Below are 72,089 nucleotides of genomic sequence, written 5' to 3'. Positions count from 1 at the left end.
AATGTCTTGTTTTTGTGTTTTAACTTTAAAATTGATAATATTAGTAACAATATTACTTAGTAACATCTGTGCTGTCACAGGTCAAAATTTACCCATGCAGTAATGAAGGTAAAGGATGTATATATCTTTTTTTTTATAAACCCACACTTTATTATAGTCCAATAGCAAATGTAAATTGAGGACAAGTGTCTCTCTCTCTCTCTCCACTCTCCATGCCCTGTACTCTGTAAGACACAAAAAGCAAATAGAAAAGCAAAGTGAGTTTAACGTCATCTAACATCGCTTACTTCAATCAGATAGGACTTTTCTATTTGGATGTATGGGCTGTCAAGGGCAGAAAGTTTTTTTTTTTTCCCACACAGCAGGCGTTCCTGCATAACTTCCGGGTATGATGATGATGTCATGCGCATACCCTCTATAGGGAGTGTGTTGGCTATCAGTTTCAAAATCAATATTTATATGATCTGCCATTCCTTTTGCAATACAATGAACTGTCAATGACGACAACAGATAAACTGTACAAGCAGGAGTGCTGGAACACAACTTTTGAAGTGGGAGACCAGTTAGAGAAAATAAGTAACAAAATAGGCTGATGGTAAAGCCCCCCCACCCCCCTTGTGACAAACCACAAATCATCTGACCAGATGTTTCCAGCAAAAAAGTGAACTGAGAAAAGGGGGAAAAAATAATAAAATAACTGAAATGTGTAGCGTAGGCCTACATGAAATGTAAGTTCTGTGTATCATTGTTGCATAATTGTTTGCTGAAAACACTATTTTCTTAATGTTGATATTAACAATAATAAAGAACTGACACATAAAAAGTAGTGAAAATAACAGAAAGAGCTAAAATGTTTGGGAACCACTATTTTAACTTTCTTCTTCTGTTCTGTGACAGAAATAGCTAATGCTGACTGTACTAGTTACAAGTGGTCAAGGGGGCTCAAGCGGTCTTTTTGTGGCATTTTCATGCAGGATCTCGAATGGAATGGAAAGCTATTATATATTATAATATGTAATATGTATTATATATATATATATATATATATATATTAAGGCTGGGACTTTAACTGATTAATTGCGATTTATTAATTACAGATAATGAACGCGATTAAAAAAATGTACGCATTTTAATCGCACTTAGTTTTTGCACCACAGAACCTTCAATTTCAGGCATACCGATCATAGCGATGCACCAACCAAGAAGAGACAACAAACGCAAAGGGAGAAGTCGCTGATCAGAGCGGTTTGCTTGGCCCAGTGGATGCGAAATTTAGATTCACTCGTACAACAAAATGTGTTTTACTTGAAAAAAAAATGCTTCTCAGGTCAAATATCGATGTGCGATTAATTGCGATTAATTAATCACAGAGCCTGTAATTAATTAGATTAAACATTTTAATCGCATCCCAGCCCTAATATATATATATATATATATATATATACATAATTAAGCGAATGTATGTCCGTCCGTCTGACCATCTGCATGCTCACATCACTGATACAAGACAGTTTCGAGTCACGTTTACAAGTCAAACGTGCGAATGGGCTCCTTGTAATGGGAGAGACACAGTAAAATGAAAAAATGTCCCTTGGTCCGAGGCCGAGTCAATTTATGGGCAAGACCGAGACGAGACGTAAATTAAAATGCGGACCCAAGACCGGACTGCAGACCGAGAGCGGATTTGAGTATAGGCTACAACACTACTTTCCATGTTGCACAAATCATTTGACTTGACATCTCCTGCCAAGAAGGTTTTACCAAATGAGTGTCTGATTCAGAAAATGTGTTTAATTGGCAATGCATTTGGTTCAGAGAATCCGGTCAAGTGTTGCAGCAATTCAGAAAAAAAGAACTAAGGGCCTAAGGAAGCAACACAATTCTTATGGAGGTTTAGCAGTACTACTATGTTGATGACAGAGGGAGCAAGAGTGCTGCTTGCTCACTGGCACCAGGCCTCCAAGTCCACGGTGTTGAGCATCACCTACTGTCCTTTCTATGCATTCTCTCACTCCAAGGCTTACTTGATGATTGCATATTTTTCAGAGGTCATGTTGTATTGGACAACCATTACATTTCAGAACATAATTTTAGACAATCAGATAGTGAGAAAAACACAACACTGTATATGGAAGCTGTTTTGAGTTGTTTACTGAAAGATGGGGTGCCATGATCCCCCCCAAACATGATGATCAGGTATTATTATTATACTAGGAGGAAGATTCTTTTTCTCCAAAAAAGTGTACAGAAAGTGTTACAGTATTATGTTTTTGAGGGCCACATCCACCAGTTCATTAAGTATGCCTGGTTCATGGGTGGTGACCCAGCTGTGTTGGTGTATAAAAGGGGACACCCAGTGGTCTATTCGAGTAATGTTAACTCCATAGACACATACAAAACAGACAAAGGAAGAAAACTATGGCACCACCTCTTGAATTATTTGATAGAAGTCTGTTGTAGGATGATAGGCTGATGGAGGACAGTAGGCTGGTAGGAGGAGGGGGTCAGAGAGGTGGGGTCTTGTAGGTGCTGAGAAGGATGGGAGATTGATCCTGTGACTGGGAGGTCTTTATGCGGATTTTTTTAGAGCTAGCTATGGGAACTTGTACTTTAATGGTGACCACACAATGTATGTCCAAAACCGTTCATTTGAGATTTATCATTTTAAAAATGATTTACGTAAAATAGTGAAAATAGACTATCTACAAGCACAACGCCTTGCACTGCGAGGTGTTGTGTGCTTGTAGATCTGCTATTTTTACTAGTTTTGTGCGACAGTCTTGTATGATGTAGTAGGTCTTTACTTTACGAGAAAACATACACATTTTTAACTTGGAGATGCAAGGTTTCTGCCCGACAGTGACGATATACAAGTTGATGATAATTATGTTTGTGAGTTTACTTGTAAATTGTGCTTTCCTTGACCTTGCATTTGTTGGGAGTGGATGTTTAGGATTCCAGAACCTGTATAGACCCCTGAGAACCTTCAGAAGCTGTATAGAACCTGCCAAAGTTAGAGCATTAATATTAATAGCTACTAGCTTGCTAAACGCTGTCCTGAATAACTTATTTCTCTCGTGGTAACTCTGATCCACTGTTCACTGTCAGCTTTGTCTTTGGCAATCGATAAAAAAGAAGAACATCTGTGGACACTGCAGTGATTATAATGAACAGTGAATGATTCAGCTGCAGTTCACAGCCTACTACACTATAGAAACATATTTTCTTTACATATTTTGCAGCCATGTAGGCCTACTTCTTTCCCCTCAATTTTAAAAACACAGATATACCGGTAATGGATCTTCATGAATCATTGTTCTTGTCAAATGTCACCAATTGAATAAGTTAAATCGTATAAATGTAGGCTTACTACCTTGATGAAAAGGAAAAGAAAATCTGTAGGCCTACTAGATTGCATAGACGAAACCCTTCTGGAAAGTTTTTCTGAATTATCACATGATCACCAAATTCTATATATAGAATTATATAGGACCTTTCCAGACCTAAAGTGCGTGTGTGTGTGTGTGTGTGTGTGTGTGTGCGTGTGTGCGTGCGTGCGTGCGTGCGTGCGTGCGTGCGTGCGTGCGTGCGTGCGTGCGTGCGTGCGTGCGTGCGTGCGCGCGCGAGCGCGTGTGTGTGTGTGTGTGTGTGTGTGCGTGCGTGTGTGTTGCATAGTGAATGTCCTGGCATGCCCTGGCATTCACTATGCAATGCAACGCATAATATAGTTTTAAATTGTTTCATTTAGTCAGCCAGATGGGTTATCGCCATATAAGTGAGATTATGTTAAACCTACAGAAGTGAAAAGGAATCTTCCTTTCTTCCTTCCTCCTGCCCTTATATTTTCTCTAGCCAAGTGACAATCACAATAGTAGACTCATTGGTGGAGGTGACCTCCACTAACTGGAGCTAATAGGTGGTCTGCTGAGGCCAGGAAGTACAAAGGTACTGTAATTAGTGCAATAAAAGGCTTGATGTTGCTATTCTGTTGAACCCTACCCGTTGGCCTCATGATTCCCTATGATTCATCTGCCTTTTATTGAATGTGCATCACCCATGCAACTGATAAGTGCACAGAAGTGAACAGTCAACATCCCCCTCCACACAAAATAAATACTCCACACACAGCACACAAGCACGCGTGCACACACACACACACACACACACACACACACACACACACACACACACACACACACACACACACACACACACACACACACACACACACACACACACACAGAGGAAGAAAGACTGATAAGGTTGCATAGGGAGCGGCTGATGGGTATTATAAACGCCCGTTGCGTTGGACATACCTAACAGAAGGACTGTTAGCTATGTTAAGCTGATTTAGATAAAGCAACTGTTCATTCAAAGGACTGAAAGACCAAGAGGGGAGAAAAATAAACAGCAAGGCCGCAGTCATCTCGGATCAATACTGAGGAGGCTCAACATCGACGACAACCCGCTGGGGAATCCTAAAAGAAGGCAAGCTTTGACTCACAGCCTTACACTATCCAGCAGCTCGCCATCACCATGGCTACGCTGGACGTTGGCACGCTGACGGTGCCCGTGGGCATCGTGAGGCTCCTGGAATTGATCTTCACCTGCGTCTCCTTCAGCCTGGTGGCGTCGGTAGGATCCACCACCTTCTCCTTCTGGATCTGGTGCATGTTCACCTGGTGCTTCTGCTTCTGTGTCACCCTGCTCATCCTGGGCCTGGAGTTGTCTACGCTCCACACCAAGATACCCATCTCCTGGAATGACTTCACGTCTGCTTTCTCCATGCTGGCCACCCTCATGGTGGGTTGACACTATTACTACTATACAAATTTCACGTGTGATTATGTCTGATCATCTTTCCTTATGTCTGATCAGCCTTATGTCTGACATTATATCTGACCATCTTGTGTTTCAAGCCAGAGTGACAAAGCATTGACCATTTTACAGTGATGGAAGGCAGTCCAATTGTTTTACTTACTGTACTGTAAGTCAAAATAGTAATACCACAATCTAGAAATACTAAACATTTTACTTGAGTAAAAGACAACCTAGAGAGAGAGAGAGAGAGAGAGAGAGAGAGAGAGAGAGAGAGAGACAACATTATTGGCATCAATATACTTAAAGAACAAAAGTAAAAGTACTATTAAGCAGAAAATCCAAATTTGTCACAATCTTTCAAAAATAGCTGCTCTACCAGCCATTTCTGAATAGCCAAGGTATTACATACTAGGGTTTAATCTTTCATCTAAATCTGCAAAGTGACTATCCAAAGTTTTCAAATAATGACAAAGTACAATATTTGCCTTTGAAATGTGATGGAGTATAAAGTATAAAATACCGACAAATAGAAATACTCCAGTAAAGCAAAAGTACATAAAAATGTTCCTTTATCATTATTGTGCTTAGGTAGTAATTAAAGATGGGGTGCCATGATTTTTTCTCCCATAAAAACATGATGATCAGGTATTATGATTATACTAGGAGGAAGATTCTTTCCAAAAAAGTGTACAGAAAGAGTTAAAAATGTGTTTTCATGTGGCCACACCCACCAGTTCATTAAGTATGCCTGGTTGTCAGGTGGGTGGTGAGTCTGGTGACCCAGCTGAAGTTAGCCACACACACAGTGTTGGGTATATGGTAAAAAGGGAGGGGCTGAGTTTATGATGTCATTAACTCAGTGTTTTTCTATCGACTCAGAGGATTTCAGCTTTCAGGAAGTAACCAAAAATACCCAGGGAAGACCGGAAGACAAATTTGCACACTATAACCACACCATTCTATTAGAGTAATGTTAATTCCATGGACACATACAAAACAGAAAAAGTACAAAACTATGGCACCACCTCTTTAAGTAAATAAACAGTAACAGTGCTTTCTAAACACCACCTCCATTGTATATTATCTTGTGACTTGTCATCCGTCCAGATGCTGGCAGCCTCCGTCGTCTACCCCAGATTCTTTGCCTGCTCTTCCTGCGCGAGGCCGATTGGAGCCACGGTCACTTCCTGCGTGGCCTTCATCCTGTACGCCACCGAGGTGGGGCTGACCCGCGCCAAGCCTGGGGAGATCAGCGGCTTCCTGTCCACGGTCCCGGGCCTCCTCAAAGTCCTGGAGGCGTTCGTGGCCTGCATCATCTTCACGTGTCTGGGCAACTCCAAAATCAACCACCCGGGGCTCCAGTGGTGCATAGCCGTCTACTCCATCTGCTTCATCGTCGCCCTCCTCTTCATCATCTTCACCATCGGCCGCCTGCTGACCCTCTTCCCCGCGCCCTTTGATAAAGTCCTGACCTGCTGCAACGTGCTGGCTGTGCTGATGTACACGACTGCCGTGGTGATCTGGCCCTATTACTGGTACAGCAGCTCTTCAAATCCAGGCGAGCTGGTGGCGGTGATCACCGCCATGACCGTTTTCAACCTCGTTGCTTACATTGTGGACTGTGTTTATTCTGTCAAGTTGACTTTTTTCGTCCGTTCAGAATAGGTTCGTTTTGTTTGCCTGCATCTTGAATTCTCTGTACATGTGGGAATTGAAAGGTACAGCATGTTGCGTATAGGGCCGGGGTTTTGTGCCCAAGGGACACCAATGGGCAGGCTAAACTCTCAAGGCACACCTGTAATTGTATAGAAAATAGCCGATCTACAAGCTCCCAACAAAACGTGTTTGAGCGTGTGCAGTAGATCGCCTATTTTCACATATTTATTTTAACTTTGTTTCGCTTAATAACGTGCCCAAAATAGGGACATGACAGATCGCAAGTTGTGAAAATACTGCATATATTTTGGGAGGTATAGAATCTGCAACTGAATTGGGGAAGTGCACACAAAGTACTGATGTAGTAAATAAAAAGTCAACTGTTGTATATATCAACAATAATCCCAAGCCTATTTAAGTTGTAGTCGTAATCTTGCATATTAAATTAATGCAGCCATAAGAAATATATAAATGAATAAGTCAATAAATAACTGCTTTGGGATGACTGACTGTTATATTTAGCGCAGTACATGTGTAGTGTGAAAATGTGTGCCTGTACATTGTCACCCTTTGTCCCAGTTTGTTTGACAGGGTGTGTCTGAGTGTGTGTGTAGTGTGTGTACTAGTGTGTGTACTCATTAGGATGGAATGTCTAGGAGGAGGTGGGGTCCTCACACTCCACAAACAGTCCAAACCTCACTGTTAGGTCAGGTGGACATCATGACTGTGAACACCTTACCATAAAACTAATGATGAATTGATCCAAACACTTTACAACAAATACACTATAATAAACAGAAAAGTTCTGTAACCTATAATTCCCAGAATGGTATTGTTGTTGTTATTATTATTAAAATGTAGACAGTGTCATGTTCATGGTGATTTGTTTGGATCATGGTGATCATATCTTGTTTTTCTAAGACAAACATTTTATTATAGTAAATTTACCCCCAGGATGGGGACCCGGGAACCAAAGGCATTTGCTTCTCCATCCGGAATCAATGAGGGTACAATTTTTGCAATCAAATTATTGTCTTACGAATATGATTAAAAACCAAAAATTATTATTGAACAAAAGTCTCCATGTGGTGTGAATAATCTATAGAAAAAAAGTTATTTTGGGGTGAACTACTCCTTTAAGCTCTACAAAGGAATAGTGAAACTAGCCGATCTACAACCTCACTCAAGTATTGTGATTATCTGCTATTATTGAACATTTTGAATGAAATGTTTTCCCTTTCAATGTCCCAAAAAGGGACATCAGGTTGAACGTTTTGCTCTCCTCAAATGTCTAACTGTAACCTGACTCCGCCAGATGGTGGCAGCATAGAGTATGCTATGCTCCACATGTGGAGGAGTTTACAGCACTCCTGCTGGCAGGAAGTGGAGGGTGAAATGGAGGGAGAGAGAAAGTATAGGCCCCTGTAAAAAAAAAGAGTAAGATGCTGAATCACAGACCAAGACCAGCCAACAAGCTGTTATATTCAATGTGGATTTTAAGGGTTGCCGTCACTGATTTAGTTGATGTTGCCTTTGGTCGTCTGTCGTGCTTTACCCCCCAAAATGCAAAATGTCTATTTACATATAGTGTAAAACACTGTTCCATATTTATTTGATATGTATAACTTAACTATACATTTAATGTCTAGCCTCTTATTTGAGCTTTCAGATTTTGCCCTACAGGCAAATTAACAATAGAATATATCAATAAATCAAATAACTATATCAGTTAATAACCATATCATATTGCTTATCAGTACTGACTGCTGTACTGACACTTCCCTTCCATAAATCACCCCCACTCCCTGTTTCACTTTGACCAAGACAACACTGCAGGGGATGAACTTGAGACTTAAGAACAAAATGACGCCATGGCACAACACCACGCACCACTCGAGTGACGTTCGGACGAAAAAAGGTGTTTCCTAATGACCTTTCTTTTCCATTTTAGCATAAATTAGTCCTCCCTCAGGAGGGGACCCATGCTTGAGGGATTGGATGGAGATTAGCATCTAAGCAGTTCGTGGTTCATGGTTTGGGAACAGAGTCCATAGTGCTTGTGTTGTGAGGTGAGCATGATAACAGGCTCTCAGCGTCCAATCAGGGACTTGAAGCGGGGATCATAAACTGCACAGATAAGCCCAGAGAAACACACAGGATGCTCTGTTTGAACACATGCCATCATTCACCTGAGTGTCTCGCTCACAGAACACACCCTATTAGTCTACACGGAATGCTTCTACTGTGTGGAATTTGGGCTCCTCTTCTCTTCTCAACCACAGGGTGAGCGTCAGTTCCTGAAAGGTTCTGGCCAGCATGCACACGAGGAAGGACATGAGCGGAGGGAAAAGAGGAGAGGGGACAAGCTAAGGTGCCAAGGTGTCTACTGAACGTCATGGCAGATGAAGGCCGCTGGAGATCGCCGAATGTAATCAACGAGGTTCTGAAACCTGAATGTTTAAAACTGTGAACCATAGACACAGAAGCGTTTGCTGTGTGAAAGTCACATCAAGGCGAGAGACTGACCTCATTCAGCAACCAATCCTATCTCATCATGGTGCACGTGGACGTGCGCTCACTCACCCAGCCCGAGGGCGTCTTGCGCATGGTGGCGACCGCCCTCACTTGTCTGTGTCTGGGCCTGGTGGCGTCGGCGGGACACGAGGCGTCCTCCTACTGGGCCTGGTGCATGTTCACCTGGTGTTTTTGCTGCTTCTTCACCCTCCTCATCCTCGTCCTGGAGTTCACCACCCTCAGCGCCAAGGTGCCCATCTCCTGGGACGACTTCACCACCGCCTCTGCCATGCTGGCGGCCCTCCTGTGCCTGGCCGCCTCCATCATCTATCCCACCTTCTTCACCTGCAAGACCTGCTACCGCCAGATCGGTGCCACGGTCGTGTCCTGGTTTTGTTTCGGCACGTACGTGGGCATAGTGGCCCTGGCCCGTCTTCGGCCCACTGGGCAGGTGAGCGGGTTCCTCTCCACGGTACCGGGGCTCCTGAAGATCCTGGAGACGTTCGTGGCCTGCATTATCTTCACCTCGCTGGATCCAAACCACTACTCCAAGTCGCCGGCGCTCCAGTGGTGCGTCGCCGCCTACTCCCTGTGTTTCATCTTTGCCCTCCTCATTGTCCTGCTGACCATCGGAGAGATGCGGTCATTTTTCCCATTCTCCTTTGACAAACTGGCAACCGTTCACAACATCGTGGCGGCAGTGATGTACACGACGACCATGGTAATCTGGCCACTCTACAGCTTCAAGAACAACGGGAGACCCGCCAACTGTGGCCGACGCTGTCCCTGGGATGAACTGATGGTGGTGACCTTCATGACCATTGCCAATTTCATTGTTTATACCGTGGATGCTGTCTACTCCGTACGTCTGGTGTTCTTTACCAAGGACCGCTAAGATCTGTCTTTCAAACTGACAACTGGACCGTGAGATAATTGGACAATTCTTCTTCTTTTGGCTAATTCAAGGGGTCGCCACAGCTGATCATCTGTTTCCAACTTTATTTTCTGTGTCTTCCTCGCAGAAAAAGAAAAACTATTTGACAATGAGAATGTAAAATACTTTAATCTTGAAACATTTTTTATCTGGATATAGTTTTTAGTTTAGTTTTTTTGATATTCACAGTTTTTTGAAGGAGGAGCAAACGGGCCACATTCATCGTCAAGTCATCACAGCTGAGGAATCACAGGGGGACACAGGATTTGGAATACTAGGCGGCTAACCCAGTTTGCAGATCAAAGTGGTGTTTGGTGAATGATTAATACTATGACTGATTAAATTAAACATGTTAAAGAACTTTGTATCCTGACACAGAGCTTGGGGATTGGCTAGTTGTCACACAAAACTGGTGCTCAACTAAGTATAAGTCAGGCATATGGCTACCAAAATGAGTAGAGGCATTTCTATCATCAGAAGTTGTACTTACTTTTTCATCCAACCTCGATTTACACTCCAGCAATCTGATCTAATTCAAAAAGAGTTTAATATGATCAAATTCACACAAAACAAAGCTGCTCACCTAGCTCTATCTGCTAGTGGACAGTGTGTAAAAGGGATGCATGTCAGGCCATTCCAGGCTGTCATGGATGAGGGTGTAAAAGAGACTGGTCCTATAAGAAACATTTGCGTCTTAATCACATGAATACTAGCGCCCAGATTCTGGGGGCAAACATTCAACAAAAATAGCAGATCTACAAGCTCACAACCCATCACAGCACCTTGGCTATTATAGTTGAAGTGTAGAAGGGGAAATGCTAGGGGCATAGTATAAAACCCTGGAGGACTGCATTAACAAAGTATAGCGTTTAAGTGGTGAAGAATTATACAGTAAAGTACTGTGAATATACAGTATATATACTTTATATGTCTTCGTGGGAGGTGGCACATTCCCTCTATAACACTGAAACAAACTACCACTATATTAAGCCAGATTACCTGTAAGATCAGTAGAAAAAAGAAAGAAAAAAAAGAAAGAAAGAATAAATCAGTTTTGTATTCTTTATGTGAAGGTTGATTATATTTGTGGTGCTATTGGGTAATGCTTCACTATGCACTAGTAGTATTGGGCATTTATACTTACAGGTATATCTAGCCTTTTAACTATATTATTTATTTTAATCATTCACTGTTGAGGTGACGTTATGAATGTGAGAGAACCACTTATTTTCTTATTATTGTTTCTTATAATGTGACATTTGAATGTCTTGTGATGTATTTTGTTTGGGCCCTAAGGAAGAACTGTTGAGGAAACAAATGGTGATCCTAAATCAATAAATAACTATAAGAAAAATAGTCAGATGCCCTCCTTCCTTCTTGTGACAGCCATCAAAATCACATAATACAGCAGATAATAATAATAATTCATGGTAGGAGTGAGCACCACCTACTGTGATGATTCATCTTAGGCTACAGTATATTACCAGTAAGACTCCCTAATCGGGAGATAAGCGACCGTTGGTCGCTTATCTCCACAATCTGTCGGTAGATAATGCCGGTCTTATATAAGGGTCATTTGTGTACGGTGTGATGTCATACTGATGTCAGCAGTGTGATGTCATACTGATGTCAGCAGGAGTTATATGTTGTTCGTGTCCAAATATGGGGCTTGTGAGGTCAGACTTAGTGAGATTCGTCGGTTATCTCCATATATGGAGGGATGTGTTGGTTATCTCCATATCTGGAGATTCAACCTTCAACGTGTAACTATGGCTACGTAACGACTAGCCACATGACGTGAAGGTGAGTGAGGGTCTTTGTAACAGCCACCCCCAGATTTCCCGTGGAAATCTGTACAATATCGAGAAGGCCCGAACGGAAACTCTTAGTCAACTGGCCACCCCATCAAAGAGTAAAGGGACATCAAGGCCTCTCTCTCTTGTCAATGGGCTGGTGTCGGCCACCCCGTACGGGTTCTAGTCTGAGGTGATAGCCTGCCACCCCGTTAGTAGGCAGGGGTCCCGACAAGCCAAGGGGTTGATTGCACCAGCTTCCTCCTGCCGCGAAGGGTGCCAGCATGACTCACACCATCCTTCCTAGACGATTTTGACATCTTGTTACTAATCTGTCGGTAGATAATGCCGGTCTTATATAAGGGTCATTTGTGTACGGTGTGATGTCATACTGATGTCAGCAGTGTGATGTCATACTGATGCGGAGATATGAGCAGGGCAAAGGTGTGACGTGTGACGTGTGACTGACCGACGGACGGACGGCCGGTGGAGGTTTTGATACTAAACTGCGACCTGACGGTCGCAATGATGATCAACAGGCTCATACAGGCAGATTAATCAACCACAGCCAACGAGAGAGAGGAAGAAAAATAGAACGATAATGAGGAGATAGTCGCAGACAAGACAAGGAACCTTACATCTGATTTATACACTGCCGTGCGATGGAGCATAAATTGGGCAGATTGAATATTTGACGAGAGAATGAGAGAAGGTTCGAGATGTGGATAAAACAGGAGAAAAGACAGAGAGAAGTGGTACTCAGCATTATTAAGAAACCAAGACAGAGAGTGAGAGAGATGAGTGAGAGAGAGAATATATTTTTGAGTAGCATTTGTAGTTGGTTGTCCTTTCCTCCTCAAGTCATGATCACAGTATAAAAGCTTGTTTCTGGAGCTGGTGACCTCACAAGAATGGGGCAGTAATGAAGAGTCAAAAAGTGTCTTTCTGTTCTTACAGTATAGTTCTTAATCCTAGAATAAGGTATCACCTGGAAGAGCTTCTCAAGCAAGTCCTGTCTTGTCAATATATTGCAGCAAGTGGCAGATGACACATTCTGCTTTCATGTGGGTACTAGAGTGCCACCAGCAACAGGCACAGAAACCAGAGAAAACCGATAATAGGGGTAATTTCCTATGCTAGCTACTGCCAGGTGGTTTCTGAAAAAGAACAGAACAATGGAAGTAAACGTTGCCGGCCCGAAAGATCTTTGAAAAGGTAAATCATTAGAATGTCAGGGCGGCTTCATGTTTTAATGTATGTCTCCCATTTTCTGTTGTGACTCTCTCCATGGTCTCTATGGCTTCAACAAAACTCTAATTGTCACATCATAGGTGTAAAAAAGAAAAAAGTGGTTGCAATTCTTTGTTGTAAAAGCTCCATCATTGCAGCTTCAAGAAAGGTGGAACGAAATAGAGAAAGAAACTGAAAAACAGACCAGATGTATCTATGAGCTGTGATAAGATGCGTGGTTAAAGATAGCAGTGGAATGAGGCGGTTACAGTAAATAGCAGCAGATTTAAATGAGTTTAAATGAGTTCATTCAAAAGCAGAAGATATAATAACAAACGTGACAGACGAGACTATGCATAAGTGATAGATAGTGGCAGTGCAGCAGCAGTGGAGTGAACCTGCAGCAGTCAAATATGCACAGAAAAATTATCTTGGGGAAAGCAACTGTATATAGTTAGGACATATCTTCATCTGCAAAGCAATAGCCCCTTTATAATAGTCATTGAAGTTCTGACATACAGTGAGTGCAGCATGTTTGTTGTGTTGCAATAATGATTTGAACCCTACCTATACAGACACTTCCTAGAAGTGTGGCTTATTTGGTGTAAAAAGTGCTGCTTAAGATACATTTACTGTATAATCCATCGAGGGAGGCTTTCAAAAATAACATGTTTGTAGAAGCTAGCACATTTTTAGTTTGTAGATTAGTTCTTTTTTGGCAAGTGACACCATGGTACAACAGAGTAGAAATTAGGCTTTAGCTCCTCCCGTTCCATTATCCAACAGAGACATGACCTCATGCGAAAGCTGTGATCACACCCTGTCAATCATTGTCTGAATGAGGTGCCGTGATGAAACTGTTCAGCTCTGCAGTTTAGAGCTTTGAACAAACGAAACACAAAATACCTTGTATGCCAGAGGTTCTCAAATATGCAAGCACCCCCAAATTGATATGTATTTGGCCACATACAAAAGGATTTTGTGCCAGGGACCCCCAGAAAGAGAAGATTTGTGTTAAAAGAAAGATCTTTTAAGAGCTCACAGCGCAATCACTGTGAGTGTAGATGAGCTATTTTTTTTTATAGTATAAAATAATGGTTAAAATGGTTCAAATAATTGTGATGCTGTATTACTATATTTAGTGGCACTGGCAACCAGAGAAAACAACATTACTATATGTAGTGGAACTGGTACAACATTTAGCTGGAGACCCCCTGGAACCTCCTCAAGGACCCCTGGGGGTCTCCAGAGCCCACTCGGAGAACCAATGCTGTATGCCATACTGGTGTATTTGATGAGCTGGACAAACAGTTGGAAATAAAGATATTTTAATCATCCAGCCTGTGTAGGCTACAATATAAGCTGTAGTTGTAACACCAGTCTGGGGCACAATTCAAAGCCAAATGTTGTGCCAAACTTTTAGTTTCTTCTCCTCAATATTCTGTAGTGCCTGTTTCATCAATCAGGAATTAGTTGTGTGTATGCATGTGTGCAATAACGATTGCACATGGCCGGGCCGCTATCATGTGTTTCAATATGGGCATAAGAAAATATGAGGATTTGACATAATGGTATACATAGGGCCTAAGATATGAGCTGCATACGGTGTATGTGTTAAGCGCACGCTGTGATCCACTGATGTGAGCGCAATAGATGAACACGGTTGCCAACCATGTAATGGTGAATGGTGTGAGTCATCCTGCCCTCCTCCACTGTGATCATTATCCCCTGATAAAAGGTCCACTTCATTAGTGGCTGTGAAGCGGAACACAGTTTCACAGAGACTAGCCCTCCTGTGGGTGGAGGCTGACATAGCAGCGTTGACTACAAGGAGACAGCAGCGTTTAATGGGAACGCCTGAAGGGCCACTTTCAACATTTGCAATGCTTTGGAAACATTCCAATCCCTGCTCCCTGCATGCTTCCTTTGAATTTATTCAATTTCAGTTAAAAGTGGTGTATTTTTGTTTGGTTAGCGTTTCTTTTTTTATGATTATTTCTAATTAATTTAAACTGCTGTTTGTGTTATGAGCAGGCCTACAGTTCATGCACACTGAGCCCGATTATAATGAGGCGATGATGCTGCTACCTAAATATTCTTCAAAACGAGGGCTCACAATGTGTTGTGATTGTGCTTGTAGATCAGCTATTTTTCTGTTTGTCAAACATCACCCCTTTTTATCCCTATAATTTTGAACTACAGTATGTACTGTATGCTCTTTCTCTACTGCTTTTGCTTTAACTGCGCGTCCCCACGCATGCCTTTAAATGTCCAACTAGGAGTTATCCAGCACAGCAGTTTTATGACCTTACCTGTGATTTGAAAGTCTGGACATGGTTGTGAACTGCCACTGGTTAGTGACTCCAACCCTAACCCCTAACCCCAAGCCTAACCGCAGGCACATACCACATATTATGCTCTGATGCCTGACAGCGTGTCGCGGGTTCCAGTCCCGATCCCATGCAGTAACTAGTTACCGTAGTTAGTCGGAACTTGCCAAACTCCACACTTTGATTTCTGTTATAGCCTAAATCTGATTTGACTGCAGTCTAAACAGGGCTCTAGTGACATGGTCAGTTGGTGTGATGCGTTGGGCTGTACAAACAGACTTTAGTGTGCAGCTTGGGATGAGATTGGTTCATGATACCTGACGAAGGCCAGAGAGGCTGAAACCTTGTATTTTTTGTTACCGCTCTGTTGATAAATTATTCTGGGACGTGGGCGGGAGTACTTGCCTTGACAGACAGATTCCTCTAACCAATCAGCATAGCAAAACATCTGTCATCACAGTGCAGCCAGTCTAGCCATAACTCCTGTAGAGTGCTTTTATTTGGAAGACGTTTTCTCTCAACGTCTTCAAAATAAAAGTTCTCTACAGGAGTTATAATTTATGGCTACAGCCAGTCGGAAGAACGGCAAACAAACACGTATTTTCGGCCAATGAACTCCACTAGCGCATACATACTCCTGTTCCCTTTTAATTGTTGTAATTGATTCCAACTCTGAAATAACTTCACTCATTGCTTGTTTTATTGTTTCAGCGTTAACTCACTTGTTGCATCGAGGGCAGCCATTGTGTTTTGAAAATGCCACAGCATGCATCTACTGTACGTCACCATCTACACATGGACCAATCAGGGGAAGCTTTTCACTTGTTGTGCAGAGTGCGGACAGCAGTTGAAACGCAGTCACTGATTGGCCCCGATCAGAAAATGATCGGGGCCAAGTTCTCATACTCGCTGCCTATACTCCGAAGTCCAGACCTGATACGGGGGAAGGAATGAGTGAATGCAGTATATCAGGGATGGCCCGCCAGCACCAGGCTAACTTTTCATACTAATTTTGAAGGAGGCCAGGGATTTGCACTCCTTTAAGGTGTGCAGGAGAACAAATTAGAGCATTTTATAGTTTTAAATCGGTTGTGTAGCTCTGGTGTTATGATCGTGGACATCCTTGACCTTTAGGAAGTAGTTTGTCTAGTACATGGGTATCTTGGAGGTGTAGTGTATCTTGTACACCAGGCCCATTGATGCTATACTCTGTCATCTACTTTGAGCCACCCCAATGGCTCAAAGGGTTTTTTGTTTTGTCTTATTTCATCTTTCTAATCAATGGGGGACAAACCACTTACAGTTTACAGTTTACAGTTTAGGCATTTAGCAGACGCTTTTAATCCAAAGCGATTTACAATAAGCAGATAATACATCACTATAATACTAATACTTAACAACAAGTTGTTAAGTTTTGTATTTTTGAGCAGTGCAACCATTTCCTACACACTTGAGAGTGTCCGTGTGTGTTACTACTATGTTACTATGTTACTATCTGTGTAGCCTGGCCTGCAATACAGCTGCAGCCACCGAGTGGTGCTGTTGAGCAGCCTTGAAATGTACACAGGCAGGCATGCACTCATGCACACACTCGCACGCACGCACGCATGCACGCACGTACGCACACACAGCCTTGAAATGAATGGACAGCACCTCTCAGTTCACACTGGTGTGATTTTTTCGGACAGTTTGAGGATCGAATGGAGTTTAGTTTAGTTAGGGATTTTTCATTGGTTCAATATTTGTAATAAAATAATTTAAAAAAAGTTACAAAATGTAGATAGCTGGTTTCTTCCCAACAGCGACGATAATATAGCCTACTACTTTGTGACTTTGAAGTTTTAATTGCTTTCAACTGTCTTGGAGTGTTATGTGTCATGGTTTCAGTGCCATTAAAATATAGAACACAGCCTGAGTGCTGTTTTTGTAAAAACAAAAACAAAACTCATGATGGTAAATTATTTCAGTCTGTCAAAGTTGATAGCAATAGAAGTTGCCTTGTCCAATAAATATTAATTTCATTGTGGTATTTATTATTTATGTTTGGACTAAAAAAACCTCCATAGATAGCTGTTGTTCTGACCTGAATAGCATGATGCGGATGTTGAATATAGACAGAAATGGCAATTCTGCAATGTGGCCTGCATATTTCTCTCCACCAGGCCGAAAGGCATGGCCAAGACTATGTAATGAACCCTGTCCATCCGTCCGCGTGTCCGTCCGTCCGTCCATCCGTCCTTCCGTCTGTGGACAGCTAAACTCTGGAAACCGTTGGCACGATGGCAGCGAAACTGTGCACACACACTCCCTGGGTGCCAGAGCAGAACCTCTGCCCCACACTTTTCACATGGGCTTGTTATAGTACCACCAGGAGGCAGATTTTGTGCAAAACATATTTTTCGTGGACAGTACTCCTACAGAGTTTGTCCAAAAATTTTGCAAATCGGTACACAGTATCTCTATAGTCATTAAACAAAACGGGTCTTTCAGATTTTTCATTTTCCATCCTGATCAAATCATAACCTCAAAAAAGTCGATAACTTCACAATCAAAGTGGGTGACAAGGTCATAGTACGTAAAAACGAAATATCCTACTTAGGATGTATCCTTGAAGCTAATCTTTCCAGCGAAAAGATGACTTCTAAAGTAATAAATAAAATCAACCAACAAACTTGTTTCCTACAGAGGATCACCCCGATGGTCAATTTCAACACACTGAAGACCATAGCTGGTGCAATAGTCCAGCCCCTCTTTGACTACGGAGTCCACGTATGGTATCGGGACACCCCACAAGCCCTAAAAACTAAGCTCCAAACAGCCCAAAACAAACTAATTAGGGTCCTGCTTAACCTTCCCTATCAGACTCACCTCACCTCTACTCACCAGTTAAGAGTGGGGTGGCTCAGAGTAGATGACAGAGTACAGCAACTTGCAATGGGCCTGGTGTACAAGATACACTACACCACTAAGATACCCTACCTGGCAAAATACTTTATAAAGGTTAAGGATGTCCATAACACCAGAGGCAGCGCCACAGATCACATTCAACCCAGTCACCTCAAAGAAAGGGTCAAACTCGTTCTTCTGCTATACCACAAAAATGTGGAACACCTCAAAGGAGTGTGGATCACTAGCATCCTTTAAAATCGCCCTGAAAAAACACTTACAGGCAGCAGCCGTTCGCAACTGGTAAAAACAAACATAGCCCAGCCCTACCCTCCCCCCGACTCTTCTTTGTATTTACCTACTGTATGTTTTTATTTTACTTTTTCTTTAATTGTTTGAATGACAGCGGGACTGAGTTACTAGGGCCCAAGGTGGAGGGGCCTGGAATTATTTTATACTTTAGCTATTGAAAAATAGCAGATATACAAGCTCACAGCGTGGCACCGAGTGCTGCGCTCCAAAATTGTAGAACTGCTATTTTTGAAAAGTCGTGAAAATGTGTGCAAATCTTTGAATGTATGTATTTTTTAAGCGAACATTTAACAACTCAAATTTTGCTTCTGGGGGGTCCCTGGAACTAAATATTTTGAGATGGGGGTCCGTGGCCAAAATACATATCATTTTGGGGTTTGGGGTTCCTTCACATAAACCGAGTGCTGCGCTGTGAGCTGTATATCTGTTATTTTTCAATAGTTAAAGTACCCAGGGCCCAGAATTTGGTGCGACACCCCTGATTAGGAGTTCTGAGAACTCCTCCTAACACTATGGACAAGAGCGGATAAGATAGGGGGATGTTTTTATATTAAGGTGGTTTTAATATTAATGTTAGGTTTGCTGTTCTGCTAAATTCATTTTCAGTATTTCCAGAGCCTCAATGATCTTTTAATAAATCAGTGCTATTGAACACCCTTTACGTCTGTGTGTGGGTATTATATTTATTCATATTAATTAATATTTAATGAACCAATGAAAAGTATAACAAAAAAACACTTAGACTAAACCTCCTAAATCATTGGATCCTCAAACTGTCGGTAAAACCACCTCCAACTTTGGAGGTAGTTGTTTTTTCCATCATCGATTAGAATGTCAGATGGAAAAATGGTAATTAAAAATGGTCAAAAACCTTCCAACTCCACTTGAGCTGTATTTGGGTAATGTGATGATATAGGCCTAATATAAGGTATATTATTTAACTATCTGACAAGGTATAAACTCACCATACCAACTTTGATGAGGCACAGAGGCAGTGTTGTGTTCTAAATTTAGTTGAGTTGTTTGTTGTTCTCATTTCCTGAGGAGGTAATGAGAAACGACAGCAGAGATATGTTGACTGGATGTGTTAATTGTCATTTTGTTGTTGTATTTTTGTCATTTTTGTCATTTTTGTTGAGCCAAAAACCAGATGGTTTATGTGTGGTTCATTGTAGGAAGGAAGACAACTAGCCTTTCACTGTGTATATTTCATATTTATAGAGATTGGATTTTGTCAATGATTGTATGTCGGGTCATACAATGGTAGGGCTAAGGCAATATGTCTACTATGCTGGGCCGTTATGAATTAATTTTGCATGGTTTGGATTTTGTGTTTGCTGTGTTTTTTTATTTGCTTAAGTTGATTTTCGTTTTGTGAATTGGTATCGTTTCCTTTTTTGCTGTGTAATTTTATGTTAGAGGCGCCTTTAGTTGTCACTGAAGCCAGCTGTCCAGACCAGTAGTAATAAACCCCATTCCCCTTTGTATTTTAATCTGACTTACTGTGTTGGTACTTCATTGTATGCTGCTTTTGTGGTTTTAATGGAAAATTGATTCTTGATTCTTTGGCGCCCGAATAATTGGGGATCCTTACCTCACCTGACCTCACTCTACCTAACCTTTCTCGCGCACACACACGCACGCACGCACGCACGCACGCACGCACGCACGCACGCACACACATACACACACACACACACACACACACACACACACACACACACACACACACACACACACACACGTGTTCAAGCACTGTTTGTAACAACAATGTCATTTATGAATAACCCAATTTCCAGACGTGGACTAATTGAAATAAACCTCTGTGCACTGCCCAATATGATGTGCACTGCATGCTACCTTTGTACGTGCAGTACATCCTTGGTGACCTAATTTCTGTTGCTGCTCCGTCCACATGTACACGTACAGTACAGCACGCTTCCTGCACATGTAGGCGTAATCAGAACCACAATCTTACTATACTATAATTCGAGAGGCCTCGTCCTTTTCGTTGTCAGGGGATGGCAAGCGCAGAAACACTCAAATTCAACAGGTTTTTTGCCCACAATATTCCCCAGTGTTCTGGCCACGGTACAGGCTATCTTTCCCACGTTCAATAGACTTATATGATGTAAAATGTAACTTCAAATAGAAAGATGCAATTCTGTGAAATTGCGAGTGTGGTTGCCATTTTTGATTTTTCCCTTTGAAGTCAATGGTTTACTTTTTAGAGTAACTTTAAGCGAATGAGGAACAAGTAAAAACTTTATCTAGTAACCTTTAGCCAATGAGCAAGCAGCAAAAACTTTATAGAGTAACTTTTAGCCAATGAAGATAAGGTGAGGTCACCTTGAATGCTGCTTCCTCATTGGCTAAACGTTTCTCCATAAAGTTGGAACAGAAAAACAATGTGTTGCCCTATAGGCATATTAAATTATTCTGACCCACCCGTAACACTTTATTTTCCTTAATGCAGTCTTCAAAGGTGAATGACTTTGTACTTGAATACAGCTGAAAGTAAAACAAAAATAAACTAGAAGCAGTGCTCTTCCGAGCACAGGTCTCCACCAGGCCTTGCGTCCTGGTGGTGCTACTGTATAATAGGCCAATGTAAAAAGGGTGGCATATGTTCTTCACCTTAGACCTTTCATGGCAATCGGACGCTGCATGCATGATTTGAAGCATTGTGTTCCAAAAATGTATTTTGCTAAAGTCTACCTGCTGGTGGCGCTATAACAGTCTAATGTGAAAATGGTAGCATTTTTTCCTTGACATAGTGGCAATATGTGTGGCAAATTTCACGGTAATTGCAAGCTGCGTTCATGATTTGAGGCATTTTGTTCAAAAATGGAGCAATCCTGCAAACTTTGGAAGCCAATATTAGCCAATTAGGATGAAATATGAAATATCAGACGGATCGGACTTGATCACATGACTATAGAGATACTGTGTACCGATTTGCATGATTTTTGGATAAAATCTCAAGGAATAATAGGAAAAATTGTGTTTTACATAAGTCGGCCTCCTGGTGGCGCTATAAAAGGCTGATGTGAAAAATGCAGGGAAAGGGTTTTTCCTTGGCCTCTTGGGAATGCGCTTACAAAGTTTGAAACTGATCGATGGAGTTATAGGTAAAACCACAAATCGGCCTGTTATAGCGCCACCATGAGGCTGATTTCAAAAATTTGAAGTGGCATTTCTTCTTCGACCTAGTGGGAACGTGTGTGCGCGATTTTATGATAATTGCACTTTGCGTTTGGGATTTGAGGCATTTTGTTCCAAATGGCTCAATCCTACAAACTTTGGAAGCCAATCTTAGCCAATCAGGATGGAATATGAAAAATCGGACAGATCCGTGTCGATCACATGACTGTCGAGATACTGCCTACCGATTTGTAGGATTTTTGGACAAAATCTGTAAGAGTAGTGCACAGAAATGTGTCTTGCGAACATCGGCCACTAGGTGGCGCTAGAAAAGGCCCATTTGAAAAATTTAGGGCAGAGGTTCTAGATTGGCATCCAGGGAATGTGTGTGCTCACTTTGGCAGCGACCGGGCCAACGGCGACTGAGATTAGCTGCACACAAACTGCGAGGACACACGCACGGACGGACGGACGCACGGACGCACGGACGGACGGACGGACGGACGGACGGACGGAGGGGAAAACATATTCTCCCCTCAGCCTTCGGCTGGTGGAGACAATAAAAACTAGAAGCAGTGCTCTTCCGAGCACAGGTCTCCACCAGGCCACACAAATCGGCCTGTTATAGCGCCACCATTAGGGCCATTTGAAAACTTTGGGGCAGAGGTTCTGAATTGGCATCCAGGGAGTGTGTGTGCTCATTTTGGCAGCGACCGGGCCAACGGCGCCGGAGATTAGCTGTACACAAACTGGGAGGACGAATCGGCCTGTTATAGCGCCACCATGAGGGCCATTTGAAAAATTTGGGGCAGAGGTTCTGAATTGGCATCCAGGGAGTGTGTGTGCTCATTTTGGCAGCGAACGGGCCAACGGCGCCGGAGATTAGCTGTACACAAACTCAGGACGAATGGGCCTGTTATAGCGCCACCATGAGGGCCATTTGAAAAATTTAGGGCAGAGGTTCTAGATTGGCATCCAGGGAATGTGTGTGCTCACTTTGGCAGCGACCGGGCCAACGGCGACTGAGATTAGGTGCACACAAACTGCGAGGACGCACGGACGGACGCACGGACGGACGGAGGGGAAAACATACTCTCCCTCAGCCTTCGGCTGGTGGAGACAAATATATACAGTATATACGTTTTAAAAAAAGATGGCTATTGAGTTGGTTGACAGACAGACAGAAAGCAGGAGAGGTAGAGAGGGGAGAGAGAGAGGGAAAACCAGAGAAGAGGATAGGAGCCATGTTTCGTAACAGTTTGCCTAGAGGACATACATTCCACACTTTCCATCACAAAGGGCATTAATTATAACAAAGCCGTAACGTAATACCTCTGGATAATGTGAAATGATATTCAGGTGTTATGGCTCCGAGGATGATTTCCAAAGTGACTCAAATGCCTTCAATGAAATTCAGTAATGCTGTTATTCTTGAATGACACCCAGTACACCAATGCAGTCCAGGTTCTCACATCCAATGGAGCAAATCTGATGATGCAACCTGCTTACTTTTTAAAAGCTTTAATAAACTGTTTGAATATGTATGTGTGGGCATATGTACTGGCCTATATGCTGCTAAATATGTGGGTCCATTTATACAGTTAAATTGCATTGTATAGTTGTTTAAATACTGGAACTTCTGGAAGTTCTGAAACAGAAACCATTTGCACACAATGCTTCTTTGAAAGACCTGCCATTGGAGTGACTGTGAGTTTATGTCTAGCAAAAGCTGTGGAAAGTGAAATGATGACTGTGAATAATATAGGATATGCCTATAAGGATGGACAAGAGAGACATCAACAGAGAAAGATGGCGATAATATACAGAGAGAACAAGTCAGAATACATGAGCAAAGAGGAAGAAAGGAAAATAGCGGAGAGAGCGATGAAAGATGAAAAACAAAACAAATACTAGAAGCAGTGCTCTTCCGAGCACAGGTCTCCACCAGACCGTGCGTCCTTGTGAACTGATCGGTGGAGTTATAGGTAAAACCACAAATCAGCCTGTTATAGCGCCACCATGAGGCTGATTTAAAAAAGAATACGTGGCATTTCTTCCTCGGCCTAGTGGGAACGTGTGTGCGCGATTTCATGATAATTGTCTCCACCAGCCGAAGGCTGAGGGGAGAGTATGTTTTCCCCTCCGTCCGTCCGTCCGTCCGTCCGTCCGTGCGTCCGTCCGTGCGTCCGTCCGTGCGTCCGTCCGTCCGTGTGTCCTCGCAGTTTGTGTGCAGCTAATCTCAGTCGCCGTTGGCCCGGTCGCTGCCAAAGTGAGCACACACATTCCCTGGAAGCCAATCTAGAACCTCTGCCCTAAATTTTTCAAATGGGCCTTTTCTAGCGCCACCTTGTGGCCGATGTTTCGCGTCCGTGCGTCCTCGCAGTTTGTGAGCAGCTAATCTCAGTCGCCGTTGGCCCGGTCGCTGCCAAAGTGAGCACACACATTCCCTGGATGCCAATCTAGAACCTCTGCCCTAAATTTTTCAAATGGGCCTTTTCTAGCGCCACCTAGTGGCCGATGTTTGCAAAACACATTTCTGTGCACTATTCTTACAGATTTTGTCCAAAAATCCTACAAATCGGTAGGCAGTATCTCGACAGTCATGTGATCGACACGGATCTGTCCGATTTTGCATATTCCATCCTGATTGGCTAAAATTGGCTTCCAAAGTTTGTAGGATTGCGTGCGTCCTCGCAGTTTGTGAGCAGCTAATCTCAGTCGCCGTTGGCCCGGTCGCTGCCAAAGTGAGCACACACATTCCCTGGATGCCAAACTAGAACCTCTGCCCATAAATTTTTTAAATGGGCCTTTTCTAGCTCCACCTAGTGGCCGATGTTAGCAAAACACATTTCTGTGCACTATTCTTACAGATTTTGTCCAAAAATCCTACAAATCGGTAGGCAGTATCTCGACAGTCATGTGATCGACACGGATCTTTCCGATTTGGCATATTCCATCCTGATTGGCTAAGATTGGCTTCCAAAGTTTGTAGGATTGAGCCGTTTTGAAGAAAATGCCTCAAATCACAAACGCAAAGTGCAATTATCATGAAATCGCGCACACACGTTCCCACTAGGCCGAGGAAGAAATGCCACGTATTCTTTTTTAAATCAGCCTCATGGTGGCGCTATAACAGGCTGATTTGTGGTTTTACCTATAACTCCACCGATCAGTTCACAAGGACGCACGGTCTGGTGGAGACCTGTGCTCGGAAGAGCACTGCTTCTAGTTGCACTTTGCGTTTGTGATTTGAGGCATTTTGTTCAAAACGGCTCAATCCTACAAACTTTGGAAGCCAATCTTAGCCAATCAGGATGGAATATGCCAAATCGGAAAGATCCGTGTCGATCACATGACTGTCGAGATACTGCCTACCGATTTGTAGGATTTTTGGACAAAATCTGTAAGAATAGTGCACAGAAATGTGTTTTGCAAACATCGGCCACTAGGTGGCGCTAGAAAAGGCCCATTTAAAAAATTTAGGGCAGAGGTTCTAGTTTGGCATCCAGGGAATGTGTGTGCTCACTTTGGCAGCGACCGGGCCAACGGCGACTGAGATTAGCTGCTCACAAACTGCGAGGACGCACGCAATCCTACAAACTTTGGAAGCCAATCTTAGCCAATCAGGATGGAATATGCAAAATCGTACAGATCCGTGTCGATCACATGACTGTCGAGATACTGCCTACCGATTTGGCAGCGACCGGGCCAACGGCGACTGAGATTAGCTGCACACAAACTGCGAGGACACACGGACGGACACACATCGGCCACTAGGTGGCGCTAGAAAAAGCCCATTTGAAAAATTTAGGGCAGAGGTTCTAGATTGGCATCCAGGGAATGTGTGTGCTCACTTTGGCAGCGACCGGGCCAACGGCGACTGAGATTAGCTGCACACAAACTGCGAGGACACACGGACGGAGTATGTTTTCCCCCTCCGTCCGTCCGTCCGTCCGTCCGTGCGTCCGTGCGTCCGTCCGTCCGTCCGTCCGTGTGTCCTCGCAGTTTGTGTGCAGCTAATCTCAGTCGCCGTTGGCCCGGTCGCTGCCAAAGTGAGCACACACATTCCCTGGAAGCCAATCTAGAACCTCTGCCCTAAATTTTTCAAATGGGCCTTTTCTAGCGCCACCTAGTGGCCGATGTTTCGCGTCCGTGCGTCCTCGCAGTTTGTGAGCAGCTAATCTCAGTCGCCGTTGGCCCGGTCGCTGCCAAAGTGAGCACACACATTCCCTGGATGCCAATCTAGAACCTCTGCCCTAAATTTTTCAAATGGGCCTTTTCTAGCGCCACCTAGTGGCCGATGTTTGCAAAACACATTTCTGTGCACTATTCTTACAGATTTTGTCCAAAAATCCTACAAATCGGTAGGCAGTATCTCGACAGTCATGTGATCGACACGGATCTGTCCGATTTTGCATATTTCATCCTGATTGGCTAAGATTGGCTTCCAAAGTTTGTAGGATTGCGTGCGTCCTCGCAGTTTGTGAGCAGCTAATCTCAGTCGCCGTTGGCCCGGTCGCTGCCAAAGTGAGCACACACATTCCCTGGATGCCAAACTAGAACCTCTGCCCTAAATTTTTTAAATGGGCCTTTTCTAGCGCCACCTAGTGGCCGATGTTAGCAAAACACATTTCTGTGCACTATTCTTACAGATTTTGTCCAAAAATCCTACAAATCGGTAGGCAGTATTTCGACAGTCATGTGATCAACACGGATCTTTCCGATTTGGCATATTCCATCCTGATTGGCTAAGATTGGCTTCCAAAGTTTGTAGGATTGAGCCGTTTTGAAGAAAATGCCTCAAATCACAAACGCAAAGTGCAATTATCATGAAATCGCGCACACACGTTCCCACTAGGCCGAGGAAGAAATGCCACGTATTCTTTTTTAAATCAGCCTCATGGTGGCGCTATAACAGGCTGATTTGTGGTTTTACCTATAACTCCACCGATCAGTTCACAAGGACGCACGGTCTGGTGGAGACCTGTGCTCGGAAGAGCACTGCTTCTAGTTGCACTTTGCGTTTGTGATTTGAGGCATTTTGTTCAAAACAGCTCAATCCTACAAACTTTGGAAGCCAATCTTAGCCAATCAGGATGGAATATGCCAAATCGGAAAGATCCGTGTCGATCACATGACTGTCGAGATACTGCCTACCGATTTGTAGGATTTTTGGACAAAATCTGTAAGAATAGTGCACAGAAATGTGTTTTGCAAACATCGGCCACTAGGTGGCGCTAGAAAAGGCCCATTTAAAAAATTTAGGGCAGAGGTACTAGTTTGGCATCCAGGGAATGTGTGTGCTCACTTTGGCAGCGACCGGGCCAACGGCGACTGAGATTAGCTGCTCACAAACTGCGAGGACGCACGCAATCCTACAAACTTTGGAAGCCAATCTTAGCCAATCAGGATGGAATATGCAAAATCGGACAGATCCGTGTCGATCACATGACTGTCGAGATACTGCCTACCGATTTGTAGGATTTTTGGACAAAATCTGTAAGAATAGTGCACAGAAATGTGTTTTGCAAACATCGGCCACTAGGTGGCGCTAGAAAAGGCCCATTTGAAAAATTTAGGGCAGAGGTTCTAGATTGGCATCCAGGGAATGTGTGTGCTCACTTTGGCAGCGACCGGGCCAACGGCGACTGAGATTAGCTGCACACAAACTGCGAGGACACACGGACGGACACACATCGGCCACTAGGTGGCGCTAGAAAAAGCCCATTTGAAAAATGTAGGGCAGAGGTTCTAGATTGGCATCCAGGGAATGTGTGTGCTCACTTTGGCAGCGACCGGGCCAACGGCGACTGAGATTAGCTGCACACAAACTGCGAGGACACGGAGGGGAAAACATACTCTCCCCTCAGCCTTCGGCTGGTGGAGACAACTAGAAGCAGTGCTCTTCCGAGCACAGGTCTCCACCAGACCGTGCGTCCTTGTGAACTGATCGGTGGAGTTATAGGTAAAACCACAAATCAGCCTGTTATAGCGCCACCATGAGGCTGATTTAAAAAAGAATACGTGGCATTTCTTCCTCGGCCTAGTGGGAACGTGTGTGCGCGATTTCATGATAATTGCACTTTGCGTTTGTGATTTGAGGCATTTTCTTCAAAACGGCTCAATCCTACAAACTTTGGAAGCCAATCTTAGCCAATCAGGATGGAATATGCCAAATCGGAAAGATCCGTGTTGATCACATGACTATCGAGATACTGCCTACCGATTTGTAGGATTTTTTTTTGTAGGACGGACACACATCGGCCACTAGGTGGCGCTAGAAAAGGCCCATTTGAAAAATTTAGGGCAGAGGTTCTAGATTGGCTTCCAGGGAATGTGTGTGCTCACTTTGGCAGCGACCGGGCCAACGGCGACTGAGATTAGCTGCACACAAACTGCGAGGACACACGGACGGAGTATGTTTTCCCCTCCGTCCGTCCGTCCGTCCGTCCGTGCGTCCGTGCGTCCGTCCGTCCGTCCGTCCGTGTGTCCTCGCAGTTTGTGTGCAGCTAATCTCAGTCGCCGTTGGCCCGGTCGCTGCCAAAGTGAGCACACACATTCCCTGGAAGCCAATCTAGAACCTCTGCCCTAAATTTTTCAAATGGGCCTTTTCTAGCGCCACCTAGTGGCCGATGTTTCGCGTCCGTGCGTCCTCGCAGTTTGTGAGCAGCTAATCTCAGTCGCCGTTGGCCCGGTCGCTGCCAAAGTGAGCACACACATTCCCTGGATGCCAATCTAGAACCTCTGCCCTAAATTTTTCAAATGGGCCTTTTCTAGCGCCACCTAGTGGCCGATGTTTGCAAAACACATTTCTGTGCACTATTCTTACAGATTTTGTCCAAAAATGCTACAAATCGGTAGGCAGTATCTCGACAGTCATGTGATCGACACGGATCTGTCCGATTTTGCATATTCCATCCTGATTGGCTAAGATTGGCTTCCAAAGTTTGTAGGATTGCGTGCGTCCTCGCAGTTTGTGAGCAGCTAATCTCAGTCGCCGTTGGCCCGGTCGCTGCCAAAGTGAGCACACACATTCCCTGGATGCCAAACTAGAACCTCTGCCCTAAATTTTTTAAATGGGCCTTTTCTAGCGCCACCTAGTGGCCGATGTTAGCAAAACACATTTCTGTGCACTATTCTTACAGATTTTGTCCAAAAATCCTACAAATCGGTAGGCAGTATCTCGATAGTCATGTGATCAACACGGATCTTTCCGATTTGGCATATTCCATCCTGATTGGCTAAGATTGGCTTCCAAAGTTTGTAGGATTGAGCCGTTTTGAAGAAAATGCCTCAAATCACAAACGCAAAGTGCAATTATCATGAAATCGCGCACACACGTTCCCACTAGGCCGAGGAAGAAATGCCACGTATTCTTTTTTAAATCAGCCTCATGGTGGCGCTACAACAGGCTGATTTGTGGTTTTACCTATAACTCCACCGATCAGTTCACAAGGACGCACGGTCTGGTGGAGACCTGTGCTCGGAAGAGCACTGCTTCTAGTTGCACTTTGCGTTTGTGATTTGAGGCATTTTGTTCAAAACGGCTCAATCCTACAAACTTTGGAAGCCAATCTTAGCCAATCAGGATGGAATATGCCAAATCGGAAAGATCCGTGTCGATCACATGACTGTCGAGATACTGCCTACCGATTTGTAGGATTTTTGGACAAAATCTGTAAGAATAGTGCACAGAAATGTGTTTTGCAAACATCGGCCACTAGGTGGCGCTAGAAAAGGCCCATTTAAAAAATTTAGGGCAGAGGTTCTAGTTTGGCATCCAGGGAATGTGTGTGCTCACTTTGGCAGCGACCGGGCCAACGGCGACTGAGATTAGCTGCTCACAAACTGCGAGGACGCACGCAATCCTACAAACTTTGGAAGCCAATCTTAGCCAATCAGGATGGAATATGTGTTTTGCAAACATCGGCCACTAGGTGGCGCTAGAAAAGGCCCATTTGAAAAATTTAGGGCAGAGGTTCTAGATTGGCATCCAGGGAATGTGTGTGCTCACTTTGGCAGCGACCGGGCCAACGGCGACTGAGATTAGCTGCTCACAAACTGCGAGGACGCACGGACGCGAAACATCGGCCACTAGGTGGCGCTAGAAAAGGCCCATTTGAAAGATTTAGGGCAGAGGTTCTAGATTGGCTTCCAGGGAATGTGTGTGCTCACTTTGGCAGCGACCGGGCCAACGGCGACTGAGATTAGCTGCACACAAACTGCGAGGACACACGGACGGACGGACGCACGGACGCACGGACGGACGGACGGACGGACGGAGGGGAAAACATACTCTCCCCTCAGCCTTCGGCTGGTGGAGACAACTAGAAGCAGTGCTCTTCCGAGCACAGGTCTCCACCAGACCGTGCGTCCTTGTGAACTGATCGGTGGAGTTATAGGTAAAACCACAAATCAGCCTGTTATAGCGCCACCATGAGGCTGATTTAAAAAAGAATACGTGGCATTTCTTCCTCGGCCTAGTGGGAACGTGTGTGCGCGATTTCATGATAATTGCACTTTGCGTTTGTGATTTGAGGCATTTTCTTCAAAACGGCTCAATCCTACAAACTTTGGAAGCCAATCTTAGCCAATCAGGATGGAATATGCCAAATCGGAAAGATCCGTGTTGATCACATGACTGTCGAGATACTGCCTACCGATTTGTAGGATTTTTGGACAAAATCTGTAAGAATAGTGCACAGAAATGTGTTTTGCAAACATCGGCCACTAGGTGGGACTAGAAAAGGCCCATTTAAAAAATTTAGGGCAGAGGTTCTAGTTTGGCATCCAGGGAATGTGTGTGCTCACTTTGGCAGCGACCGGGCCAACGGCGACTGAGATTAGCTGCTCACAAACTGCGAGGACGCACGCAATCCTACAAACTTTGGAAGCCAATCTTAGCCAATCAGGATGGAATATGCAAAATCGGACAGATCCGTGTCGATCACATGACTGTCGAGATACTGCCTACTACCGATTTGTAGGATTTTTGGACAAAATCTGTAAGAATAGTGCACAGAAATGTGTTTTGCAAACATCGGCCACTAGGTGGCGCTAGAAAAGGCCCATTTGAAAAATTTAGGGCAGAGGTTCTAGATTGGCATCCAGGGAATGTGTGTGTGCTCACTTTGGCAGCGACCGGGCCAACGGCGACTGAGATTAGCTGCTCACAAACTGCGAGGACGCACGGACGCGAAACATCGGCCACTAGGTGGCGCTAGAAAAGGCCCATTTGAAAAATTTAGGGCAGAGGTTCTAGATTGGCTTCCAGGGAATGTGTGTGCTCACTTTGGCAGCGACCGGGCCAACGGCGACTGAGATTAGCTGCACACAAACTGCGAGGACACACGGACGGACGGACGCACGGACGCACGGACGGACGGACGGACGGACGGAGGGGAAAACATACTCTCCCCTCAGCCTTCGGCTGGTGGAGACAATAAAGTACTTCCTACACAGTAAAATCCTGAGTGTTAATTCAACAGAAACATAAGCTGCTAAACAACCATAAAAGCCATGCACATCCTGAGCCATACAGGCTGGGTGCTGGACTAATCAACAAAAAAGTTAATTCAACCCCAACTATTAGCTGGCACTGCAGTGGCAGGTCATTTACATTTCCCTGGAGTCCAACACTCCACCCTCCATGTCCCCCTCAGCAAACAGAAGATGCAAAGAATATTAAAATGCATGCCGGTATTCAGACAGGGAGCCACTTAAGTATGTTGGTCCCCATGAAATGGGGATTAGAAACTAATAAAGGCCTGACAAGCTGAGTCATCCATGGTGAGGGCTGTGTCAACAAGTCTCCCTGGACACCTAATCTCTCTGAAGTAGCCTACTATCTGGTAGCCTACTCTCTGAAGTAGCCTACTATCTGGTAGCCGAGTGTAGGCAGTGGCGTCAGTTCAGAAAAAGCTAAGGTATGGCAACATGACTGGTGTCTTGCAAAGACACCAGTCATGTTGCCATACGCAACAGAAGAAGTACATTTTGGGCTGGATATGGCAGCCTGGAATGGTTGTTCAAGTGCATTGCACCTGTGCAGCTGACCTGCGGAACCTGGGAATATACCATTTTGTCAAAATGGGGAGAATAGAAGTGTGGAGAATATAATTATAATACCTTGTTAAAGTGACCATTTTGTAAAATTTTGCATTTGTAGTTATTTTACTGTAATTTAACAACACAATAACCAGCACAGATAGACAAAGAGACATTCATGGATTTAAAAGTAACTTTTATTTCTCCCCCTTTGCCCAGGGTATGGCAGCTGCATACCCCTGCCATACCCAATTGACGCCCCTGAGTGTAGGTACACTTCAGAGACAGAGAAAGTACTCAGGAGAGAGATGTACATCAGTCACGCCTAATTTATTAATTACTTCTTCGCACAAGCGTGCAAATATTAGAATTTGAACTGAAAGACGTGACGTGTCAGGTGTTTCCAGTAAAAATATATTATTTTCATTGAGCGACATCTTCGTGCAGTGAATTATAAATTAGTCCCGGGAAGCAGTGAATTCAACAGAAATATAGACATAAGCATGACCCCTGTGTTGTGTTTCTTCAAGTTGGAATAAAACACAGCCAAACAAAGTATACCAAGAAGTAGCATGAGGAGTGTCCACCGCACCCTAGCCTATGTTGGTGCACCAGGCCGGTCCAGTGCATCTCAGGAACGGGACTTGAATATGTGGAAGGAGCGTACTGGAGCAAACACAGACTTTTGAAGCCTTTTATTTGTTACAGGGTGCAGGCAAAAGTGACAACGTTTCGATGTCAATACATCTTGACGAAGATGTATTGACGAAGACGTATTGACATCGAAACGTTGTCACTTTTGCCTGCACCCTGTAACAAATAAAAGGCTTCAAAAGTCTGTGTTTGCTCCAGTACGCTCCTTCCCCATATACCAAGAAGTACTTGGATTCAAGGTCCAGCTCTGGTAGCCTGGAATCAGACGAATCTGCCGGTGCAAAATAATAAAGAAAATACCCATGGCGGATGGTCGGGCCCCACTCAATTGTGAATCCATTTCCTCACCCCGAAGACTTGGGTGACCAATCAGTGCCCGGTATTGGTCTAGTCTAACCAATCGTGTCCAGAGAAGAAAAAAAATTAAACCGCCCCTTATTAAACCTTCCATATAGAAGTACCAGACTCCATATCCACGCAGTGATGTTCATGGGTTTCATTTGTTAGTCAACAGCCATGTTGAGGACCAACACAGGTGATCTGATTGGTGTAGAACATTAGTTCAATGCTATTCATATAAATTGAAACACCTGTGTTGGTTCTCAACATGGCCTTGTAGGACTACAAATGAAACATGAATTATAGGCTACGCGAGGCTACAGCTCAGGTGCTTCCTCTACCGCAGCAGTGCAGCTCACTAGGATTCAGCAGCGCTCCGGGTACCCAGGCAGCATCCTCCTATTGATTCTCATCAGCTCTTTGTGAGCAACAGACTGATGGAAAAGTACTTACTTACAGTAAGTAAAAGTATCAATACTGCAATGCAGAAATACTCTGTTACAAGCAAAAGTCTGGAATTCAAAATGTACCTGAGTAAAAGTATGAAAGTGTTGGCGTCAAAATGTACTTAAAGTACAACATGTTTTGAAAATAGCAGATCTACAAGCTCACAAACGCATCACATCTCGGCCATTTTCAAACAGCCTGGGTATAAAACAGGGCTAAAGCGGTTAATGTTTAATATTATAAAAACTAGAATATTTGGATCCGAGATGTAGTGTACACTGTACAGTAGTAGAAGTGAAAGTATTGGAAATTGGAAATACTCAAGTAAAGTACAAATACCTCAAAATTGTTCTTAAGTACAATACTTCAGTAAATATGCTTAGTCACTTTACACCACTGGTGAGCAATTAGACAAAAGTCAAGCACTGACGGACGGCCCTGTGCTAGAATGTCAAACCACATGCCCACAGAGAGGATATCATGGAGGCAGGGGGTGGGGGGGGGGCAATTAAGGGCAGAGAATGAGAGGGAATAAAGCTCCAAGTTGTATGCAACAGTATAGACCGTTTTCCTGGGCGCTTCCCTGTAGAGAGCGCCGCCGCCATTGCTGCGGTGTAAACAGCAGCTAGGGGTGGGGTTAAGTAGAAGTAAAATGATTGAAATGGGAAATACTCACACTCAAAATTGTACTTAAGTACAGTGCTTAAGTCAGGGGTTCTCAAACTTTTTTGTCTCAGGGCACCCCATAAATATTTATTTTAGTCCGAGGCACCCCTTATAATTTTCACTCCCAGCACCTTACGGTATATTTATAGCATATCGTCGTTGTCGGGTGGAAACCTTGTATGTCCAAAACCGTTCGTTTTGCATTCATCATCTATAAAATGTACTAAACTATTGAAAACAGCAGATCTACGAGGCATTGTGTGCTTGTAGATCGGCTGTTTTCACTAGTTTTGCTTTTGAAACATTTGAAACTTGGAGATACGAGGTTTCTGCCCGACAGCGACGATATTTTAGTGATTATGTTGCGAGGAAAACGTTGAGATAATAGCCATTTTGGTTAGAACAAATAAATTCCAAATATTATTAAATGATCTCGCGGCACCCCTGGACTGCTGTCACGGCACCCCAGGGTGCCCCGTCACCCACTTTGAAAACCCCTGGCTTAAGTAAATCTAAGCTACTAGTTACTTTACGCTACTGTTTACACCGCAGCAATGGCGGTAGCCCCCTCTACAGTGGAGTGCTTAGGAAAACGGTTCATAGCACAGATATAAACACTATTTTAAGTTACGTTCATTAGCTAGTTTGACCAGCGGTGAAAAAAGTAATATGTTAGGGGTGTAACTATACATTTTAACAGCGATACGATACGCATCACGATACAATCGATATAGTAACTATTTTGCAAAGAAATTAAATCTGTGTAAAACAAGTAAAAAATCTATTATTATGGAAGTAAACGCTGTGATTATCTAGCAAATACATGGCACAAATATCGCATTTTAAAACGATACGATACGATACAAAGCCAAAACGGTACGATATTTTGCTTTTGCAAAATTATATAGTAGATCATTGCAAATTAAAATCGATTCAGTTACTATTATCGTTACACCCCTATAATATGTGCTTTTACTAAGCTACTGCTTTGTGAGCTACAATTACTGTTCAAAAATATGATTGCTAAATGGGGTCATTTTGCATAATGAGCACTAGTAACGGCTGAAGGTCGGAGACACCGCTGGACCCATCAGCATTGAACTTTGCACACACTCCCAGTAAGCCCAGGATGAACCTCCAACCCAGTTTTTTTTTAAATCAGTGTCATGGTGACACAATAACAGGCCGTTTCACATTTTGCTTTTGGCATATACATTACTGTAAAAGACACCTCAAAAACCGCTTGCACTTTTGCCTATTTGGTGGTGTAACAAATGTACACAGTTGCACTGACTCTTTTACAACCTCTTCCCCCACAGCTTCCTTGTGTCCTGATTGCTGCACCAGATACAGGGTACCAGGGCCCAGAGTTGACCTGCACTCTGAGAAGCGTACTTTTTTAGTTTGTGTTTATTCACCTTGCTGCTATAATATAATGAATAAAGGATGCACGGATATAGTATCCTCATAGTCATAGAACCTTATTGTGTGTCTGTGTCTGGGATGGTGTTTTCTGCTGGTGTTTCAGTCCGAGTGTATCAAAGGGTGCGTTCGGAAATGCGCACTGGGTGTGTGCTCAGTAGTGAGTGCCTAAACCTAACCCTAATCCTAACCCTAACCTCAGTAAAACTATGCCTAACCCTAACCCTAACCTTAACCTCAGTAAAACTATGCCTAAACCTAACCATAACCACTAAACCTAACCACACCCGGTGCGCATTTACGAACGCACCCTTTGATACACTCGGACTGAATCACCAGCAGAAAACACTATCCCGTCTGTGTCCGGATGACAGCCTATTGTGCAGGGACCAGGAAAGGACATCTATTTCCAGTAAAATCCTGATGCCTTACAGTAAAGTAATGAGAGAAGCATTATAAATATGTTGCGTAACATAATTTCTTTTAAGTATTTCCTGAAACTCCTGCGTAGTTGTGACTGATAAAAGATTTTTTTCTACCAGTCTTAACTGTAAAATTAATCCATTAATAATCATAGTCACATAGAACCCTATTGTGTGTTCAGATTGCAGCCTATTGTGCAAGGACTGGGAAAGGACATGATCCTTAAAAAAAAAGAGGTGGACCTTGCTCACTGTATTTATAGTGAGAGAGCCAGTTTGAGTCAGTAGTTTGTGTCTGTCACTGTCTTTTTGAAGCCATGCTCCTGATTAGATTTACCACTTCACTGTGTGAGTAATCAGTATAACTGTCTGGACATGACGACCATGCAGACAGACCCTGGTCATTTTGTTCTCATGTTTTTGGTACTTCATTGTTAAGACATAATTTTGATGTTATTTAAACGAATGCTCATGTTCAATGTTCATTCATTACTTGGTATCCTATATATCCTATTTATTTGGCCATTGTTCAAATGTTTAAGATTTTCTTGGTGGGGTTATATTATTGTTTGAATGTATTGATCTGTTCAGAGCAGTGGTGGAAAAAGTACTCACATTTTGTACTTAAGTAAAAGTATCAATACTGCACTGTCAATGTACTCTGTTACAAGTAAAAATATACTTAAAGTACAAAAAGTAAAAGTACTAAATGTTTGAAAATAGCAGATCTACAATCTCACAAGGTGTCGCATCGCGACGGGTTGTAAGCTTTTAGATCGGCTATTCTCAAATAGCCAAGGTATAAAATAGGGCTTAAAGGAGACATCCAGACCAAAACACATATAGGGTTAAATCTGCCTTTTATCATACGCCTTCATACCTGCTTTAGTCGATTTTTTTCATAGCTGCCCCTGTTGCTAGATTTCGGCTGCCCCTGTTGCTAGATTTCGCGGGCTCTCTCATAACTAACACAGTGGATTGTCCTTAGGCTAGTGCGGTCATTTCTTGAGCTTCAAAGTTAGTATTTTTTTTATTGGATTGTGTTTACACAACGTCCTGAGACGAACCACACCGCTGTTTTGACCTCACAGGCACCCTTACTTTTCAAACAGACCCCTCCCTCCCTCCCTTTCTAGCCTCTCCTCTCCCTGCTCTGGTGCAGAGCAGAAGCCGTTTGACAAGTAAGGGTGCAACTCCAATTTTGGGGATGATTGGGTGTTGATGGAGTTTTCTGTAAGAAATATGACCTGGCACAATTACAGGAAAACGGTATTGAGTTGAGGTCTGCATGGGTCCAACAAGTTAGTTCTCAAACTTCACTGTGACAAACTTTGCACATACACTCCTTGGCTGGCTAACCACAACCTCCGCCCTGATTTCTCACATGCCCCTGTTCTAGCGCCACCATGAGGCTGCGTGTATACATGCGACCTGACTGTTGCTTATCTCCCGATTAGGGAGTCTTACTGGTGTTGAATTTTGAGATTTACATTATTTGAAGAAAACATCTTTCTATATCAGACACAAACTTGGTGGCTCTCTGTGGTGACACTAAGGACTCCCTAGGGGTCCCAGACCACCTATTGAAGAGCCATGGATTACGTGGCAGCTTTTCAGAACATATTTACTGATGCCACGGAGCAGCAGGCTTTCCCCCAAAAAAATTATACACGTTGGCAGGAAATTATATAATCCTGACCTCGTGCTGCTGCAGCTATTTAATAATTCACTGAATATTGCAGTTTTATGCAAATTATTCTTTTGCCTCTCAATCATACATGCAAAGTTACACGTTCATGGCATTTGGCAAAGATGTAGAGGGTTAGTCAAAATATCACTGAAACCAATCTTATTCCAATTGGCCAAAGGGGGGGCGCTATACGAAGCGTTTGAAAATTCAAACTTCAAACGGGCATAAGTCATGACTCGTTTTGTTTGAAGACATGCAACTTGCTTACACGCGTGCTTTGACTCAAGCGGAAGACATCTGTGTCTTTGTTAAGTAAGCTCCGCCCTTAGATTTTCCGCAATTTTGAGCAGCTTGTAAAACGCTTAAACCCGCTTTTATTCTGGAATTTTCGCGTCTCGTGCACAAAACTTTTTTTACATGAACTTTGGACCAATATCTAAAGATCTGTCAGATCGGATTTCTGTTTTTAATTGAAACATGCTTTTTTAATAATTCAATGAATATTGCAGTTTTATGCAAATTATTCTTCTGCCTCTAAATCATACATGCAAAGTAACATGTTCATGGCATTTGGCAAAGATGTAGAGTGTTAGTCCAAATATCACTAAAACCAATCTTACCCCAATTGGCCAAAGGGGGGGCGCTATATCATTTTGAGCAGTTTGTGAAATGCTTTATTCTAGGATTTTATTTTGCAATTTGCATGAAACATTCTACACACAATCTAAGGACCTTTATCTAACATGCCTATGAAGTGCACAAAAAAAAGGGGAAAAAAAAGAATAAATAGCTGCAAGCAGCGATAAAGTGTCCAAAAACACCTCAAATCATGAACACAGCCTGCGATGTGTGTGAAATCTTGCAAGCACATTCCCTGATTTCTCACATGCCCCTGTTCTAGCGCCACCATGAGGCTGCGTGTATACATGCGACCTGACTGTTGCTTATCTCCCGATTAGGGAGTCTTACTGGTGTTGAATTTTGAGATTTACATTATTTGAAGAAAACATCTTTCTATATCAGACACAAACTTGGTGGCTCTCTGTGGTGACACTAAGGACTCCCTAGGGGTCCCAGACCACCTATTGAAGAGCCATGGATTACGTGGCAGCTTTTCAGAACATATTTACTGATGCCACGGAGCAGCAGGCTTTCCCCCAAAAAAATTATACACGTTGGCAGGAAATTATATAATCCTGACCTCGTGCTGCTGCAGCTATTTAATAATTCACTGAATATTGCAGTTTTATGCAAATTATTCTTTTGCCTCTCAATCATACATGCAAAGTTACACGTTCATGGCATTTGGCAAAGATGTAGAGGGTTAGTCAAAATATCACTGAAACCAATCTTATTCCAATTGGCCAAAGGGGGGGCGCTATACGAAGCGTTTGAAAATTCAAACTTCAAACGGGCATAAGTCATGACTCGTTTTGTTTGAAGACATGCAACTTGCTTACACGCGTGCTTTGACTCAAGCGGAAGACATCTGTGTCTTTGTTAAGTAAGCTCCGCCCTTAGATTTTCCGCAATTTTGAGCAGCTTGTAAAACGCTTAAACCCGCTTTTATTCTGGAATTTTCGCGTCTCGTGCACAAAACTTTTTTTACATGAACTTTGGACCAATATCTAAAGATCTGTCAGATCGGATTTCTGTTTTTAATTGAAACATGCTTTTTTAATAATTCAATGAATATTGCAGTTTTATGCAAATTATTCTTCTGCCTCTAAATCATACATGCAAAGTAACATGTTCATGGCATTTGGCAAAGATGTAGAGTGTTAGTCCAAATATCACTAAAACCAATCTTACCCCAATTGGCCAAAGGGGGGGCGCTATATCATTTTGAGCAGTTTGTGAAATGCTTTATTCTAGGATTTTATTTTGCAATTTGCATGAAACATTCTACACACAATCTAAGGACCTTTATCTAACATGCCTATGAAGTGCACAAAAAAAAGGGGAAAAAAAAGAATAAATAGCTGCAAGCAGCGATAAAGTGTCCAAAAACACCTCAAATCATGAACACAGCCTGCGATGTGTGTGAAATCTTGCAAGCACATTCCCTGATTTCTCACATGCCCCTGTTCTAGCGCCACCATGAGGCTGCGTGTATACATGCGACCTGACTGTTGCTTATCTCCCGATTAGGGAGTCTTCTCCATTATGCACCCTTTTCAAGGAACAGATGCCACCCTTTTCACATTGGCCTGTTATAGCGCCACCAGCGGGTCAACTTTTGCAAAACAAATTTTTGGAACAAAATGCCTCAAATCATGCATGCAGCGTCCGATTGCGTCAGTAACATCAAAGAGAGCACTGCCTGCGATCTTGACATTTTGTACTTTTATAGCCATTGTTTTCTGGCTTGAAGCGAGCCCACAATTGTTTCGAAGGAACAATATTTTCTATTTTGACACTGTTCTGGAGCATGAGCGGAGCAAGGACTGTACTGAGATAGGTGATATTCTAGGCCAGGTCTGACTAGTCATGGTTTGACGTGATCTGGCCCTAGCCTGACTGCAAGCGTCAGACTTTTCACACACTACGTTTCACTTCGTTCTGGGAAAGAGTCGGATCCTTCGGACGGAGATTCTACTTCAGCGGGGGCGGGCTAAAGCCTATTGACGTCTCACACACACACACACACACACACACACACACACACACACACACACACACACACACACACACACACACGCTTAGAGCCCCCAACGGCGACGTGGCATGACATTGCAAAAATACGTTATTTCTCATAACATATTATATGATTGCATGTTTACGTTAGTGCAAAATGGTATTAAAACGTAATGAAACGGCACTATTGTATAGTTTATTCAAATAATTCGAGTTGAGTCTGACTCCGCCATGACAGTTTTCATGGACCAATCAGAGTCCACTAGCGGCTCACGTGGGCAGAAGAGCACCAATCAGAGTCCACTAGGGACTCTCACGTGGGCAGAACAGCTCCGAAGGGAGGGGGCTGGGGGGGGGCTGGGACCGGACCAGCCTAGGGTGACCATATTCTGAAAATCCAAAAAGAGGACACTCTACCCGGCACATATATATATATATATATATATAATTTTTCCCCCAATTTTCTTTTTTGCCAGACCCATGAAATGGGTAGGCCTACATAAGCAAATGTCGGTCTGTCCGGGTTTTCTATGTAAAGGGTATATATGATGATGACATGATGATGACATGCCTACAAAAGGCATGATGTCATAAATGATGATGACAGACAGGGGGTTGGGCCGGTTGGCAGAACCGGGGTCTGGCACAACCAAAGGGTCTTGCACAAATGATGATGACATGAGGGAGGGACAGACAGCCTATAAAGGGACAGACAGCCTATAAATGTACCATTAAATTTATAGGCCCAGAGGGTTGGCAGAACCGGGGTCTGGCACAACCAGGTTGACCTGGTCTAGTTCTATTACTAGTTTACCGCTCAATTATGCCCTATACCACTAATAGCCTATTATGTATTCAATTTTGAGGGGGTTCCAATTGGACCCTTTACAAATCTATTAATAGGCTAGAGATCCACTGATAAAGTATGCCTTTTGGCTCCTGTATGAACGTTCAGCTTTGTAACTAAATAAAAGAGAGGTAACCCATTATTCAAACCGCCGTATCTTCTGCTTTACAAGGTTGTAGAAAAGATTCTGTCAATTTAGTTAGCAGAAGAGCTCTCACCTCGCACAGACTGTCTTGTAAGCTACTTTGCAGTGTTATGGGCTTGAAGCAGAACTTTTATAATTGTAAATGCCTAAATGGACACAGAAGACTACCAGCTTTGCTGACAGAACGCTCTGCTTCTCAATGTTGGTCACTCGCACTTTTTGTGCATTTCATCAGTGATTGAAAGCCGCGGTCGTCGCGAGCACCTTCGCCTCGCCGATACGCATCCGTAGAGCCGTCTCCCGTCATTTTTAGACCAGGATTGAGGGAATAGCAGGCAAGATTCCTTCACCAATGTAAACACAGTTGCTGAGGGAGTGAGCATTAATAGCGTTTGCAGTTCGTTTGGCCCTGCGCTGCGCGATCTGCTGCAGAGCTCTGCTCTGCTCTGCCTCTGATCTGAAAGCGAGACAGGCTGAGGGAGGGAGGGATCGCAGGCAGAGAGTAGTATGAATAATACACGTTCCGGGGTTAGCGCCTCTCACAGTGTGTTTCCAAAAGAACCATTGAACGTGCATTGTAAATGTCCGTGCTTAAACTGTGATATGCGCGAAACCCCGGACATTTGAAGGAATTTATAAAACCCCCCCGGACCGGCCGGACAGCCCCCTAAAAGAGGACATGTCCGGGCAAAAGAGGACGTATGGTCACCCTAAGCCTACCACGTGCCTCAAGTCTACAACCCTGATTAGCCCATTCAATTCGCCCGCTCTTCAGGCGAGACGAAATAAAATAAAATATCTCCGGGGTCAGTCCACACTACACACCACCCACCAACAGGGGGTGGTAATGTGCGGACTGATTTATCAGGCTAATCTGGCCCCAATCGAGACGTCACTGATTGGTCCACGTCCTGACCGTGCTTGCTGGGAACTTTACGTTTCAGAAGAGCAGTATTCTGACCAATAAAATGCTCAGCAATACGCTCAAGGCCCACGCATCTGACCACTTTAACATGGCCGTGTTAAGTGGTCAGATGGGTGGGAAGTGATCAATTGGTCTCCCCAGTGGTTTACCCTAGACTGCGGTCTACCACACCAGGGAGTCATGCCACAATTCCAATTCCCATGGTGCATCTGCAAATTACGTCATCCGGAAAATCCGCCTTTCAGCCCAGACCATTGTTGTGAAATTCAGAAAAAAAAATCATATTGACTGAAAGGTTAAGGTTACGTTCATAGAATCAGGGCATAATTGTGACGGTCCCCTCACTATGAGGATTATAGGTTGTATGGTGATATTGTACTTGGGTATGGTTAGGTGGTATTTACTTTGTACTAATTTGGTGTTTTCTTTTGCTTCCCTCAGGACTTGGGGAGCAGCTGATCGATGGCCGTTAGTCAGATTGGCAGGCACCTGGGCCCGGGTGCCAACGCCCTATAAAGCTCTGCTCCCCAGTCCTGTGGCAGATCCCCTCTTGCTTTCTTCCCCTGCACACCTCTCAACACTTTGGCTAACACATACGACACTACACAATCCATGCATCCATACAGCATTTCACTACTGACTTTACTGATTACACACCTCATCTGTTTAGGTATAGTTTGATTATTTTGACTTTATTCTTTAATAAATATTATTTAGCCTTTGTTTTGACTGTGTCTCCCCCTTTTTTGTTGTGGTCTCTGGCACCCCTAGGCCAGGATCATAACAAGTGGGGGCTCGTCTCGTGCTGAACTTTGATTTTGATATGCAGTAAGTTTGGTGAATCAAGTGATTTGCCCTTCTGCATTTATTTGGTAGTGCTGCGCTGCAGTGTGTAGTCAATTGACCAATTTGGGGCGTCGGTTAATTGCTCGTTGGTCTGTAGTTTGGTGAATTGGAGTGAGGTCGTTTGGGAATCATGCCTGGGGATTCCCTTGTTCTGTGTGATCAACGGTCCGGTGAGTACAGAAAGCGCTGCTACAGTATGCTTTTTGGGCTGGACTTTTAAGTGGGAGATGCAGTTATCTTTTTGGGTTAAATTTAATGAGTTGTTGGTTAAAGTTTGATAAAGTATTTGCTTAAGTTATAGTATTTGGTTAAGTTGGTATAGTGGGGAGGATTTTTCCTGGTTTTCGGCGGTTAAGATAAAGGGTTCCTGGCTGGGGTTGTATTTTGTATTCAAAGTTTGGTTTGCCAGCTGGGGGACTGTTAAATTTCACATTAGCCAGGATGGTTACTCTAGAGGAGTTCATAGACTCTTTCTCAGAGGAGCTGATGGGTAGTATAGGCCGTTTTTGTTAAATAGGTTCGCTTGGTGTTTTTGTCAGTCGGCATTGTTTTTATTGTTAAATACATTTTTGCCCATTTTCTGTGTGGTTCTGCTCTGTGTCAATATTGACTCATAACTTAAAGGATAATAGTAAAAAGGACTTATTGTCCGTTTCTAAGTAAATGAATACATCTCCAACAGGTGGCAGGAAAAACTGAGTTGATTTGGTCGGTGGTTTGTAGCATGATGGTTACACAAAGCAGGGTCAGACAGAGGTTGGTTCCTCAGACGGTTGGTTCCTCAGACGGTTGGTTCCTCAGACGGTTGGTTCCTCAGACGGTTGGTTCCTCCAGACGGATGTGGTCCACCAGACGGATGCGGTCCACCAGACGGTGTGACCCTCCAGACGGTGCGACCCTCCAGACGGTGCGGTCCACCAGACGGGTGGTCCACCAGACGAGTGGTCCACCAGACGAGTGGTCCACCAGACGGGTGGTCCACCAGACGAGTGGTCCACCAGACGAGTGGTCCACCAGACTGAAGCTGGGAGGGGTTATGGGTGGCCGTAGTTCTGGCCCGTATCAGAGAGGCGGCGCTGAGGCGCATCGGTGGCAGGCTCGGTGCACTTCCCCCCAGCAGGCCCTGCTAAAATGGCTGCACAGAGACTCATACAAACCCTGTACCAGGACATCATATTGATGCCACCATTCACCACCATTCAACACCGTTCACCATTCAAACTAGGTGAGATGAAGTCTTATTTTAACACTAGTATGTGTATGGCTATTATAGAGATGGCCAAAGAAGAAATGTGGAGCTTGTTTGTGTATAGTAAGTTATGTACCAGCTGATGTATTGACCAGAGCATGAATTGACAGTTTGTTAAAGTTAATGTTTTAAGCATACGATTTGGTGCCAGTGGCATTTCGCCAAAAAGAAAATGTGGTTGGCTGACAAAAGCACTCACCAAGTATATGTAGTTTTGTTAAGTGGGATTGATATATATGGGTAAAACAGGATTTTAATTCTATGGAAGTGTAATTTGTAACTCAACTGGTGGGTGACAGACATGGGTGCGTTTGTTTTAATGTAGAGTAAAACAACGTGGCACAGTTCTTCCTTTTTGCCATGAGAGAACATAATTTGTGCGTGGCTGAAAATGGCTGCCCATAGGGTTAAGCTATGATAATTGGTCAGCTGTGTTGGGTGAAAGGCAGGTCCGTATGTGAGTACGATAAGTCCTGTTGGTGTAATTAGATATATAGTTTACATCACTGCTGATCCTATAGCGTGTAGTCCTGTAAATGGTTGCATGACCTGGGTTGCTTCTGTACCTAAGATGTCTCCTGTTTTCTTTTTCTCCATTGTAGGCCAAGCTGTTTTCGGTCTCTTAAATTGCTCCTGCATGCGAGGTTGCTGAGATTGTGGGCAGGATGGTGAGGTGGAGTTAAGGTTAAAGTAGAGATTGGGTGGTATTTTGGTATACAGGTGTGATTTGTTAGTATTGCTATTTACGAATAATTTGACCATTCCCGACGTTCAAGAGAGCGTTGTTTTTCTAAACCTATTCTGTAGGATTTCCCCTCCTGTGTTAGGTGCTGCATGGGTGCCTCCTGCACCTAGGGTGTTGGCCCCTGCAGGGTTAACGTTTGAGGAAAAATAATTAATTATGGCGCAAGCTAAGTTTCAAGCTGATCTGGAAAAAGTGAGGCTAGATACTCAATAGGCAATTGAAAAACTGACACTTAAAAACTGAAGTGGACACTGAAACTAAATTGCAGGTACAGCAGCACAGATTGGGTGTTATACTGATCTTTGTGTGTCAAGGCATTCATTTGTGAAATGGGTATACAGCCCATCCACCGGGCTGAACGGCTGGGAGGTGGGGACGGAGGAATCCGGAGATATCCACCAGGCACGTCAGTTTTCGAGGTGGGGAAGTGCTTTGACAGGTTCGGGGTGGGCTTCGTTATACTTACCGGTAGTTATAACCCCACTTTGATGTATGGATTTCGGGTGGGCTTAACCCTACTTTGATTTCTAAATTTCTATAGGGACCAATCCAAACGTGGTTGGTACTCTTTGTTGGGCATGATGCGATGCCTAAATTTCTACAGGGACCAAGCCAGACATGCTTGGTACTCTTTGTTGGGCATGATGCGATGCCTGAATTTCTACAGGGTCCATGCCAGACGTGGTTGGTACTCTTTGTTGGGCATGATGCGATGCCTGAATTTTTACAGGAGCCAGGCCAGATTTGGGTGGTACTCTTTAAAATAAATAATGTTAAGTAATGAAGATGGGCTCCAGTGGCCCTCTTGGCCAGTCACTCAGCCCTTAGATGCATCAGTTGCTGGGGTGGTGGCTGGTGATAGGGGGTTAGCCATTGGAGGGACAGTTTTGTGGCCTGTTAGACGTTGTTTCTACTGATCAGTGACCTTTTCTGTGTTCTCCCTATACAGTGCTCAAACGTGAGGTTCGTGGCCTTGCACTATGGACGTTCTCTCTGGGGTCCTGCCTTGGTCTTTCAGCTCTTAAATGCTTCTTGCTTTGGTATCCAGTTGCTGGGATGAAGGCCTATGACAGGACGGGAGGTTGGCCATTGGTAGAGTGGGTATAGGTAGTATACAGTAGGTAGTATATTTAGTATTTATATTTAGTATTCAATGTATTTAATATTTAAAGCTTGTTCCGGTGATCCCTTTGGGACCCCGTCTTTATGGGGGGGGGTGTGACGGTCCCCTCACTATGAGGATTATAGGTTGTATGGTGATATTGTACTTGGGTATGGTTAGGTGGTATTTACTTTGTACTAATTTGGTGTTTTCTTTTGCTTCCCTCAGGACTTGGGGAGCAGCTGATCGATGGCCGTTAGTCAGATTGGCAGGCACCTGGGCCCGGGTGCCAACGCCCTATAAAGCTCTGCTCCCCAGTCCTGTGGCAGATCCCCTCTTGCTTTCTTCCCCTGCACACCTCTCAACACTTTGGCTAACACATACGACACTACACAATCCATGCATCCATACAGCATTTCACTACTGACTTTACTGATTACACACCTCATCTGTGTAGGTATAGTTTGATTATTTTGACTTTATTCTTTAATAAATATTATTTAGCCTTTGTTTTGACTGTGTCTCCCCCTTTTTTGTTGTGGTCTCTGGCACCCCTAGGCCAGGATCACAATACAATACAATAATTATGTCAGTCTATGGGGTGACAGTGTCTCTCACACACACACACACACACACACACACTCGCACGCACACACGCATTTGCACACACACACACACACACACACACACACACACACACACACATACACATACACATACACATACACATACACACACACAGAAGACAGGGAGTCCAATACTGCACTAGATATCAATGTCCTCTTTTTGACGAGCCTATAGGCCTATATTATTTCACATTTCAGCAATCATGTCAATATGTATCAAGTTGCGGAAATGCATCTCAGGTTCATAATATTCTCGTAAAAAGTGAATAAGCGCATGTGTGCTATTGAAGAGCCATGGATTACGTGGCAGCTTTTCAGAACATATTTACTGATGCCACGGAGCAGCAGGCTTTCCCCCAAAAAAATTATACACGTTGGCAGGAAATTATATAATCCTGACCTCGTGCTGCTGCAGCTATTTAATAATTCACTGAATATTGCAGTTTTATGCAAATTATTCTTTTGCCTCTCAATCATACATGCAAAGTTACACGTTCATGGCATTTGGCAAAGATGTAGAGGGTTAGTCAAAATATCACTGAAACCAATCTTATTCCAATTGGCCAAAGGGGGGGCGCTATACGAAGCGTTTGAAAATTCAAACTTCAAACGGGCATAAGTCATGACTCGTTTTGTTTGAAGACATGCAACTTGCTTACACGCGTGCTTTGACTCAAGCGGAAGACATCTGTGTCTTTGTTAAGTAAGCTCCGCCCTTAGATTTTCCGCAATTTTGAGCAGCTTGTAAAACGCTTAAACCCGCTTTTATTCTGGAATTTTCGCGTCTCGTGCACAAAACTTTTTTTACATGAACTTTGGACCAATATCTAAAGATCTGTCAGATCGGATTTCTTTTTTAATTGAAACATGCTTTTTTAATAATTCAATGAATATTGCAGTTTTATGCAAATTATTCTTCTGCCTCTAAATCATACATGCAAAGTAACATGTTCATGGCATTTGGCAAAGATGCGTCAGTAACATCAAAGAGAGCACTGCCTGCGATCTTGACATTTTGTACTTTTATAGCCATTGTTTTCTGGCTTGAAGCGAGCCCACAATTGTTTCGAAGGAACAATATTTTCTATTTTGACACTGTTCTGGAGCATGAGCGGAGCAAGGACTGTACTGAGATAGGTGATATTCTAGGCCAGATCTGACTAGTCATGGTTTGACGTGATCTGGCCCTAGCCTGACTGCAAGCGTCAGACTTTTCACACACTACGTTTCACTTCGTTCTGGGAAAGAGTCGGATCCTTCGGACGGAGATTCTACTTCAGCGGGGGCGGGCTAAAGCCTATTGACGTCTCACACACACACACACACACACACACACACACACACACACACACACACACACACACACACACACACACACACACACACGCTTAGAGCCCCCAACGGCGACGTGGCATGACATTGCAAAAATACTTTATTTCTCATAACATATTATATGATTGCATGTTTACGTTAGTGCAAAATGGTATTAAAACGTAATGAAACGGCACTATTGTATAGTTTATTAAAATAATTCGAGTTGAGTCTGACTCCGCCATGACAGTTTTCATGGACCAATCAGAGTCCACTAGCGGCTCACGTGGGCAGAAGAGCACCAATCAGAGTCCACTAGGGACTCTCACGTGGGCAGAACAGCTCCGAAGGGAGGGGGCTGGGGGGGGGGGGGCTGGGACCGGACCAGCCTACCACGTGCCTCAAGTCTACAGCCCTGATTAGCCCATTCAATTCGCCCGCTCTTCAGGCGAGACGAAATAAAATAAAATATCTCCGGGGTCAGTCCACACTACACACCACCCACCAACAGGGGGTGGTAATGTGCGGACTGATTTATCAGGCTAATCTGGCCCCAATCGAGACGTCACTGATTGGTCCACGTCCTGACCGTGCTTGCTGGGAACTTTACGTTTCAGAAGAGCAGTATTCTGACCAATAAAATGCTCAGCAATACGCTCAAGGCCCACGCATCTGACCACTTTAACATGGCTGTGTTAAGTGGTCAGATGGGTGGGAAGTGATCAATTGGTCTCCCCAGTGGTTTACCCTAGACTGCGGTCTACCACACCAGGGAGTCATGCCACAATTCCAATTCCCATGGTGCATCTGCAAATTACGTCATCCGGAAAATCCGCCTTTCAGCCCAGACCATTGTTGTGAAATTCAGGAAAAAAAATCATATTGACTGAAAGGTTAAGGTTACGTTCATAGAATCAGGGCATAATGTCTTCATAATACAATAATTATGTCAGTCTATGGGGTGACAGTGTCTCTCACACACACACACACACACACACTCGCACGCACACATGCATTTGCACACACACACACACACACACACACACACACACACACACACACACACACACACACACACACACACACACACACACACACACACACAGAAGACAGGGAGTCCAATACTGCACTAGATATCAATGTCCTCTTTTTGACAAGCCTATAGGCCTATATTATTTCACATTTCAGCAATCATGTCAATATGTATCAAGTTGCGGAAATGCATCTCAGGTTCATAATATTCTCGTAAAAAGTGAATAAGCGCGCGCGTGTGTGTGTGTGTGTGTGTGTGTGTGTGTGTGTGTGTGTGTGTGTGTGTGTGTGTGTGTGTGCGTGCGTGCGTGTCAAAAACACTTGCCTAAGGGAAGGGTACACAATATAAAAACAGCTGTTTGCTGTGCCACTAGTCATTGAGTGTAGCTTTGTGCAGAGTCACTGGTCAGTTGTTTTAGATTTGTGCAGAGTCACTATAGTCAGTGAGTTTCAGGATGAAGGCTTGCGGTGCCTTGCTGTGTCTCCTCTTCTGGGTGATGTGTGAGGCTGACCCTGAAGTCCAGCTCCAGCTGAATCACAACGACCAGGGGACAGAGCTGGAGCTGACCCTCAACAACCACGACCACGGAACAGCAGACAAGGAACACAAAGGTGAGGATGATTGACTTGCTTTTACAACACTAGATTTTCAGGCTGCCGTGTGGCATTCAAACATTGTCCTATGCTGTGCTGATGAGAGCAATGGTCACCAAAGTATGTCCATTTGTGTTATAGCAGTGTTATGCACTGCTATATGGCCATTTGTGTTATAGCAGTGTTATGCACTGCTATATGGCCATTTGTGTTTTAGCAGTGTTATGCACTGCTATATGGCCATTTGTGTTATAGCAGTGTTATGCACTGCTATATGGCCATTTGACATGTAATTCAAGCCCAGTGAGAATGGGCAATTAAACACTTCTGTAATGGCAATTTCACCAATGATCTTGCACATTACTTCACGGGTTGTAGTGAGAGTGATCTACGCAGTATGACAGAAACAAACAATATAATGTCCAGTCCAAAGTTTCCAGTTTTAGGGTGTAATTATGGAAATGAAGGTTTTCAGTTGAAATGAAACATATCATTGAATAATGCTGCCTGGGTTCTGAAGTGATTCTTTCCTGTCTTTCTGTTTCTCTGTCTGCTGGTAAGAAGGGTTTGCTCCCAAGCAACCATGTGTCCTCCTGTGATCTGAATCTGCTGATTACCTCTGACCCTTAAAGGAGTAGTTCACCCCCAAAATGACTTTTCTTCTATTGATCACTCACGCCATGGAGACTTGAGTTCAATAATATTTTGGGGTTTTTGTTGCAGTCCTAAGACAGAAATTTGATTGCAAGAAATGTACCCCCATTGATTCCGGATGGGGACCCAAATCCATTTGGGTCCCCTCCGGAATCAATGGGGGTAAATTTACTATAATCATATTTTTGTCTTAGGAATGCAAAAAAAAAGAAAAGAAAACACATTATTGAACTCAAGTCTCCATGGCGTGAGTAATCAATAGAAGAAAAGTCATTTTGGGGGTGAACTACTCCTGATCTAAAGCCCTCCACCAAGTGTCCAATAACTAAAACTACAACTTAATGATATGCCAACCTCGATAATGGCTCCTACAGCTTTTCTGAACTGTCTACACTAATCCTAACCCAAACTGTGGAACGAACCCTCCATTGCAGTTAGAACTTCAGACTCACGTGTGAACACACAGTGTGTGTGTGTGTGCGTTGCGCATGTGATTGCGCATGCATTGCGCATGTGATTGCAAGAGATGGCGAGAGAAAAAGAGGAACATTTTGATGTATACAGTGTGTACTATCTGTGTTCTTTCCATATAGAAAGACTCATCACCTGTGGCAATGGAGAGAACGTTCACCGCCTAAGTTGTGGTACTGTATGATTAACCATTTAACTACTATTAGGCTATATGATTTCAACCAGTATAAAATACTTCAAATAGCCGATCTACAAGCTCACAATGTGTCAGTGTACTGTAGATCGGCTAGTTAAAACATTTTAAAATGTTTTCTTTTTTTTTTTAAATAGTAAAAAAAAAGGCAAAGAAGTTTAGGGATAGGGGTAAGGCATGGACGAAAATAGAGCTGCATGTCTGATACACAGTGAGGATGAATGTAATGCTGACTACAAGTTACTCAATCCCCAATTCCCCCTCCCACCTGCCTTTCACCTGTTCCAGTGAGAAGGAGGCAGATCTTTGAATGTTTTCGTACAAAGTAGACACTGCACCGTTACTTAGTGGTTGCAGAATCAGACAGTCATCTATGCCAGTGGTTATCAACCTTTTCAGGCCGCGACTCCCAAAAATAATCATATTTGAACTGGTGACCCCCCCCCCCCCCCCCCCCCCCCCCACCCCACCCCACCCCCAACCTGGTGTGCTTACTGTTGAGTGAGAAAACAATGTTGTACATTAAGTTCATGATCTGGGGACCCCCCCAAAATAATGTGGGGACCCCCGGGGGTCCCGACCCACAGGTTGAGAACCACTGATCTATGCAGTCACTTTGTGGCAGGGACAGAGATGGCGAGAAGAACTGTGTTTTTATAAAACTGTGTATACTTGCAGGTACCAAAATAAATTGGAATTTGGAACAGGACTAATTCAAATTTGACTTCAACTGGTCAAATTAAATAAAACTTCCATATTTGAATAGATCTTTAACTCCACTATCCAAAATGTAAATACTCAAGTAAAAAAATTAATACAAAAAATAAACAGATGTAATTAAGCACAGTACTGTACTGTGCGAGTACATTTACTTTGTTACTGCAGCCCACCACTGGTGATATAATATTTGTACTCAGTCCTCTACTGAGTGTTTTTGTTTGTACAAGGCAGACTCACCGATGGCATTTTCTGGTCAAAGTACAAACCTGAAATTATTGCAAGCAGGGACAGTGAAAAAGACGCTGCAGTGAATCTGAAGGGCAAATCAATATTTGATACATCAATGTCTCCCAAAATAAAACAATAATCAAAACGATAAAAAGACAATCATCAAAACAATAAAGAATCAAACAAAGTATTGTCTCTTCAAGTCTCCCTTCTTTATTTGTCTCACCCCCACCACCGCCACCCCATTCTGTTTTGTGTTTAACAGAGAATGGAGTGATCGAAGTGGAAAAAGCATTGTATGGACGCTCAGATAGAGAGACTTGCAGTGCGGGCAGACCTCCTGCCCAGGTTGCTAACACAACATGCTCTCAGGAAGGCACTTTGGACGTCCTTGCACGAAGGTACATGATGGATCCTGTTTGGTTAATATTATTAATATAACATTAATATAGTAGTGTGTACCAATTTGTGTATAACGGTCAAATACATGTTTCCAATAACGTTACAATTGTGACACAAGGTGAAACATTTTATGCTCAGTCAGTAGGCCTATCACAATTTCACATAATCATAATTATGTCATAATCGCCATAATCATTTCCAAGTTGAAAAAGGTTCATATATTTTCAAAGATTTTCAAAAATAGTGGAAATAGCAGATCTACAAGCTCACAACGTGTCGCGATGCAACGCATTGTGAGCTTGTAGATCGGCTATTTCCACTGTCAATGTTCTTTTTAAAGTATAAAGTTGTCTAATATGTCAGTCACTTCCTTGTATATTTAGGTTATGTGTCATATCTGCCATGTGCAAAAGCCAAACGACAAAAACACAATTAAATTGCTAATCGCAATTATTTGAGTGACAATTAATCGTCATGTAAGCCCTATCAGTCAGTAAATTAAAAGTTACATTCCAGCACAGATGTAGAGTATGAACACTGTACTGTACAGTGTATGGTATGAACCTGTATGTTCTTCCCCCTGCAGGTGTAATGGTAAGAAAGTGTGTGAACTGAGTGTTAATGACTTCCGTACCTCTGACCCCTGCGTTGGCACCTTCAAATACCTGGATTCTACCCACACCTGCCTCCCAGCAAGTCAGTAGAACGGCTGCTTGCATCACAAATGAAATAGCTGAATATATTCATACAATAATGATGTGAAAGTGACGTCTAATCTATGTAAATCATCAATCATTTTTACAGTTTCTCTTGTGGCATGTGCGCATTCTTTGGCCCACCTATATTGTGGTAAGTCATGCCATTTTCCTTTATTAAGTGTGTGTGGTCCACAATAATAACAGTATGCATACTGTAATAGGGCAGGCACACACACACACACGCGCACGCACGCACGCACGCACGCACGCACGCACGCACGCACGCACGCACGCACGCACGCACGCACACTCACACATCTCGTCTTCCACTGGTGACCCTGCATCTCAAACTACAAATCGCTCCATCTCACTAGAGAAGAGTGTTTTTTATTTATTGGAGAGCAACTCTATATACAAATCGATTAATCTCAATACTTTGATCTACAAGCTAGCTCACAACGTGTTCCTGTGAAAATAAATGTACCTTTTTTGAAAATGTTAATGACATGTCCAAAATGGGGATTGTTTGATAAATAAATAGGCTAATATATTTTATCAAATTATCGATTATGGATTATTTTTTACCAATCATTTGTTTGATTAACTGTTGCACCCTTACATCTCACTCTCTCCCTCTGTATATGTGCCTTCCTCCTCTCAGAGGCAGGCCAGGTCATTGCTGTGCGTGGTGCAGATTATGGTCGCCGGGATCAGACCACATGCTCCTACAAACGCCCCGCAGCTCAAGTCCAAAAAGTTGACTGCTCAAGTCCAACTACCAAAGTTGCTGAAAGGTGAATATCAGTTTGAAGAGTGTAGGAAAAAAAACATAAAATACTAAATAAAAAAGTGTAATCAATCAATAATTCTGTTGCTATTCGAATAGCCAAACAATCAGAAATCCCCACCTACCCGCCTACCAATCATCTGAATACTTTTAAATTCATTGTATGCTTGGATAATTGGATGGCCAGCAAAGGCGACAAGCACTGAATTAATATGCCTATAGGCTATAGCTAGTTACTGTTTCATCTGTAGACCTATCATTTCACTAGCCTTGCCCATAATTATGCTGGAAAGTCAAGCTCCGCCTCTATAGGAATTGGAAGCCCTGAGGTACTCCACTCAACAAGTATCATGATCCAACAGTTATGTGGAGACGTATCACCCTCTACTGGAATAATTGGTATACCATGAGTGGGTGCATGTTTGTGTAACTTTTAGTTTTTATTTTATTTTATTTTATTGTTGCTACAATGTCAGAGGAGCTAAGCAAAATTGTATTCAGAAACTTTAACTTGCTCCAGGGATTGTAGGAAACAGGCTCCACTATACAAACAAACAAACTAAATACGTTAATCAATAATAATATGCCACATAAAAATTCAAAAGAGTGTGTGCTAGCTTTATTGCTCAAGAACAGCAGACTACCTGCTTGCAGTGGCTAATTTGCTTGCTTTAGTAGTATTTTAATGAAGGGAGAATTAAGAGTGAAATTTCATTTTCTCCCAAATGTTTATGAAATATGAATGCCATTGCCTCTCATCCCCAGCACCTCTAGATGAGTATATTCAGTATAATGTATTACGTGCACATACTTTTGATCACTCATGGCCTTATCCTTTCCTGTATCCACAGCTGTAACGGAAAGAATGAATGTACCATCAATGTGAGCAGCTCTGAGTTCGGAGACCCCTGTGTTGGCACTTTCAAGTACATGGAAGTGGCTTACAATTGTTTGTGTAAGTATCTCCCAGACTATTCTGAGCTGCTTCACGCAACTGAAACTTGCCATATGGAGGCACTGTATAATGTTTTAGGGCAGTGGTTCTCAAAGTTTGAAATTTGAAGGTCTCCCCTTAACTTTGACAGTGTACAAATGAAACCAAATGGACCCATCAGGGTCCATTTGGTTCCATTTGTACGCTGTCAAAGTTACAGACTTCAGTTTATAGTTACAGGTCAATTTAGACCCCCATAAAGGAACATAGAGAGTCCCTGAAATCCACTTTGAGAACATCTGTTTTAGGGAAACAGTGACATCACAGGGATGTATCAACATACTCTTGTTAGCATTTGAGCATGGGCTACAGTACAGCAAAGTATAGCCTATTCTGCAGTGGTTATGCATTCAAACAGAAAATAAGACCTTAACCAAAGTTTTTAGCTTATGCAGAACCAAATCCTCATGCACTGAGCTAGGCTAGCTTTACTCAAATGTAGACTCTGTAAATGGGTTAACGTACTTAATTGTACTGACATTTGCTGTCAACGGATGATCAATCAATACATACAGAAAATACATACTGCATTTTTCTACATCTGTCTAAATGTATTTTTTTACCATTTCTTTTCTGCAGATCCAGAGGTCTAAACGTCCCAATAATGAGAATGTTCTGTAAACGAAGTGAAAGTGCACAAGCATGACTGATCTAAAAGCGATTCGAAGAACATGGAGCTTCAGCAGACTTCTTTATTCAATACGTACTGTATATGTATGCAGGAATCAGCATTGATTCAACTTGGAACAAGTTTTGAACAAATATCATAGAGGCATTATATAGGGCATTCTACAAGCTAGGGTCAGTTGTTTGGCTAACTGGATCTCTTACTTCACTCCCATCTACAAATTACAAAAGAGTAAGTGATCTACTTCCGGGTCATGTATCGCTAACTTAAATACCAAACCACTTGGCCAAGATGTACTACATATGTACTAAATATAGCTTAAAAATTCAAACACCCATGTCACCTTTGCAAGATGTCGTTTCCAAACCTCTGTATACAGTTGTATTCGTTATTACCCTCATATTTTGCCTCTGTATAAAATAGTCCGCCGTTCAAATATGTCCGACCGGAAACGTGCGCTGCGGCACAATAGTTCCGCCACAATAGTCCCCCCCCCAATTTTTTTTTACTTTTTTTTTTTTTTTTTTTTACTTTTTTTTAAACTTTTTTTTTAACTTTTTTCTTTTTTTTTTAAACTTTTTTTTTTTTTTTTTTTTAACTAGATGTGAGCGGCCCGAAGGGCCGCGACCCTCTAGTAATGTATACTTCTTACATTTGATCCTGTCACGTTCTGTTTCTCTCTTTGTTTGTCTCTCTGCCTGCTTTCTGTCCTCCTACTCTGGCCACTCCCACATTGCATTCCACCTCACCTCCACACTGGGCAGCAAGACCTGCACTGTTGGTTGTCTTGATGGAAGTGCTCGAATTTGGCTGAAGTGCTGCATCTAACGGAAGTTACGTCATGCAGTGCGGGTCTGTTTACATCCCCAAGCGAAACAAACCAAAATATAGATCGTAGCTCTTAACTCACTCTTCAGAGGATTTTGAGGACAATTTCAACAAAACAATTACAGAAGTTTGTAAATGCTCAAGATTCCCTTATTTAAAGGAGAATTGCTAAATCGCTTTCTTACCTTTTATTGTTGTTATTTTATCCCCAAATGTATTTTTATCAAAATAGGCAATATTGTACATTTTGCCCAACACAGCCCACAAAGGGAGCAGCAGGGCTTATGAAAATATGCTTATTTCAACGCTCCGAAATCCATTTTTTCTGTACTTCTGCTGTTTATAAACACACTGTTGAGCTAACATGCAGAAGTTACTGCAGGGTTACGTCTTTGTTGAGATTCTGCCGTAAAGCGGTTCACTCGCGTTCGAAAACTTGTCTCGTTCTGATTTAATCCGAAATTGTCCTTTAAACCACTGCTCTATGATTGGTCGAAAAAATACAACTTCCGGGGAGGTTCACATGGCGGAGTTCCCACCTTTCTAGGCATTCTCTGCCAATGTCGTGACCAGGCTTTTCTCTTTGCTATAGACGAGTAAGGCTGGGAACGAGGTTACCTCACCTCAATCCCTGTGTGACCTGTCTCCACTCCTCATCAGCCCTGCAGCTGTCTGATTACTGCTCACCTGGCCACTTCAGAAATCAGCTTGTAGCCTATATAGTGGACTCACTGCTTGATCCTTGTGTAATGTGTCTGCTGTCCTGCCCTTTATGTGTTGAATAAATGTTATTGGACTTGACTGCCTGCCACTCGTCTGCTTCGGGGTCCACACCTGACTCACACATGGTTGCACATGGCGTAGGAATCATTGTGCAACCTTGCAGATCTGCTTTATTTGAAAATATTGCATTTTATTTGATTTTTTCAAATTTCTGGAAATGTTTTCCCATACCCATGGCAAAGTTGACAGAGGTTAAATGAAGGCATCTGAGTACTTCTTCCACACTCATTTTGACAAATAATGGCAGCGGTCACATCAGACTGCCGGAGGTGATGTCATGTTGTAACTGTACCGTGCAGAGCCATTATCCTGGCACCTGTGGAGGAGCGCCTCCTCCTACAGCTGTTACTCCAGGACAGACCCTCACACAGCGCTCTGTGTGTCAGCATCTATTGTTTACACACACAGCACTGTCATAAGTCTGATGGGGTCACTGCAGGTCAGTGAGTGGTGCGAGGTACCACTATGCACATCCTGAGCCATATACCGTAGGCTGGGTGCTGGACTAATCAACAAAAAAGTTAATTCAACCCCAACTATTAGCTGGCACTGCAGTGGCAGGTCATTTACATTTCCCTGGAGTCCAACACTCCACCCTCCATGTCCCCCTTAGCAAACAGAAGATGCAAAGAATATTAAAATGCATGCCGGTATTCAGACAGGGAGCCACTTAAGTCTGTGGATCCCCATGAAATGGGGATTAGAAACTAATAAAGGCCTGACAAGCTGAGTCATCCATGGAGAGGGCTGTGTCAACAAGTCTCCCTGGACACCTAATCTCTCTGAAGTAGCCTACTATCTGGTAGCCTACTCTCTGAAGTAGCCTACTATCTGGTAGCCTACTCTCTGAAGTAGCCTACTATCTGGTAGCCTACTCTCTGAAGTAGCCTACTATCTGGTAGCCAAGGTGCAGGGAGGGGAGTGTAGGTAGTGGCGTCAGTTCAGAAAAAGCTAAGGTATGGCAACATGACTGGTGTCTTGCAAAGACACCAGTCATGTTGCCATACGCAACAGAAGAAGTACATTTTGGGCTGGATATGGCAGCCTGGAATGGTTGTTCAAGTGCATTGCACCTGTGCAGCTGACCTGCGGAACCTGGGAATATACCATTTTGTCAAAATGGGGAGAATAAAAGTGTGGAGAATATAATTAATACCTTGTTAAAGTGACCATTTTGTAAAATTTGGCATTTGTAGTTATTTTACTGTAATTTAACAACACAATTACCAGCACAGATAGACAAAGAGATTTAAAAGTAACTTTTATTTCTCCCCCTGGACCCAGGGTATGGCAGCTGCATACCCCTGCCATACCCAATTGACACCCCTGAGTGTAGGTACACTTCAGAGACAGAGAAAGTACTCAGGAGAGAGATGTACATCAGTCACGCGCGGCCTAATTTATTAATTACTTCTTCGCACAAGCGTGAAAATATTAGATTTTGAACTGAAAGACGTGACGCGCCGTGTCAGGTGTTTCCAGTAAAAAATATATTATTTTCATTGAGCGACATCTTCGTGCAGTGAATTATAAATTAGTCCCGGGAAGCAGTGAATTCAACAGAAATACAGACATAAGCATGTAGGACCCCTGTGTTGTGTTTCTTCAAGTTGGAATAAAACACAGCCAAACAAAGTATACCAAGAAGTAGCATGAGGAGAGTCCACCGCACCTCTAGCTTATGTTCAGGCTGGTCCAGTGCATCTCAGGAACGGGACTTGAATATGTGGAAGGAGCGTTGTAGAAAAGTCACCAGTTCTCCTCCTGGCCCATCATGACTTGGCTCCCCCCCCCACTCACCTGCTCCCACTCACTCACACCTGAACTCATATATATATATACTGCCAGACTGGTGCCAGCTTTGTCCTTCAGTTTAGTGCCAGCAGCAGAACCAACAGCAGCAGCAGAGCCTGGCCTGGAGGCACCAAACCTTTAACCACCGTTATGCGTATTTGACGTGAGTTGTTGGAGTTGAATGCTTCTGCCTATGTTGTATGCTTCTGCCTATGTTGTATCTTATTGATTAATGAAATGTAACCTGAATTGTTGGTGGATGTAATATGGTATTATTAATTGTTGGTGGATGTAATATGGTATTATTAATTGTATTCTATATCTAATTATGTATTAATTATGTATTATATTGTTCTGTTTGTCACTTATAGAAATAAACCATAACACTTCTTATGGCATCAACCTGGTCCTCCTCTTCTTCACTCTGACCGGTGAACCATGGCAGTGTCAGAAAACCTTAACCAGCCCCAAACCCCTAGAAACCCTATCCTACTTTACAAGCGTACTGGAGCAAACACAGACTTTTGAAGCCAGACCCGCATCGCATGACGTAACGTCCGTTAAACGCAGCACTTCCGCTAGAAATCGTGGAACACACCAGAAGGCATATTGTCTACAGGGTGATCGTGTCCAGAGAAGAACAAAAATTAAACCGCCCCTTATTAAACCTTCCACATAGAAGTACCAGACTCCATATCCACGCAGTGATGTTCATGGGTTTCATTTGTAGTCTTAAACCAGCCATGCATGTTGAGGACCAACACAGCTGTTCTGATTGGTGTAGAACATTAGTTCTATGCCATTCATATACATTGAAACACCTGTGTTGGTTCTTAACATGGCCTTGTAGGACTACAAATGAAACCCATGAATTATAGGCTACGCGAGGCTACAGCTCAGGTGCTTCCTCTACCGCAGCAGTGCAGCTCTCTAGGATTCAGCAGCGCTCCGGGTACCCAGGCATCATCCTCCTATTGATTCTCATCGGCTCTTTGTGAGCAACATGGTGGAAAAACTAATCGAATGTATTACTTAAATAAAAGTATCAATACTGCCACGCAGAACTACTCAGTTACAAGCAAAAGTCTGGAATTCAAAATGTACCTGAATAAAAGTATGAACGTGTTGGCATTAAAATGTACTTAAAGTACCAAAAGTTAAAGTACAAAATGTTTGAAAATAACAGATCTACAAGCACACAATGCGTAGCGATGCAACGCGTTTGTGTTGGAAATTGGAAATGCTCAAGTAAAGTACAAATACCTCAAAATTGTTCTTAAGTACAGTACTTCAGTAAATATGCTTAGTCACTTTACACCACTGGTGAGCAATTAGACAAAAGTCAAGCACTGACGGACGGCCCTGTGCTAGAATGTCAAACCACATGCCCACAGAGAGGATATCAGGGAGGCAGGGGGGGCAATTAAGGGCAGAGACTGAGAGGAAGATCATTTGATATTCGGTGAATAAAGCACCAAGTTGTATAGGCAACAGTATTATATAGGCCTAGAGCGCTTCCCTGTAGAGAGCGTCGCTGCCATTGCTGCGGTGTAAACAGCAGCCAGTGGTGGAGTTAAGTAGAAGTAAAATGATTGAAAATGGGAAATACCAGTACTCATACTAAAACTTGTACTTAAGTACAGTGCTTAAGTAAATGAAGGCTACTAGTTACTTTACACTACTGTTTACATCGCCGCAATGGCGGCAGCCCCCTCTACAGGGGAGTGCTCAGGAAAACAGTCTATAGCTCCGATATAAACACTATTTTAAGTTGCGTGTATTAGCTAGTTTGACCAGCGGTGAAAAAAGTTAGGGGTGTAACTATACATTTTAACAGCGATACGATACGCATCACGATACAATGAATCGATATAGTAACTATTTTGCAAAGAAATTAAATCTGTGTAAAACAAGTAAAAAATCTATTATTATGGAAGTAAACGCTGTGATTATCTAGCAAATACATGGCACAAATACCGCATTTTAAAACGATACGATATGATACAAAGCCAAAACGGTACGATATTTTGCTTTTCAAACGATATAGTAGATCATTGCAAATTAAAATCGATTTTTCGATTCAGTTACTATATCGTTACACCCCTATAATATGTGCTTTTACTGAGCTACTGCTTTGTGAGCTCAATTACTGTTCAAAAATATGATTGCTAAATGGGGTCATTCTGCATAATGAGCACTAGTAACGGCTGAAGGTCGGAGACACCACTGGACCCATCAGCATTGAACTTTGCACACACTCCCAGTAAGCCCAGGACGAACCTCCAACCCAGTTTTTTTTTAAATCAGTGTCATAGTGACACAATAACAGGCCGTTTCACGTTCTGCTTTTGGCATATACATTACTGTAAAAGACACCTCAAAAACCGCTTGCACTTCTGCCTATTTAGTGGTGTAACAAATGTACACAGTTGCACTGACTCTTTTACAACCTCTTCTCCCACAGCTTCCTCGTGTCCTGATTGCTGCACCTGATGATGACTGATACAGGGTACCAGGGCCCAGAGTTGACCTGCACTCTGAGAAGCGTACTTTTTGGAGCTGTGTGAAACACAGGCTCCCTATACGTGGCTGTGTGGGTCTGTCTGTCTGTCTGTCTGTGTGTGTGTCTGTGTGTATGTAGCCTGACTTCGGCGCGTAACTAGTGCCGCACCATTTACGCCACTCGCGCAATATATACATCAAAATGTGCGGCTCGGCCGGGAATGGTGTTCTATTACCTTTCGTTCCGATCCGCCTTACCATGCCGACGTAATCGGCAAAAAACGACGCTTAATTGTCCCCATTGACTTATAATGGGACAATGCAAGAAATCACTTTCAAGTATTTTTCTCTCGTAAACCATAGGAGCTACAGTTTCAAACCTCGGAGAGGAGATTCATAATGATTTTAAGAATGAATCGAAAAATAATTACATCACTCGGCCTCATGGTGGCGCTATAACGGCCCACTTTACGTTTTGCCCCGTAACTCTTGAACCGTAGATCGGAAAATTAAAATTCTTTTTTCCCTGGATTCCTTGGGTCAAGACGCATCTCCCCATATAGGCCACGCCCATTTGCGCCAGGATAGATTTTCCGCCATCTTGAATTTTCTCCAAAACACACTTTTTGCTCCTTTTCCTACATATTTTCTTCAAATGTCACAAAAATCGGTACACATGATCTACACACACACACACACACACACACACACACACACACACACACACACACACACACACACACACACAGCTCCACTTCACACGGGTGTGATTTTTAGTTTGTGTTTATTCACCTTGCTGCTATAATATAATGAATAAAGGGTGCACGGATATAGTATCCTCATAGTCATAGAACCTTATTGTGTGTCTGTGTCCGCGATGGTGTTTTCTGCTGGTGTTTCAGTCCGAGTGTATCAAAGGGTGCGTTCGGAAATGCGCACCGGGTGTGTGCTCAGTGTAGTGAGTGCCTAAACCTAACCCTAATCCTAACCTCAGTAAAACTATACCTAACCCTAACCCTAACCTTAACCTCAGTAAAACTATCTATGCCTTAACCTAACCATAACCCCTAAGCCTAACCACACCCGGTGCGCATTTACGAACGCACCCTTTGATACACTCGGACTGAATCACCAGCAGAAAACACTCTCCTGTCTGTGTCCAGATGACAGCCTATTGTGCAGGGACCAGGAAAGGACATCTATTTCCAGTAAAATCCTAATGCCTTACAGTAAAGTAATGAGAGAAGCATTATAAATATGTTGCGTAACATAATTTTTTAAAGTATTTCCTGAAACTCCTGCGTAGTTGTGACTGATAAAAGATTTTTTTCTACCAGTCTTAACTGTAAAATGAATCCATTAATCATCATAGTGACATATAGAACCCTATTGTGTGTTCAGATTGCAGCCTATTGTGCAAGGCCTGGGTAAGGACATGATCCTTAAAAAGAGGTGGACCTTGCTCACTGTATAAATAGTGAGAGAGCCAGTTTGAGTCAGTAGTTTGTGTCACTGTCTTTTTGAAACCATGCTCCTGATTAGATTTACCACTTCACTGTGTGAGTAATCAGTATAACTGTCTGGACATAATTATACTATTGCTTTAAATGAAGTTAGAATGCTCTGGATGTTGATGCTATAGCGACTGATCTGTATATGATGACCATGCAGACAGACCCTGGTCATTTTGTTCTCATGTTTTGGTACATCATTGTTAAGACTTAATTTTGATGTTATTTAAACGGATGCTCGGTTCATTCATTACTTGGTATCCTATAGTTTCAATGTTATTTTGACAGTAGGCTAATGTGGCTTACCTGCAATCCTAGTTTACTGAGGTGAGTGAGTTTACTCACTTAAATGAATTGATTTTGTTTGGAGATCATCTTGGTTCCTTCATGGCTTAAAGAGAATGAATTGCTCAATACTACTGTATTTATTTGGCCATTGTTCAAATGTTTAAGATTTTCTTGTAATCTTATATTATTGTTTGAATATATTGATCTGTTCAAAGGTTATATACTTTTGCGGTACCTATTTTGAAACAGGTACTGTATTGGTGGTTATATTATGCAGATATACGTTGTCTTGTTTAAATTGAGAGGTACTGATTGCTTGTCCACGATAGCTATGTTGACCTGTCGTCCTTGAAGTGGGGTCTGGGGAGTGGGGACCCCATGGGACCTTGGGTGGATTCCCCAGCAAAATGTGTTACTGTAATATACAGTAACAAAATTAGTGTAACCATGCATGGTTGTGAGCTTGTAGATAAGATATTTTAGAAACATTTTGGAAAAGTCTTGAAATAATTTTAACCTGGGGTTCCACGGTCAAAAACAATACAATTTGAGGGGTTTTGATTTGAACAAGTATGGGAACCATGCATTGTTTTAGACAGATGATAGTTTAGTTGTTTATCTAATATTCTACAGTAGGCTAGTACTCAGAGTTTTCACTTTGGAAGTTAATCTGGATTAAAAAATGTCTACTAAAGCTAACAAAAGAAAGCTGTTAACCTGAGTAACATTTGTAAGAGGTGTCTTGTTACTCAAGAGATTTCTTGTGTTTGACATTTGTTACTCAACTTTTGTTTTGCAGTTCTGGCAGCCGCTTTATTTATGGTGACAAATGCAGGCGGGCAAGGTAGATATACTGTATAATCTACGTGTGTGTGTGTGTGTGTGTGTGTGTGTGTGTGTGTGTGTGTGTGTGTGTGTGTGTGTGTGTGTGTGTGTGTGTGTGTGTGTGTGTGTGTGTGTGTGTGTGTGATTGCGCATGCATTGCGCAGATGATTGCAAGAGATGGCTAGAGAAAAAGAGGAACATTTTGATATATACAGTGTATACTATCTGTGTTCTTTCCATATAGAAAGACTCATCACCTGTGACAATGGAGACAACGTTCACCGCCTAAGTTGTGGTACTGTATGATTAACCATTTAACTACTATTAGGCTATATGATTTCAACCACTATAAAATACTTCAAAGTAGTTAAAACATTTAAAATGTTAAACCATTTCATCCTGGATAACGGAAGTTGGTCGTTTACTAGGCTAGCCGCGGCCCCCAAAATAATCATATTTGAACTGGTGACACCCCCACCCACCCTGATGAGCACAAAGAGTTGAGGCATTACATTTTGTATAACACGATTCTATTTTGAAAATAGTAGATCTACATGCTTGTTGTGAGCATGTAGATCAGCAATTTTCACAATTTCTGCCTCTAATATTTGACAATTTGGCCAATGTTTAATTTGTCATTTTAGAGGTAATAAAAGGCCATTCAATTAGAGAAGTGCATATAACCTCTATACACTTAAACTTCATGTTTGTTTGTTTATTGTTGAGTGAGAAAAACACTATTGTACATTAAGTTCATGATCTGGGGACCCCCCAAAATAATGTGGGGACCCCCCCCCCCCTGGGGGTCCCGGGGTCCCGACCCACAGGTTGAGAACCACTGATCTATGCAGTCACTTTGTGGCAGGGACAGAGATGGCGAGAATAAATGTGTTTTTATAAAACTGCGTATACTTGCAGGTACCAAAAGAAATTGGAATTTGGAACAAGACTAATTCAAATCTGACTTCAACTGGTCGAACGAAATAAAACTTCCATATTTGAATAGATCTTTAACTCATAAGTATCCAAATTTTAAATACTCAAGTAAAAAAATTAATACAAAAAATAAACAGATGTACTTAAGCACAGTACTGTACTGTGCGAGTAAATTTACTTTGTTACTGCAGCCCACCACTGGTGATATAATATTTGTACTCAGTCCTCTACTGAGTGTTTTTGTTTGTACAAGGCAGACTCACCGATGGCATTTTCTGGTCAAAGTACAAACCTGAAATTATTGCAAGCAGGGACAGTGAAAAAGACGCTGCAGTGAATCTGAAGGGCAAATCAATATTTGATACATCAATGTCTCCCAAAATAAAACAATAATCAAAACGATAAAAAGACAATCATCAAAACAATAAAGAATCAAACAAAGTATTGTCTCTTCAAGTCTCCCTTCTTTATTTGTCTCACCCCCACCACCGCCACCCCATTCTGTTTTGTGTTTAACAGAGAATGGAGTGATCGAAGTGGAAAAAGCATTGTATGGACGCTCAGATAGAGAGACTTGCAGTGCGGGAAGACCTCCTGCCCAGGTTGCTAACACAGCATGCTCTCAGGAAGGCACTTTGGACGTCCTTGCACGAAGGTACATGATGGATCCTGTTTGGTTAATATTATTAATATAATATTAATATAGTAGTGTGTACCAATTTGTGTATAACGGTCAAATACATGTTTCCAATAACGTTACAATTGTGACACAAGGTGAAACATTTTATGCTCAGTCAGTAGGCCTATCACAATTTCACATAATCATAATTATGTCATAATCGCCATAATCATTTCCAAGTTGAAAAAGGTTAATATATTTTCAAACATTTTCAAAAATAGTGGAAATAGCAGATCTACAAGCTCACAACGTGTCGCGATGCAACGCATTGTGAGCTTGTAGATCGGCTATTTCCACTGTCAATGTTCTTTTTAAAGTATAAAGTTGTCTAATATGTCAGTCACTTCCTTGTATATTTAGGTTATGTGTCATATCTGCCATGTGCAACTTCAAAGCCTAAAAGCCAAACGACAAAAACACAATTAAATCGCTAATCGCAATTATTTGAGTGACAGCGGTCATGTAAGCCCTATCAGTCAGTAAATTAAAAGTTACATTCCAGCACAGATGTAGAGTATGAACACTGTACTGTACAGTATATGGCAGGGGTCTTCAACAGGGGGTCCAGGACCCCTAGGGGGTCCTCAGAGTTACTTCAGGGGGTCCTCCAAATCTTCCAATCCTTTTTATATTAACAACTTGAACCCTAGTGTCCATATTCTGAGAACTCTAGCCAAAAATAGCAGATCTACAAGCTCACAACGCCTCGCGCTGCGAGGCGTTGTGAGCTTGTAGATCGGCTATTTTCGGCAAAGAGGTTTGGTGTAGAGGGGAAAAAGAGCAGACTAAGTACAGAGTAAAAGGTCAATTATATTAGGTAATGACGGCTCAAGTAGTTAAATATCTGAAAACAGAAATGTACATGAATCCAAAATACACCGATGATTGTGCTGTCAAACAACGCAACTATATGGAATCTACGAAAAGGTTGTGGGGGTCCCTGCTTCATCTCTCGCTCAACTAAGGGGTCCTTGGCCTGAAAAGGTTGAAGACCCCTGGTGTATGGTATGAACCTGTATGTTCTTCCCCCCAGGTGTAATGGTAAGAAAGTGTGTGAACTGAGCGTTGATGCCTTCCGTACCTCTGACCCCTGCGTTGGCACCTTCAAATACCTGGATTCTACCCACACCTGCCTCCCAGCAAGTCAGTAGAACGGCTGCTTGCATCACAAATGAAATAGCTGAATATATTCATACAATAATGATGTGAAAGTGACGTCTAATCTATGTAAATCATCAATCATTTTTACAGTTTCTCTTGTGGCATGTGAGCATTCTTTGGCCCACCTATATTGTGGTAAGTCATGCCATTTTCCTTTATTAAGTGTGTGTGGTCCACAATAATAACAGTATGCATACTGTAATAGGGCAGGCACACACACACACGCGCACGCACGCACGCACGCACGCACGCACACACACACACACACACACACACACACACACGCACACTCACACATCTTGTCTTCCACTGGTGACCCTGCATCTCAAACTACAAATCGCTCCATCTCACTAGAGAATAGTGTTTTTTATTTATTGGAGAGCAACTCTATATACAAATCGATTAATCTCAATACTTTGATCTACAAGCTAGCTCACAACGTGTTCCTGTGAAAATAAATGTACCTTTTTTGAAAATGTTAATGACATGTCCAAAATGGGGATTGATAAATAGGCTAATATATTTTATCAAATTATCGATTATGGATTATTTTTTACCAATCATTTGTTTGATTAACTGTTGCACCCTTACATCTCACTCTCTCCCTCTGTATATGTGCCTTCCTCCTCTCAGAGGCAGGCCAGGTCATTGCTGTGCGTGGTGCAGATTATGGTCGCCGGGATCAGACCACATGCTCCTACAAACGCCCCGCAGGTCAAGTCCAAAAGGTTGACTGCTCAAGTCCAGCTACCAAAGTTGCTGAAAGGTGAATATCAGTTTGAAGAGTGTAGGAAAAAAAACATAAAATACTAAATAAAAAAGTGTAATCAATCAATAATTCTGTTGCTATTCGAATAGCCAAACAATCAGAAATCCCCACCTACCCGCCTACCAATCATCTGAATACTTTTAAATTCATTGTATGCTTGGATAATTGGATGGCCAGCAAAGGCGACCAATAACAAAGCTATTGTTTTTTTAAGCACTGAATTAAGAAGGACCGCTCTCCTTCCTTCACATTGGTTCTGCAACACATTTCTTTATTTTTTTAATCTCAGAATTGTTACCAGCCACCTCTAGCCCACAGAATTAGAACATCGCCAGACTAGGCGGAGATATCTCTGAACGTCTGGCTGAGCGAGACAGTAGCTAAGTGGATGCTAGGTGGTTTCCATTGTAGCAATGACACCGTTGCTTGATACAGTAGTTGCTCAGTCGTTGCAAGATGGTTTATTGTTTTTAAGTGTTTGCTAAATACGTTAATCAATAATAATATGCCACATAAAAATTCAAAAGAGCGTGTGCTAGCTTTCAACTATTGCTCAAGAACAGCAGACTACTGCTTGCAGTGGCTAATTTGCTTGCTTTAGTATAGTATTTTAATGAAGGGAGAATTAAGAGCATTAAGAGAAAATTAAGAGCGAAATTTCATTTTCTCTCAAATGTTTATTAAATATGAATGCCATTGCCTTTCATCCCCAGCACCTCTAGATGAGTATATTCAGTATAATGTATTACGTGCACATACTTTTGATCACTCATGGCCTTTTCCTTTCCTGTATCCACAGCTGTAACGGAAAGAATGAATGTACCATCAATGTGAGCAACTCGGAGTTCGGAGACCCCTGTGTTGGCACTTTCAAGTACATGGAAGTGGCTTACAATTGTCTGTGTAAGTATCTCCCAGACTATTCTGAGCTGCTTCACGCATCTGAAACTTGCCATATGGAGGCACTGTATAATGTTTTAGGGCAGTGGTTCTCAAAGTTTGAAATTTGAAGGTCTCCCCTTAACTTTGACAGTGTACAAATGAAACCAAATGGACCCTGACGGGTCCATTTGGTTCCATTTGTACGCTGTCAAAGTTACAGACTTCAGTTTATAGTTACAGGTCAATTTAGACCCCCATAAAGGAACATAGAGAGTCCCTGAAATCCACTTTGAGAACCACTGTTTTAGGGAAACAGTGACATCACAGGGATGTATCAACATACTCTTGTTAGCATTTGAGCATGGACTACAGTACAGCAAAGTATAGCCTATTCTGCCGTGGTTATGCATTCAAACAGAAAATAAGACCTAATCCAAAGTCTTAAGCTTATGCAGAACCAAATCCTCATGCACTGAGCTAGGCTAGCTTTACTCAAATGTAGACTCTGTAAATGGGTTAACATACTTAATTGTACTGACTGACATTTGCTGTCAACGGTTGATCAATCAATACATACAGAAAATACATACTGCATTTTTCTACATCTGTCTAAATGTATTTTCTTACCATTTCTTTTCTGCAGATCCAGAGGTCTAAACGTCCCAATAATGAGAATGTTCTGCAAACGAAGTGAAAGTGCACAAGCATGACTGATCTAAAAGCGATTCCAAGAACATGGAGCTTCAGCAGACTTCTTTATTCAATACGTACTGTATATGTATGCAGGAATCAGCATTGATTCAACTTGGAACAAGTTTTGAACAAATATCATAGAGGCATTATATAGGGCATTCTACAAGCTAGGGTCAGTTGTTTGGCTAACTGGATCTCTTACTTCACTCCCATAATGTATACTTCTTACATTTGATCCTGTCACGTTCTGTTTCTCTCTATAGCTGTATTCCAATCCGAAGGGTTTGCACTTTGAAGTGCGCATTTGAAGGGCTATGACGTCACTGGGCCGCGCCAAATAGCAATCTACAAGCTCACAATGCGTTGCGTTGCGACGCATTGTGAGCTTGTAGATCTGTGACCAGTGACGTCATAGCCCTTCAAATGCGCACTTCAAAGTGCAAACCCTTCGGATTGGAATACAGCTTTTGTCTGTCTGTCTCTCTGCCTGCTTTCTGTCCTCCTACTCTGGCCACTCCCACATTGCATTCCACCTCACCTCCACACTGGGCAGCAAGACCTGCACTGTTGGTTGTCTTGATGGAAGTGCTCGAATTTGGCTGAAGTGCTGCATCTAACGGAAATTATGTCATGCAGTGCGGGTCTGTTTACATCCCCAAGCAAAACAACCCATAATATAGATCGTAGCTCTTAACTCGCTCTTCAGAGGATTTTGAGGACAATTTCAACAAAACAATTACAGAAGTTTGTAAATGCTCAAGATTCCCTTATTTAAAGGAGAATTGCTAAATCGCTTTCTTACCTTTTATTGTTGTTATTTTATCCCCAAATGTATTTTTATCAAAATAGGCAATATTGTACATTTTGCCCAACACAGCCCACAAAGGGAGCAGCGGGGCTTATGAAAATATGCTTATTTCAACGCTCCGAAATCCATTTTTTCTGTACTTCTGCTGTTTATAAACACACTGTTGAGCATTCAGAAGTTACTGCAGGGTTACGTCTTTGTTGAGATTCTGCCGTAAAGTGGTTCACTCGCGTTCGAAAACTTGTCTCGTTCTGATTTAATCCGAAATTCTCCTTTAAACCACTGCTCTATGATTGGTCGAAAAAAATACAACTTCCGGGGAAGTTCCAAAGAAGGTCTCAGCAAGAACAGTCACCAACGTCATCTAGGCTCCATGGGTGGCGGGTGGCCACGTCCGGTGGCCACCCAAAATAACATTAGCGTCTATGAGCACTTCGTCACTTCCGCCACCCAAAAGTGTCATGGCGGCGTCCCATGGTGTGCCAAATTCCGGGTGTTGTCTGTTCCTGCCTAACCTTCCTTGGGAAGTTCACATGGCGGAGTTCCCACCTTTCTAGGCATTCTCTGCCAATGTCGTGACCAGGCTTTTCTCTTTGCTATAGACGCGTAATGCTGCATTCACACTGCAGATATATAGTTGAACGTTTTGCTTGCTTGGTCAATGTTATCTCAATGGAAACCAGCTTTAAAGATACAGGACACACACAGAACGAAGGTTTGGAAGCTTTAAAGCTGGTTTCCATTGAGATAACATTGACCAAGCAAGCAAAACGTTCAACTATATATCTGCAGTGTGAATGCAGCTTAAGGCTGGGAACGAGGTTACCTCACCTCAATCCCTGTGTGACCTGTCTCCACTCCTCATCAGCCCTGCAGCTCTCTGATTACTGCTCACCTGGCCACTTCAGAAATCAGCTTGTAGCCTATATAGTGGACTCACTGCTTGATCCTTGTGTAATGTGTCTGCTGTCCTGCCCTTTATGTGTTGAATAAATGTTATTGGACTTGACCTGCCTGCCACTCGTCTGCTTCGGGGTCCACACCTGACTCACACATGGTTGCACATAGCGTAGGAATCATTGTGCAACCTTGCAGATCTGCTTTATTTGAAAATATTGCATTTTATTTGATTTTTTCAAATTTCCGGAAATGTTTTCCCATACCCATAGCAAAGTTGACAGAGGTTAAATGAAGGCATCTGAGTACTTCTTCCACACTCATTTTGACAAATAATGGCAGCGGTCACATCAGACTGCCGGAGGTGATGTCATGTTGTAATTGTACCGTGCAGAACCATTATCCTGGCACCTGTGGAGGAGCGCCTCCTCCTAACAGCTGTTACTCCAGGACAGACCCTCACACAGCGCTCTGTGTGTCAGCATCTATTGTTTACACACACAGCACTGTCATAAGTCTGATGGGGTCACTGCAGGTCAGTGAGTGGTGCGAGGTACCACTCACGTAGCCTACATAATGAGGTAAAAGATCATGTATTATTTGTATGCTGAGAGTTATGCTGAGAGTCAAGTTAACGACTTAATCCCTACAGCATATACATATACTTCAACTTTATTTTCCTTGGTCACAAATGGTCACTAGAATAAAAAGCACTACCTACCTACCTACCTACCTACCTACCTACCTACCTACCGTACCTACCTACTTACCTACCTACCTACCTACCTACCTACCTACCGTACCTACCTACCTACCTGCATACTGTATGTGTATCGTTGTATGACAAATAGCTGATCTACGGTTGTGAACTTGTAGATCGGCTATTTTCACTATTTCTGGGGGGGAAAAGGGACGTTTTTTGCTGTGCACAATGCCTTCAATCCATATGTCCACGTCACCCCATTGTGATGAGCAGAGTCGGCCCACAGCCACACACTGATAACAAGGTCATCAAAGTGAATTGAGGAGGACAAGTAATCTCTCTTCTCTCTCTCTCTCTCTCTCTCTCTCTCTCTCTCTCTCTCTCTCTCTCTCTCTCTCTCTCTCTCTCTCTCTTTCTCATCTCTTCCTGCCCAATCTGGCTATCCATCATCAAAGAAAAGGTCCTTTTCACCTAAGTCTGTTCTCGAGAGACTACTTCCTGCCTAACAATGTGTCTTTCAGTTTGAAGGGTATCTCATGAAAGTCTAGACTTGTTCGTGTTTATATTACAGCCATGAAAGTGTTTTGATCTCTGCCCAGTGGAGATATATACAAATAATTTGTATATATACATTTTGATTTTATATATATATATATATATATATATATATATATATATATATATATATATATATATATATATATATATATATATATATATATATATATACATACAGAGAGATTGATTGATTGAAGACTTTATTCGAAGTTTGCATAGGAAAAGGTACAGTTTCATGACGGTACAGTTCACTGGTACAAGGTCTACTAAAAGGAGATCCTAGAAAGGACTAAGCTTATTTCCACAGGAAACCATTTAAGTATCTCATATA

The 72,089-nt window shown here is 42.8% G+C and overlaps 3 protein-coding genes across 4 annotated transcripts; all 3 read left to right on the top strand.

Moving 5' to 3' along the window:
- Positions 1-4,536: 4,536 nt before the first annotated feature.
- On the top strand, positions 4,537-9,886 carry LOC308282740 (uncharacterized protein; the record flags this gene model as incomplete). Its single annotated transcript, XM_080723129.1, has 4 exons — positions 4,537-4,803; positions 5,929-6,471; positions 8,760-8,856; positions 8,991-9,886. 4 exons carry the CDS (start codon positions 4,537-4,539, stop codon positions 9,884-9,886), a joined length of 1,803 nt encoding a protein of 600 aa, XP_080579255.1.
- Positions 9,887-35,919: 26,033 nt separating this feature from the next.
- Positions 35,920-70,609, top strand: LOC308284249 (L-rhamnose-binding lectin SML-like). Of its 2 annotated transcripts, none has more exons than XM_080724819.1 (9): positions 35,920-35,965; positions 63,647-63,691; positions 63,917-63,967; positions 65,128-65,263; positions 66,321-66,430; positions 66,539-66,583; positions 67,082-67,214; positions 68,017-68,120; positions 68,743-70,609. In XM_080724819.1, the coding sequence occupies exons 1-9, from the start codon at positions 35,935-35,937 to the stop codon at positions 68,754-68,756; spliced, it is 669 nt and encodes a 222-aa protein (XP_080580945.1). In that variant the 5' UTR covers positions 35,920-35,934; the 3' UTR covers positions 68,757-70,609. The 2 variants fall into 2 exon arrangements, with proteins under 2 accessions (XP_080580945.1, XP_080580944.1); XM_080724818.1 differs by lacking the exon at positions 35,920-35,965 and adding an exon at positions 62,534-62,607.
- LOC308282584 (L-rhamnose-binding lectin SML-like) lies at positions 49,193-55,355 on the top strand. The gene is made up of 8 exons (XM_080722972.1): positions 49,193-49,384; positions 50,614-50,664; positions 51,898-52,033; positions 52,621-52,730; positions 52,839-52,883; positions 53,394-53,526; positions 54,371-54,474; positions 55,093-55,355. Exons 1-8 carry the CDS (start codon positions 49,228-49,230, stop codon positions 55,104-55,106), a joined length of 750 nt encoding a protein of 249 aa, XP_080579098.1. The 5' UTR covers positions 49,193-49,227; the 3' UTR covers positions 55,107-55,355.
- Positions 70,610-72,089: the final 1,480 nt, after the last annotated feature.

The sequence above is a fragment of the Nannobrachium achirus genome (genome assembly GCF_963921795.1).
Source record: "Nannobrachium achirus genome assembly, chromosome: 4".
Lineage (NCBI taxonomy): Eukaryota > Metazoa > Chordata > Actinopteri > Myctophiformes > Myctophidae > Nannobrachium > Nannobrachium achirus.
This window is presented reverse-complemented; position numbering and strand designations above follow the sequence as displayed.

Bases quoted from the DNA above. Each gene is read 5' to 3' on its own strand.
- LOC308284249 (XM_080724819.1), top strand. From the start codon at position 35,935: ATGCTCCTGATTAGATTTACCACTTCACTGT. The intron at 63,968-65,127 runs GTACTGTATGAT...TGTGTTTAACAG, and splicing joins CGTTCACCGCCTAAGTTGTG to AGAATGGAGTGATCGAAGTG. The intron at 66,431-66,538 runs GTCAGTAGAACG...TCATTTTTACAG, and splicing joins CCACACCTGCCTCCCAGCAA to TTTCTCTTGTGGCATGTGAG.
- LOC308282584 (XM_080722972.1), top strand. From the start codon at position 49,228: ATGAAGGCTTGCGGTGCCTTGCTGTGTCTCCTCTTCTGGGTGATGTGT. The intron at 49,385-50,613 runs GTGAGGATGATT...CTTTCCATATAG, and splicing joins AGCAGACAAGGAACACAAAG to AAAGACTCATCACCTGTGGC. The intron at 52,731-52,838 runs GTCAGTAGAACG...TCATTTTTACAG, and splicing joins CCACACCTGCCTCCCAGCAA to TTTCTCTTGTGGCATGTGCG.